Here is a 60948-nt window from a genome sequence, read left to right as displayed (position 1 = left end):
CAGTTACTTTTCTGTGTTCATGGGGAGGTCGCCCTAATTTCCCCCCGGATCCTTCACTGAATTCACGTGGGTTCACAAAAGGCTTTTTCAGTCCGAGAACAAAGATTCCTACAATCTAATACAAATTTATTTTCACTCGAGTCAGTTCTATCATAATCAGCTAAAAATCTATTTCAATCTGCCAGATTTCATTCAAATATTGTAGAATCAATTCGAATAAGATTAACTGAAGATGATCTTAGCTGCTAGCGGATCGAAATCGATTTTTAGTTGTTTATGATTGAACTGACTGGCGTGAAAATAAATTCGTTCGTATCACAAGACAAGTAACCGAGTCGTTCATATCAAGCAGTGTTGTGGGTTTGATACCTGTCAGAAAATACTTCATTTTCTAAGATTCCTAGAATCTATTGTTTTCTCACAGCCGAATGACATAACTTAAAGAAATTTTCAAATCAACCAGGCAAAATTACCGATTGCTGACTCCTGATGAAATGTCACTGAACTTAACAAAACCATAAGCCATGTTCTGTCTTTATTTGCCAAAAGCAGCAGATCAAAGATAAATAACACAATGAATCAAAAATCGGATAAACGGTGAAATAGTATAGAGTGCATATCATTGGGGCTTGACCATCATGATCTTCCAAGATAAATTATATTTACTAAATAAACTCTCTAGACAGACAAAAAGATCTTGGGATTGCTTTTAAAGACTTGATTCCGCAGACGTATGCGAAACATCGGTAAAGTCATACAGCAATACGTACAAGAAACGACACACAGTGGAACAGCATATTACGGACAAGCCGGGACTTGCAATTTCCATCTGATATACGCGGTATCCGTTCTATGCGAGTTGCACTGTAGGCTAAATAATAAAGATATGTAATAGCACGAAAGTTTACACAGAAAAAAGACAGAACTTATAAAAAACAACACCGGTTAGCGCCTGAAGGTGTGATTAAGCTTGTCTCATTACAAAACATTGCTTTGCTTTTCGCCTTTGCAAAAAGCTGCGAGTATTGAGGTAGACCAATATTGAGGATTGTTCCTCAATATTTGTCTACCACAGAAATATCCGCATTGGTGCAAAATGCGTTATACTTGGAGGAGCAGATTGTCAGGAGCAAGGTATTGCCATAAAACTATTTGGTGTCGACAATGTATCTATCTTTTTTTCTAATCCTTCATCTAAAACATTTGAAAAAATAGATCTTCATCGGCTTTATTGCACTATCATAAGAGTCTCCGAAACACATGACGTCATAAAAAAACCTGACAACATCATCTACGTCATATTACCTTGACGTCATTATTATCAAGACTACGGATTCGATCACAAGAGTAGCTTAAAAGACGCACAAGTTGTTAGTGGGAATATAAACAGATTTAATTTAGAAACATACGCATGACATTTGATATGACATTCTCGCCTTGATGCTGAAGTGATCTAATTTTGATCAAGATGCAAAATTTTTTGAGGGGTTGGTTGGTGATTCGTGTTAAGAACGCTGAAATGTTTCAGTAACGAAAATGCTTTAAAACTATCCGGATCTACATTATGGGTCTTCCCTTAATCAAAGCTTTCACATAACTCACAAATTGCTCAAAACGAGGTCAACTGTTCTTGCTTTCAAAGAAATGCGAAATAGATTTTTCTATACACCAAAGCAGAACCATAGAAAATTATTTAAGTGCATATTGAAATAATCTTATTTGAAAACTGGAACAATCGAACAACATTAAACAACATTTTTAAAATCAATTGTATAATGTATATGGTAAGATGTCTAATGTGCATTACTGTAGACTGGGTGGTTTCATTAAGGACCACCCGGACGTAAATGCTTTAACGCTACATTTTGTATTTTGAGCATGATCGATGTAGAATACAAGTTATCACGACTCACAACTTATGGGCCCGAAATAAAAAATACAAAAAACGTATTCAAGATTTCAACATTTGAAAATCTTAAAGTTTATATCAAGCTTGGTTAGGTCGGTGGCCACTGCAGCACATCGTGAGCGGGATTATATTTCCGTCTTAGTGTCAAAACCTTCCTTTTATATAGGTTTCTCATCTTTTCGTCTAGCAAGTTTATGGAATTTACAATGTAATGTAAGAAATCGATGAGAGAGAAGTTGAAGAGAATGTTTCAGGTCTGTACGGCAAACTAAATGTGTTCTTGAGTTAGCTAAATAGTGGCACACAATTCAAAAATGAGTAAAGGAGAAGTGAATAAGAAGTTGGGATAATGACACAAAATCAGTAACTTGCAAAACGTATCTTCAATGTAAAAAATCGCGGAATCCACAAAAAACTGTTAGATTTTACATAAAATCAACTAATGGCAACAGATTGGTTTCACGCTGAGCGTTAAAAATATAAACCACAACAATTAGGGACTGTTTTTAATTCCATAAAAAATATGGAAATACAATAAAAAGTGGGTACACAAAAGTTGCATCAGCATTTGGTAAAAATAACTGCTCTTTTACATCATATTATCCTGTACAGGCGTTTAAGGAGTTGAACATGTTTTATGTTTTTCTTTTCTATATATAACTGCTATACAATGTATGAACATATCTTGTGCGCTAAATCACGAATAGAAGAAGTTTATTCTTTGAGTCACACAGAAATCTAAAAAAAAAAACAGAAAACCAAAATAGGTCGTGCGACCGTGGTTCGAAACTAGGGGGGGGAGAAGAGAAAGTTACCAAAAAGCATGATTCAAAAAGTTTTTAAAGAATATTTAAACGCTTCAGTTCAAGTAAGATAGGAGTCTAAATTTCAAAAAAGATTAATTTGCAAAAATAAATGCTATAAGATAACTTTTAGTTTTTGCATGCCTAAACTTTTGACGTCACAGCCACCCAAAACCGATATGTCACGACCCGGATGTGGACGTGAAGAAACCACGTGACTTGACTGGCCTATCAACGCCGACTATGATGAGCTTGCCGTCACGTAGGCAAGCCAAAATGTGAGTCATCGACTTGGTGACGAACACACAGGAGATGGGGCAACGGAGGATCAGGCGAGACACCTCCTGAAAGCTGGATAGAAAATGGTTACGGTTATTGAAGATTTCAAATAGGAAACATTTTGTTGTGTTCAGTTGTTCACATATGACTTTATTTGTTGATTTGGACACTGACATGATCATGTTAAATCCAAAACTAAAGCAAAGGTTCAAACTTGTTCACACCAAAAAAAAAAAAAAAAATTCAATCAAAAATATGAATCTTTGCTGAAATATTTTCTAGAAAGAACAAAATGTAAATTGATTTCAATAATCATAAAGTTCTTTTATACAACGCACTATCAGTACTTTATACTATTACCGACTCTATTAATAGACTCTATTACAACATAACAAAGTTTTAAAGTGCACGAAACATTCGGAACACCCCGTAAAAGCAATATGGTTAGTTGGTTCCCGTACGAACAGTCCAGTCAGCGGAAAGTGCCATCGCTACAAGAATACCAAACTTTATAGTAGTTTATTTTTCTGCACGTTTGCATTCTCTTTGCTAAAAGTTACCTGAAAAGTTCTCGGACCAAAAGCAATCCCTGTGCGTCCCCGGTCACCAAATGTTCGCCGGATATTGTCATGTGACCCAACCTCGCCTCCAAGCAGTCTAAGGCAAGATGCTGGCCGTTGATTGAAAACAAGTGCAAGAAGTGTTTCTCCTGGCAACGAAAAATACAAACGTTGATGCAGACCACCAGCCTTTCGCAAACGTTTTAGCGATGTGATGCCAGAATGCCACGGCCACTATGACACGAAACACGCAAGGGTGGCATTGTGGCAAGAATTTTATATCCTGATCAACAAATGATGCATCGTCAAATATTCAAAACCAGGAAATTGATGGAAGACATCTGAACTGATGTTTTTCTCCATTATCAGTGATCACCAGAACTGTTGAAAACATACTTTGAACAAATGAAGAAAGCTAGTTCAGAGGAGACTTTGCTTAACTAGCCACGAAACTTTATCTAGCAAAATTGGTAATTTTGCATCGATTCAACGTCGACTTTTATAGAAGACTGACACCAAACCTGGAAAACTAAAATCCCTACAACTCCGAATTTACGGAGCTATGAAGTCAAACCACGAACGCCTGATTCCAATTCCATAGCCTCAGTTTTATCACATTAAAAAAGCATTAATAACGCAAATTGAAATCCTTCCCTGCGTCCATAGTACAGTAGTGTGGGTCGGTCATACCTCTTTAACATGTCTATGAGTGCGTGCATAGAGAACAATCCTTCCTTCATCGGACATGGCGACAGACGGCACCGTGTAGAGGTCAGAATTGTTCGTAAAAGGCCGGATCGTTCGAATGTAGTTTCCTTTACGCACGCTGTGCATGATGCATGTACCGTCCTACAAAGAGACTTATAATGAAACTGTGTTTCCATGCTCTATTTCAACGATTTGGACCACTGAGTGCATGTGGTGTGATATCTAGTTTGAGTCACTAACATCGCTCAAAAGCTTTCGGCCTGTTGGCTAAAAAAGATGGTGATACCACACAAACACAAAAGCTGGTGTTTTAATAAGTTTGTTAATTAGTTACTGCACGGTTTTACGTCCTTTGTTTCCTGTATTGCGAGGGTTCGAAAAAAAAGTATAACTGAGGTGGAATCGAACCACGTCCGCTGGATTCGAAATCTGGTATGCTTACCGCTGCACTAATTACCCAGACAGCAAAATTCGTTATTTTTACATTGCAGACGTCTGTAGACGTTGAACCAATGTAAAAATGACGACTTTTGTTGTCTAGGTAATTCTTTTATACAAAACAAATGTTGTTGTCCACGGACGTAAATCAATGTAAAAATTGCGTACCTTTGAAGACGATAAGGCAACGTCAAGCTCCAAGTTGACAACAACGCAAGTGACGACTTCTTCGTGACCGTACAGTATGTGCAGGGGGTGGACACTGATCCCGGAAGATACCCCACCACCGCTGTAAGTCACCTGGAGTAATACATAACCGTGGTATGAAAATGAACGAGGTTATGGGAAAGTATACAACGCAGACACAAGTTTGGACGATTTTATCATTCAACAAACTACGAATACAAAATCAAATTTTCTCCAACGGTGATGGAATATCTTTATCCTACTTCCAACCTGCAAAATCACTCATTCCTGCATTGCTTGCAGAAGTTGACTCAATGTAAATGGGGGATTGTTTTCTAGCTGGCACTCTTTGGGAATCAATAAACTGCTCCATAGTCACATGAAGTTGGTAATATTGATAAAATGTCGCCAGTGTTTGGAGATAGACGAAGCGAGAGAGGAATAATCCCGAATCAAAATTATAAATGTTGTTATAATAATAATAATAATAATCCACATGTGCGCAGGAACATCGATGACAGCACAATTTTTTTTTTTTTTTAAACAATACCTATTCACCCACTTCAAATCAGAGATTACAGCTTGTATGCGGGGTGGGGGAGATTTTCAGTCAGTGCTAATACGCTACCGCCGGGTTAATAATATTCATATGAAACACAAGCTGGTGTTGCCAGAGCCGGCGAATGATTTCGATTTCACCATCTGCAAGAACATTACGCGATAGGGGAGAGTGGGGCTAGTCGGAAAGATTTTTTTTTAAAGTGAAATTTAAAACAATTCGTGCATAACCTGACAACTTGAAGCGGCTTAAATTATCACCTATAGTGTCCTCTATCATACAACCAAAAATAAGTATTGAGTCAATTAAGCTTTTAATAAAAATTTAAAATAAACAAACATACCATGCCTGGGGTTAGTTGAAAAACGTCAGTTTGATGCCCACCAATGAACTGGGTACTATTTTTTCAACCAACAAACATTAACATGGGGTTGTAAGCAAATATGTTAACTTGCTTTAAAATCAAAATGCAATGAATTCTACATCAAATCATCGTAAAAACATTTTTTAATAAACGCATTGTTAAAACTTGTGATGCCGCATATATAGCACTTTCCAAGTTATTCAAATTAAAATTTTACAATGTATATCTGCTTAAAACAAGTACATTGGAGCCTATACTACTTATTATCATACCACGACGATATACTCGTATCATACTACATAGTCATACCGTTATCAAAACGTTTTCCAACTAACCCCACCCACTATTTTCCAACTAGCCCCATTAACATATGACAAACTATTTTCTTAAAATATTGAAGCATGGTGCGTTGGACTAAAATTTGTTTATTTCTTAGTGTTGTAGAACACCTACAGCTGACACACACTAAAAAACTTCTGCCTATCTTTAACGATATCGACGCATAAGATGTTTTTCAATACGCCAAAAATTTTACTTCGAAAGTAAGAAAATACAAAATTGTCAGCCAAACAGGCATACCTTGACTCAACAAATCGAAACTAACATGGATTATGTGTTTTTATAAACTACTTCACATGTTGGCAACAAATATTTAAAAAAGTTATCAAGAGTTAAAAAAATGACCATTTTTCAACTAACCCCGCCTTCCAACTAACCCCACTCTCCCCTACCTTCCAAATGATGCTTGTCGTATCATATGAGCCTGACATCAGATAGGAGCCACCATGGTCCAACGCTAAACAGGTGACCACATCTGCGATGGAGAATGTAGGTTAGGTAGACATCGCAACAGCAAGCAGGCGATGAGGTAACAGCTCATTGAATTTATCAAAGCTATAACATATATTTTTATATTTGAATTACGTACTGACGAAGCCACACTTGCGTGGCGAAAGCTCTACGATACGCTTGAATTTATGAGTTTAGTGTTGTACTGTCTGCTTTTTTGCATGACACAGTTGATTAATTATTACAATCACAGAATAAGCTACAAGTTTCATGTGGCATTAGATTCCGATCCTTCTAAGAATGCCAAAATGAAGTCACTGACGTTTTGAAAGGTGTGGGACATGACTAATTATGAAAACGGCACAAGACTTTTTTTTACATATGGTCTTCAATCTGCCTCCCTGGTTGGTTTCACAACATTCAACTAAAAACTCTCACCAGGTAAGCTGCAATGGGAAAATCTCACAAAAATATTTCAAAAATTGAATGATGTAAAAACAACAAGTTTTTCCAATACGATGCCACCAGTCGTTGAAACGCAGAATATTCTAGAATCTGGAATACTAAAAAGTCTAGAATATTCAACAAATTCTAACCCAAATGCCTTGTGAAAGAAGTAACAGTTTTCCCCTTCGCGGTCATGATCCGAATGCTGTTGTCCCAGTAGCCAGCGATGAAAAGATATTTAGCGTCGTGAGTTGTGAGGAAAATGTTGGTCGACAGATGCAGGCCCGGGGATAACAATCCCTTGATGTTCTTCTGTTGTTTGCTGTTGCGGTAAACGGATAGTTGAAGGTGAAGAAAGACGATACCGCACAATTGTTACCGTGTGTAGATACCGCACAATTGTTACCGTGCGTAGATACCGCACAATTGTTACCGTGCGTAAATACCGCACAATTGTTACCGTGTGTAGATACCGCATAATTGTTACCGTGCGCAGATACTGCACAATTGTTACCGTGCGTACGTTCAAGCGATTTTTTCAGCAGTTGCTGTTTGTTTGTTGAGCAATTTGGGTTCCTTCCCAGGCTCCGACGTTGAGAGCTCTTGCACTGCAATCAACTGGCGGGTTTTTCGAAAGAGTCATCCCTGTGGTCTGAACGCAATTCGCTCAGCCCGCAGGCCCAGTAGGGTAACGGGCTTATCCCTCGACACCGAGAGCGGGGTGCTCAGCGGTTGCAAACGACGTCGAGGAAGTATCTAAACTCACTTTGCGGAGTGCCAAGCAGGAACGAAGGTTTAGTACCATTTTTAAATGGTCTTTGGTATGACCAGGTAGGGAATCAAACCCACATCTACCGACGCACTCAAACCACCAGGACACGGTACTTGCTGTCAAGGAGGAAGGAGATACATTTTTAGACAAGGAGCACATAATAATTCTATAGCTAGCGGTCGGGAAAACTGCGACTGCACACGTATTTTCACTTCTTAACAAAAACAATCATAAAACGCAAAATTTAGTTTTGAAACTGTGGAGTAAGAAAAACGTCATTCAAGTTGTTGAACGAACCTTGGCCCAACGTGAAGGTCTTTTTCAAACGTGAAGTAATTCGTGATGCTGCGATCATATGGGAGCCAACCGTGAACACCAATCACGCCCTGTTCGCTCACAGTTACCATGGCATCCGGCATGCCTGACTGGATAAAGGAATGTGATTGGTTCCTTGGTACAGAGACAAAGATGATGGAGTCTCCTGAAGGCATGACCTGAAAAAATATTTCACGAAAACCCATCAGTACCAGCTATAACACACAAGATTTCACGTATACCCATCAGTACCAGCTATAACTCACGAGATTTAACGACGTTATCGAGTATACAAAGACAGCCGAAACTAGGAAACCTGTGGCATTTACAAAGTAGATTTCTTTCATGAAATGCATCGTTTCTGCAAGCTCAAAAGCAACTCCATCTAAAATACACGATCTCGCACTTTGAAACTATTTTTCAATTGTTTCGTGTGATTACCACGTTGATTTAGCGTTGCTGAATATCGTAGTAACGTTTAAAATAACAAAATCATTTGCTAGTTACAAACCTTCACAAAGAATGTTTTCAACTGGTCTGGCTCCTCAAGGACATTCGGACTTTTCTCGATACCGACGCTCAAAGTCGATTTTATCCTGCTCCCGAGGACCTTCCTAGCAGCATCTTCTCGGCTCATTCTCTGAGGATGAGGATCGGTCAAGAGTTGAGTAGGAGTCTGCCCAAAGTTATTGATCATTCCCTCTACGGCTTTACAAAGCATAGGATCGGAGATGGCGTTAAGGTCGACTGCACCTGTAGTGTGATGCAAAAATTCTTGTAAGTCACGATTTTTGAACTTATGTTTGCAACTTCTGAATGCATTTCATGTCACTTTTGACGTTATATTTGCATGTGTTTTGCATCTGTTGTGATAATACTACACAACATAATGTGAGTGGGAAATAGCAGACGCAAGAAAACAGACAGAGGGATAAAAAACTGTTGCTCTCATTCGGCACAATACAGTCGAAGACAACGTCAACGAAAGGCGGCTTGATGCTTGCTTGCTATTTGGACATGGCACAGATACTGTAAAAAGTAAGCAAAATCAACACTCTGCTGGGAAACAAGGCTCGATGAGCAAAACGCTAGTTGCAAGCAAATAAAATCATTTACAAAAGCTAGGACCCAAAACGATGCGCGATTGTTTCCAAAATCAAAAAATCTTTATTGTTGTTATGTTGCATTGCAAACACAAGAAATTATGTACAATTGGTGACCTTCATAAGTGCAGTAGTAGAATACATTCAAAGCCTTGATGGCTTCTTCGCCTCTCTGTTTGTAGCCAAAGATCAGATCGATCCAATTATGCAAATTTCTTGATACGTATTCCGATTCCAATGCTTTCCGGTGCTGAAGCAAAAAACGTTGCATATAATATAGGACTATAGGTACCTCTAATACCTCACTTTGCATTTGATTTTTTTTACAATCAACGCATGACGTCACAAAATCTGAATTGTACGTCTGACCAAGTACTGTAACTTCGTGGCTGGCTCATGAAATAATCTTTGTTTTCATGAGCAGTTTTGTCTTTCTGGTTAAGTCAGAGAACGTTGAAGAACAGCTCCATAGTTGGTGGTTGCCAACGTTTCTTCTACGTTGTATGTTGTGAAACATTAGCTTGAAAAAAATTGTCAAATCCTTCCCTTTTTGAAGTTATTTGTCAACTACGACTCCTTAGCTACTGTACAATTTCTTGCTTTCAAACCCATTTTGAACAAATAAAACCAAACAGACAAATTGAAGCTACCTGAAATATGAAGTCGGAGGGCGACTTGGCCCACTTAGGCAAGATGACGTCATCGACCACTTCTCCGGAGAATTGCAGCTTTCCCAAGTCGAATCCTTGAGAGATAAATGAATCAAGTTAATTGTACAGGACGAAGACGTCATATTAGTCACCCACAACCACAAAGAAGCCAGATTTGTATTAAAATTATGGATTATAACAAAGAAATAACAAGATCAAGCAGCGGTGATTCAGCTCTCGACGTGTACGCTTGAGTAACGCATTTTAACAGCTTCCCATTCAGCGGCTACTAGTGAATGGAATAATTTACCAACAACAACACTTCAACAATCGGAAACTTCATTATATCAATCTCGGGGACTAGGCCTGCATCAGTGGTTCAAAACCTCAACAAGTATGCGAAACTACCGAGATTAAGCTCTCAAAGAAGCTTTCTCAGTCTGATGATAAACATTCCCACAATTGATCAACTAGTTTCTTTTCAGTGTAGAACTGTCTCGATGATCATAGACACCTTGGAAACTTATCAATTGCAATTGATTCTTTTTTGTTCGATGATGCAGCAGGATTTTAATAGGTGTTCACATAACTGACCACTTACGTGAACTGGCGGGTTAACCGAATACATTTACTCACTTCACTATTTAACATCTCCTGTTACCCGTATCGGACTGGGATAAATTTTACCTGACTCAAGACTTCACTATATTTAACTAAAACAGTTTTAAAGTGGAAGTTGAGATCCAAAATATCAACCTTAAAGTTCTGTAAATTTGACATTGTTGCTCACTGTTTAAATTAGACAGGAATTCTGGCATGTAGAAGAATTCTGGAATGAGCTCTTTAACGTCATTGGTGGTATCCATGATGGCTTGAAAGGTGGCGGCGAGGGAGTGGAATTGTCGGTCAGACAAATCGAACCTGAAAGGAGACTTGGTAACAAAAAATTAAACCAGTTGATGGCAGCACTTGCCTTTTAACAGGCGGCTTCATCAGCTGGCTCATTCAAGTAGAATCATTCCTACATCGCAACAATGCCAGTTACTGCTCAAAACCAAATTAAATGCAAGGTTTAGGGTATGTGAAACAATGAATCAAAACCTTTCACATAGATTCTAATAAGATTTTTTTGCATGGGCGAGAAGAATGCGTGGATCAAGCTACTAACTTGTACCTTCCTGCTTGTAGCTGTATATGAAGAGTCGTGAACGGTTCCATGCGTAGCATATAGAAGAGAACAGTGGCGGCGTTGGAGTAGTGAGACCCGTAATGAAACTTTGATATGACGCCGTTTGGATCTTCAAACTGCTCGTAACGCTCACGAACTGTGCAAGTATGACGTTGAGATATTTTTTATCGGTAATGTGACGTCTGGCGACGTTAAATCAACGACAATTTTACATATTTATTAATCCGATTTGGTGACATTAAAGTAAATAACAATAGGCAACTTTCACTTTCACTGCAATGTTAAAAATACGTCATTATTTCTTCGATCAAGAAACTGAACTTGCCTACACAGAAGAAGGACTCTTAAGTTTTAATGCAGTTATTGTGTAGGATTGTTTTTATGCTAGATGACAGAACGCATGTATAAGATATAACAACTTTGGCGTTGCAGCTATTCTGAATCTGCTTACAAACTAACAATATCGCAGTCATTCTGGGTTCTAATACAAATACGCAAAACTTAGCCGAAAAAAGCCAGCGAGGTAAAGTTTCACATCTAGAAAAATGGTCTTTCTAAAAAAAACCACTAAGAACATGCGACTAAGAACCCTTCCTTAATCCCTTAAATTTAAAATCAAATTACTCCAACCACCAGGTCTTACCCTCATGTTCGCTGTCTGGATTGAGCACTCCGATAGGTCTGGACAGGTCCCTGTACACTGAGGGGTCGGTCAGGTCCAACTTCTCGCTCGTATAATCTCGCAAGATCCAAGGAAACTGTTAAAATGGAGAACAGGTTTGAAAAGCAAATGATTCAAGAAGTTGTAAGTGATTAAAACGAAAAATGTTTTTATAATGTCAGTAAAGTAATCTTGAAAGTTTTTCTGTACGCTTCAGGAATCCGTTTAAACATGCATCAAGTGATGAATGAAAGCCAAAGTCACGCAAACCGAAATATCGACTGCTGGCATACCAGATTGCTGGTTGAATATGCTACCAAACTTAACACTCTTTTTGTCAATGTTGTTGCAATGATTTCTAACAAAACTTCAGACTTTTCAAGCTTAAACTTACGCTGTTGATGGTTAATCTAAAAAAAACGTTTAAAAGTTATCAAATTTGTCAAAAGATACGTTGTTCCTACCACAGGATACTGGCTAAGATCGTTGTACGTCCTTCCAGCGATGGTGTTCAGTTGCATCAGGTAGTCGAAGTTGCTAACTTCACGTTGGATCCATTTCTGTGTCAAGCCTGACGCCTGAAATCCAACAAGGCGGTAGCTCAGTTGTGATAATTTGTTGATTGACAGCAAAAGTTTTGTTCATAAACGAAGAAAGCCTTTCGTGAAGCTCTACCTTGAAAACTTTACTTTTGGGGTCTAAAGCAGCTGACGCAAATCCGGCCATCGAGGATAATCGTATGACGTTACGTTAATTACGTTGCAAATTGACGTTACGTAATTTCAGATCTTGATCAACCGCAAACGACCACTTAGTTTTGTCTGTATCTTCATTGGACCAATGGTGCTGACGCTCCGTAATCATCGCACAGATATTAGTGCATATGGTACAAAACAAAGCACATAAATATAATGCTTAGCAGTTATCCACCCCCTGTTTTGCCAAACCATGTTGATGCCACATCGTGAGCTATCAAAAACTATGCGCGTATCTAAGTCATTGTGACATGGGGACTCACAGTGCAGGGTGTCAAATTCTTCCACTATCAAAGAAAACATAACTACTAAGTTTTAAAGCAACAATTGGACAAGTTAATTTTAGAACTATAAACAAAAAGGTCAAAGGTCATAAAACCAGCTTCCTTAACAGTAAAGTACGTCATAGCCTCAATATAAATGACCTCATAGTGTAAAATAACATTGATGAAGACACCAAACGATGTCTAATTGAGGGGTGCGTGATATTTATTGCAACTCGAAAGGGAGAAATAGTTAAATCAAGAAAAGGATTTCAAACACGATTACTTTCAGCAGTTCCTGGGGGGTTCTTGTTCCGCAGTACAAAAGGTTTGGAGGCCTAACGCTTAGAAGGGCTTTATATACAGTGTGACGTAGATTTGGCTGGAGGAAATTGATGAAGTAGTTCGTTTGATCGATGAGGAACAGCTCCAATGCGCTCTTCCTCAAATTGTAGCGCCGAAAATGCACCTCTCGAAGTTGTGACAAAGCCCATTTGAAGTCCATCCCAACAGAATCAGTGCCTTGAGGAAAATTATGAAGAAATCAACAAAACACAGTCAATTGGACAATTCTTCATTGACAAGGGACCAAATGTGTTATCTGCACACAAACTCATGTTTACCTTCTTCATTTGCAGTCGATTTATCATAAAAGTAGACATGGGTCGTTGTGACTTCAAGTTTCCCTTCAACTACATCCATAAGGGTGACAAGCTGGCAGTCTTTGGATAAAATTATTTTCTCCTTTTTCACTTGCTCATCTTGAGGTGATCTAGTGCAGCAAAATAAAGTTTTGGCTTTTTTACATCACACCAAAGTCTTCGATAAAAAACTGGAAGCAAGCAAGGTTTGATGTCTAATGTCACAGTTTACAACAACAGATTATGCTGGAATAAGATCACAACCGCATAACGTAAACGTTTCTGTAGCCAACGCCTGTCTGAGAGTCCTCGGCTACGTAGCCTAGTGGTAAGAGCCCCTGCTTGACACTCCGAAGGGTGGAGGTTTGACGCCCATCAAAAACTGCGGTTGTGTTTTTGGTAAAACACGTAAGGAGATGTTTGCAGATGAACACAAGTAGTGGCTTCCTTGCCTGGCCATTTGCTGAATCTAGAATCTATTCTAGATCCTTACCCACCGAGCGTAAGCCTACATAGCATAAAACGTTGAAGAGTAAGAGAGTCCTAACTAGTTTCATCAAAAGATGCGGCACTCACGTGGGATTGGAGGCGAGTATGCTCCAATCCTCATCTCCCACACTGTCATCTTCCTTGGAGGATTCAGATGATGTCAAAATGGCACTTGGAGGAACCACCGCTTCCTGAGTGGGCTGGTCCTATAAAGAAGATACATTCACTGAGGATTTAAAGTGGTAAAAATTGGTGGCGATTTTGCAAGAACTAAGTTTTTTTAAACTTAAGAAATAGTGAAAAAGTTACAAACATATAAATTAAAAACTCTTTAGCACTAGTACATGTACAAGAAAATGCAAAAAGAACGTGGAAATACAGTAAAAATACCACAAATTTTCAGGTTGGACAAGCGTAAAAAAGCCTGAATTCCCGAACCACATTGACAGCTGAGTTTAGTGGTCGCATTAACGAGGCTTCTACGTCACGGAAAACATAAAGCAACCAAAGATAATACTGCCACCTCAATTCGCTTACAAAACATCAGCGTTTGTTGTTTTATATGTTGTATCAACGTACCTTAATGCCATTGCCAGATCTGTTGTCCCTGAGACTGCTGGCATCTTCGTGTAGTGTGAAGTTGTAGTTTTCTGTCAACTTCAGGCGCATGCGCGAGAAATTCTCGACGTTTGACAGCTTATAGTAAGTTGGGCCAGGATTTCTAAAGAAGATTAAATTGCAAACAGTTAGCGCTTCAGCAATGGTTAGTTATTTTGTTTCAAGAACATGGAGAAAGCCAGTAACTGCATTAAATGGTAGTCAACACTAAGGAAGAGCAACTGGCGCAGCACTGATAAGACCTATAAGCCAAAAAAAAAACAGTGAATGGTACAGCAATGATGAAACCCATTGGCCAAGAGAACTGGCGAATGCTACTTTGCGTGAGCCAGCGTGAGCCTTGCCGTGAGCGAATTGCTACTTTAAAGTGAGCCAATCAATGGTGAAGTTAACATAAGAAAGAAGAGGTACTCAACAAACTTGACACAATATGGCTAAGCAACCGTTACCAGCTCCGACGGAAGACGAAAGGTACAGACAACTAGGGAAGGGTACTTTACAGGGATCAATCTTCCCAATGAACATAGGCGTCAATTTTTTCTTAAAAGAGAGGAATTCTAGGTGGGCGCCTTTTGGAAGCTGGTTTTAAGAATGCGCGAATAGATGTTTGACTTTGCTTCATGTTTAACTTTTCAATAATGAAATGACAACATCGCGCGGTGCCCCAATTTATACCCAGCAACAATTTTGTGAGGAAAGATTTATAAAAAGCGATTGTTTTAGTAAGTCTTTAGTTTGTATCGGTTATTTTATTGTCATGTTCATTATGATGTCATATTCAGATTCCCTTACGGAACTAAAGTTTTATTGTGACGTAACAAAAGTGAGACCATTCGGAGAAAAGATCAAACGCGGCTTTCTCTCACCAGGAATAGCAAGCGCGTGGCAGTTGCGTAGCAACAACAATGCAGTGAGTCTGAGTACGGTACTGAAAATTGTTTGCAGATGTTGATTTTTGTTTTTAACCGCGACGATGTTCAATATGTAAATAGAGGAAACGTACGACATGTCCTTTTAGAAGAGAGGTACTGTAAATGCGCGCATCCGATTTAGCATTTCAAGACAGACACACTTGTCGCGAAATTTCGATCACCACGAAAAGCAAGGCCACGCGGATTCTAATTGTCTTGGCTTTCTGCTCTAGACAGGTTTTCAACGTGCGACGTCCCAAGAGAGAGATGAGTTCGGCGGTTTTTCAGCGTATTGGCTTGATATCAAATCGTGCCCAAACGCCCTTTTTTCAACGCAGCGTTGTTGTGGAATTGCTTTGTTTTTTTCGGATAGCCTACCTAGCAAGAGACATAGCGTAAAACAAGAAGTTGCGCTGCAGTTGGTTGGATAATTCAGCGTTTAACAAAAAGGGAAATAATTGTAACGAACACTTCATACGTGTCATGAAAACAGGCTGGGCGAAACATATTTTGCCCAACCTCGTTTCACGGCAGGGTGGGCGCCGCCCACCCGGCCCACCCTATTTCGACGCCTATGCCAATGAATATTACAGCCAACCATCAGGAAGATACATTTGCTAAAGCAGCAGCGGCATGTTAAGTTAAATACGCAGATTCTAATATAAAAATAGCTGAAGGCGAATTTACAGAAAGCCTTTTGATATTTCTTCTTTCTTGAATTCGGAGTCCTCAGATGTCAAAATTAAATGTAATTCCGACAGGACAGTGAAGTCCTTAAGATGACAACTGACTATTTCCAACTAACAGAATAAGGATAAAAGACACACACACCATCAACCAATAATCACCTGTCTTTCCACAAGCCTCTTTCGCTGGCTAAAAACCTCTTAGCAGCTCTCCACTGGCGAAGGACAGCGGTGTTTTGGTTTCTTAGCGACTTTGAGTTTTTGCTTTGACGATCTTCTTCTGCTTCTCTCTCTTTGTAGAAGTCGTTCTCAAACTGAAAATAATTATTTCTTTTTTTTGGAAGTTAAAACAAAAGCAATCGGGTTTACCTAACGCAGAATCAACGTTAAAGCAACCAATTAAAAAAATATATGGCGAGCTATAACTTTTATAAAAGAATTAACAGACATGTTTCATTGTTCCTGCTATCACACAATGTTGAGGGCATAGCAACACACATTAGCTTTAAATCTCAGCTCATTTTCTTTCTTCTCCATTTCCCGCGATAGAGAAGCAGCCATGAATTCTTCAGTCGTCCCAGTCCAGAAAGCTGTCATGTTCAACATTAAATCATCAAAAGAGGCGTGCTGGAAGAGGAGAGCATTCGGCTGGACCTGAAAGTTAAAAAACTTCGATTTCAAAACGTAGGAAAAAGTTTCTAGGACATACAAAAACTTTTCGCCATTCATGCAGTCATTAATAATGTATTCGATTGCGCATCTATATGGGTCTGCCTACTTGATGTTCAGGGCAGCGCGGTATGCGATGAATACAGACATGTATGAAATACTGCACATTGTTACAGTTTCAAAACCTAAAAATCAACTTCTTTCACAAAGCTTTTGCGCCAATTGCTGAAACTATATTAACATTGCTGTAAAACATTGTAGACATTGTTGCCAATTGTTGACTGCTGTAATCAGGGCTGCCAGTTCCACGGTTTCCCCGCGGAATTGGGCTAGTCTTATTTCAGAGTCGTGGGAAAATTTTAGCAGTCGCGGAAAAACTTTGGCAGTCGCTTTTTTTTTGGTTTCTTTCCATTTTTACCAATTTTTTTTTTCGTCTATTCTGTGCGCGAATTCGTCATATTTTGGGCTACTTTTGGGCTTGTGTTATTACTTGTGATGATTGGGCTACTTTTGGGCTTGTGTTATTACTTGTGATGATTGGGCTACTTTTGGGCTTGTGCTATTACTTGTGATGATTGGGCTACTTTTGGGCTTGTGTTATTACTTGTGATGATTGGGCTACTTTTGGGCTTGTGTTATTACTTGTGATGATTGGGCTACTTTTGGGCTTGTGTTATTACTTGTGATGATTGGGCTACTTTTGGGCTTTGTTATAGCTTGTGATGATTGGGCTACTTTTGGGCTTGTTTGATTACTTGTGATGATTGGGCTACTTTTGGGCTTATTTTATTACTTGTGATGATTGGGCTACTTTTGGGCTTGTGTTATTACTTGTGATGATTGGGCTACTTTTGGGCTTGTTTTATTACTTGTGATGATTGGGCTACTTTTGGGCTTGTGTTATTACTTGTGATGATTGGGCTACTTTTGGGCTTGTGTTATTACTTGTGATGATTGGGCTACTTTTGGGCTTGTGTTATTACTTGTGATGATTGGGCTACTTTTGGGCTTGTGTTATTACTTGTGATGATTGGGCTACTTTTGGGCTTTGTTATTGCTTGTGATGATTGGGCTACTTTTGGGCTTGTTTTATTACTTGTGATGATTGGGCTACTTTTGGGCTTGTGTTATTACTTGTGATGATTGGGCTACTTTTGGGCTTGTTTTATTACTTGTGATGATTGGGCTACTTTTGGGCTTGTGTTATTACTGGTGATCATTGGGCTACTTTTAGGCTTGTGTTATTACTTGTGATGATTGGGCTACTTTTGGGCTTGTGTTATTACTTGTGATGATTGGGCTACTTTTGGGCTTGTTTTATTACTTGTGATGATTGGGCTACTTTTGGGCTTATTTTATTACTTGTGATGATTGGGCTACTTTTGGGCTTGTGTTATTGCTTGTGATGATTGGGCTACTTTTGGGCTTGTGTTATTACTTGTGATGATTGGGCTACTTTTGGGCTTGTGTTATTACTTGTGATGATTGGGCTACTTTTGGGCTTTGTTATTGCTTGTGATGATTGGGCTACTTTTGGGCTTGTTTGATTACTTGTGATGATTGGGCTACTTTTGGGCTTATTTTATTACTTGTGATGATTGGGCTACTTTTGGGCTTGTGTTATTACTTGTGATGATTGGGCTACTTTTGGGCTTGTGTTATTACTTGTGATGATTGGGCTACTTTTGGGCTTGTGTTATTACTTGTGATGATTGGGCTACTTTTGGGCTTGTGTTATTACTTGTGATGATTGGGCTACTTTTGGGCTTGTGTTATTACTTGTGATGATTGGGCTACTTTTGGGCTTGTGTTATTACTTGTGATGATTGGGCTACTTTTGGGCTTGTGTTATTACTTGTGATGATTGGGCTACTTTTGGGCTTTGTTATTGCTTGTGATGATTGGGCTACTTTTGGGCTTGTTGGATTACTTGTGATGATTGGGCTACTTTTGGGCTTATTTTATTACTTGTGATGATTGGGCTACTTTTGGGCTTGTGTTATTACTGGTGATAATTGGGCTACTTTTGGGCTTGTGTTATTACTTGTGATGATTGGGCTACTTTTGGGCTTGTGTTATTATTTGTGATGATTGGGCTACTTTTGGGCTTGTGTTATTACTTGTGATGATTGGGCTACTTTTGGGCTTATTTTATTACTTGTGATGATTGGGCTACTTTTGGGCTTGTGTTATTACTTGTGATGATTGGGCTACTTTTGGGCTTGTGTTATTACTTGTGATGATTGGGCTACTTTTGGGCTTGTGTTATTACTTGCGATGATTGGGCTACTTTTGGGCTTGTGTTATTACTTGTGATGATTGGGCTACTTTTGGGCTTGTGTTATTACTGGTGATAATTGGGCTACTTTTGGGCTTGTGTTATTACTTGTGATGATTGGGCTACTTTTGGGCTTGTTTTATTACTTGTGATGATTGGGCTACTTTTGGGCTTGTGTTATTACTTGTGATGATTGGGCTACTTTTGGGCTTGTGTTATTACTTGTGATGATTGGGCTACTTTTGGGCTTGTTTTATTACTTGTGATGATTGGGCTACTTTTGGGCTTGTGTTATTACTTGTGATGATTGGGCTACTTTTGGGCTTGTGTTATTACTTGTGATGATTGGGCTACTTTTGGGCTTGGTTATTGCTTGTGATGATTGGGCTACTTTTGGGCTTGCTTTATTACTTGCGATGATTAGGCTACTTTTGGGCTTTGTTATTGCTTGTGATGATTGGGCTACTTTTGGGCTTGTGTTATTACTGGTGATAATTGGGCTACTTTTGGGCTTGTGTTATTACTTGTGATGATTGGGCTACTTTTGTGCTTGTTTTATTACTTGTGATGATTGGGCTACTTTTGGGCTTGTGTTATTACTTGTGATGATTGGGCTACTTTTGGGCTTGTGTTATTACTTGTGATGATTGGGCTACTTTTGGGCTTGTGTTATTACTTGTGATGATTGGGCTACTTTTGGGCTTTGTTATTGCTTGTGATGATTGGGCTACTTTTGGGCTTGTTTGATTACTTGTGATGATTGGGCTACTTTTGGGCTTATTTTATTGCTTGTAATGATTGGGCTACTTTTGGGCTTGTGTTATTACTTGTGATGATTGGGCTACTTTTGGGCTTGTGTTATTACTTGTGATGATTGGGCTACTTTTGGGCTTGTTTGATTACTTGTGATGATTGGGCTACTTTTGGGCTTATTTTATTACTTGTGATGATTGGGCTACTTTTGGGCTTGTTTTATTACTTGTGATGATTGGGCTACTTTTGGGCTTGTGTTATTACTGGTGATAATTGGGCTACTTTTGGGCTTGTGTTATTACTTGTGATGATTGGGCTACTTTTGGGCTTGTGTTATTACTTGTGATGATTGGGCTACTTTTGGGCTTGTGTTATTACTTGTGATGATTGGGCTACTTTTGGGCTTGTGTTATTACTTGTGATGATTGGGCTACTTTTGGGCTTGTTTGATTACTTGTGATGATTGGGCTACTTTTGGGCTTATTTTATTACTTGTGATGATTGGGCTACTTTTGGGCTTGTTTTATTACTTGTGATGATTGGGCTACTTTTGGGCTTGTGTTATTACTGGTGATAATTGGGCTACTTTTGGGCTTGTGTTATTACTTGTGATGATTGGGCTACTTTTGGGCTTGTTTTATTACTTGTGATGATTGGGCTACTTTTGGGCTTGTGTTATTACTTGTGATGATTGGGCTACTTTTGGGCTTGTGTTATTACTTGTGATGATTGGGCTACTTTTGGGCTTGTGTTATTACTTGTGATGATTGGGCTACTTTTGGGCTTGTGTTATTACTTGTGATGATTGGGCTACTTTTGGGCTTGTGTTATTACTTGTGATGATTGGGCTACTTTTGGGCTTGTGTTATTACTTGTGATGATTGGGCTACTTTTGGGCTTGTGTTATTACTTGTGATGATTGGGCTACTTTTGGGCTTGTGTTATTACTTGCGATGATTGGGCTACTTTTGGGCTTGTGTTATTACTTGTGATGATTGGGCTACTTTTGGGCTTGTGTTATTACTTGTGATGATTGGGCTACTTTTGGGCTTTATTATTGCTTGTGATGTTTGGGCTACTTTTGGGCTTGTTTGATTACTTGTGATGATTGGGCTACTTTTGGGCTTATTTTATTATTTGTGATGATTGGGCTACTTTTAGGCTTGTTTTATTACTTGTGATGATTGGGCTACTTTTGGGCTTGTGTTATTACTGGTGATAATTGGGCTACTTTTGGGCTTGTGTTATTACTTGTGATGATTGGGCTACTTTTGGGCTTGTTTTATTACTTGTGATGATTGGGCTACTTTTGGGCTTGTGTTATTACTTGTGATGATTGGGCTACTTTTGGGCTTGTGCTATTACTTGTGATGATTGGGTTACTTTTGGGCTTGTGTTATTACTTGTGATGATTGGGCTACTTTTGGGCTTGCTTTATTACTTGTGATGATTGGGTTACTTTTGGGCTTGTGTTATTACTTGTGATGATTGGGCTACTTTTGGGCTTGTGTTATTACTTGTGATGATTGGGCTACTTTTGGGCTTGTGTTATTACTTGTGATGATTGGGCTACTTTTGGGCTTGTGTTATTACTTGTGATGATTGGGCTACTTTTGGGCTTGTGTTATTACTTGTGATGATTGGGCTACTTTTGGGCTTTGTTATTGCTTGTGATGATTGGGCTACTTTTGGGCTTGTGTTATTACTGGTGATAATTGGGCTACTTTTGGGCTTGTTTTATTACTTGTGATGATTGGGCTACTTTTGGGCTTGTGTTATTACTGGTGATAATTGGGCTACTTTTGGGCTTGTGTTATTACTTGTGATGATTGGGCTATTTTTGGGCTTGTGTTATTACTTGTGATGATTGGGCTACTTTTGGGCTTGTTTTATTACTTGTGATGATTGGGCTACTTTTGGGCTTGTGTTATTACTTGTGATGATTGGGCTACTTTTGGGCTTGTGTTATTACTTGTGATGATTGGGCTACTTTTGGGCTTTGTTATTGCTTGTGATGATTGGGCTACTTTTGGGCTTGTTTGATTACTTGTGATGATTGGGCTACTTTTGGGCTTTGTTATTGCTTGTGATGATTGGGCTACTTTTGGGCTTGTGTTATTACTGGTGATAATTGGGCTACTTTTGGGCTTGTGTTATTACTTGTGATGATTGGGCTACTTTTGTGCTTGTTTTATTACTTGTGATGATTGGGCTACTTTTGGGCTTGTGTTATTACTTGTGATGATTGGGCTACTTTTGGGCTTGTGTTATTACTTGTGATGATTGGGCTACTTTTGGGCTTGTGTTATTACTTGTGATGATTGGGCTACTTTTGGGCTTTGTTATTGCTTGTGATGATTGGGCTACTTTTGGGCTTGTTTGATTACTTGTGATGATTGGGCTACTTTTGGGCTTATTTTATTGCTTGTGATGATTGGGCTACTTTTGGGCTTGTGTTATTACTTGTGATGATTGGGCTACTTTTGGGCTTGTGTTATTACTTGTGATGATTGGGCTACTTTTGGGCTTGTTTGATTACTTGTGATGATTGGGCTACTTTTGGGCTTATTTTATTACCGTACTTGTGATGATTGGGCTACTTTTGGGCTTGTTTTATTACTTGTGATGATTGGGCTACTTTTGGGCTTGTGTTATTACTTGTGATGATTGGGCTACTTTTGGGCTTGTGATATTACTTGTGATGATTGGGCTACTTTTGGGCTTGTGTTATTACTTGTGATGATTGGGCTACTTTTGGGCTTGTGTTATTACTTGTGATGATTGGGCTACTTTTGGGCTTTGTTATTGCTTGTGATGATTGGGCTACTTTTGGGCTTGTTTGATTACTTGTGGTGATTGGGCTACTTTTGGGCTTATTTTATTACTTGTGATGATTGGGCTACTTTTGGGCTTGTTTTATTACTTGTGATGATTGGGCTACTTTTGGGCTTGTGTTATTACTGGTGATAATTGGGCTACTTTTGGGCTTGTGTTATTACTTGTGATGATTGGGCTACTTTTGGGCTTGTGTTATTACTTGTGATGATTGGGCTACTTTTGGGCTTGTTTTATTGCTTGTGATGATTGGGCTACTTTTGGGCTTGTGTTATTACTTGTGATGATTGGGCTACTTTTGGGCTTGTGTTATTACTTGTGATGATTGGGCTACTTTTGTGCTTGTTTTATTACTTGTGATGATTGGGCTACTTTTGGGCTTGTTTTATTACTTGTGATGATTGGGCTACTTTTGGGCTTGTTTTATTACTTGTGATGATTGGGCTACTTTTGGGCTTGTTTTATTACTTGTGATGATTGGGCTACTTTTGGGCTTGTGTTATTACTTGTGATGATTGGGCTACTTTTGGGCTTGTGTTATTACTTGTGATGATTGGGCTACTTTTGGGCTTGTTTTATTACTTGTGATGATTGAGCTACTTTTGGGCTTGTTTTATTACTTGTGATGATTGGGCTACTTTTGGGCTTGTTTTATTACTTGTGATGATTGGGCTACTTTTGGGCTTGTTTTATTACTTGTGATGATTGGGCTACTTTTGGGCTTGTTTTATTACTTGTGATGATTGGGGTACTTTTGGGCTTGTTTTATTACTTGTGATGATTGGGCTACTTTTGGGCTTGTTTTATTACTTGTGATGATTGGGCTACTTTTGGGCTTGTTTTATTACTTGTGATGATTGGGCTAATTTTGGGCTTGTTTTATTACTTGTGATGATTGGGCTAATTTTGGGCTTGTTTTATTACTTGTGATGATTGGGCTACTTTTGGGCTTGTTTTATTACTTGTGATGATTGGGCTACTTTTGGGCTTGTGTTATTACTTGTGATGATTGGGCTACTTTTGGGCTTGTTTTATTACTTGTGATGATTGGGCTACTTTTGGGCTTGTTTTATTACTTGTGATGATTGGGCTACTTTTCAGTAGCAACTGGGCAAGAAACTTTGAAAACATCTGACAACCTTATTGGCTGTAATGCACTGTTGCACAACATTGTTGTAAAACAATGTTGCTGACACTGCTGTACAACAATGCGGACATTATTGCACAACAGGATTGACATTGTTGTAAAACGTTATTGTTGACACTGTTGTAAAACGTTGTTGTTGGCACTGTTGTACAACATGGTTGACTGTTGTACAATGTACAATATTGTTGACATTGTTGCAAAACCAAAAAACTTACGCTCGTGTTAATAAAATAAATCCATTCTTCAGATATGCAATATGAGAGAAAGTCGTCAAAGAAGGAAGAGCTACCGGCGGTAGGGGGGAGTTCGGACAACTGCGGATTCATCCCAAAATGGTCGAAGTTCTTGTCAAGCAAATCACGTATCAGAGGTACCACAAATTCCTTGACATCGGTATTGGCTGTCGGGAGAAAATGGCAAAAACAAAAATTTGTGATGTCTTAATTAGTCAAGAGAGTATTTCTTTATTTTTAAAATGCAGATTATGGATCGAGTATGGTCTTTAGCAAGGCAACTTTCAACTGGTTAATATCTTCTTGGACTTGTCTCCTGCAGTGGCTCTATCACTAACTACACATCCGGTATAGCAGAAAAGTATAACGATCAAGCAGATATGGTTGAAGTATAGTGTAAGGATGCACTAGCGATAGGGATGCAGTTAATGCTGATACTCTGAGGGGAGCTGTCAAGGATTTTGGAAAAGCTTAGTAATGGAATAGCTAAAGAGCACTTTCACTGCAAGTGAAACGTTCAACTGGGTTTAACTTTAAAAGACATCGTTTTAAAGAAGGACGAAAACTCTTTACAAGCGTTGACCACTACAGTGGGGATAAAGCCCGAAGGATAAACATAATGTAACGCATATTAGACACCAGGCTTTCATTGCATGATTCTTACCTTTGATGCTAGCAGTAACTGATGTGTGAAGAGAATCTAGAAGAAAACATACTTCCTCAGTGGATGCCGGAGGACGGGAATATATGAGATTATGAAGTTTTGCGGATGCCATGGCTACAAGATCAACTTTTCCTATCTTCACGCAACCGCAGAGCAATCGGAGACCAATGTTGATCAGTTCGGTCCGATCCGGCTCTTGATCGTTCTCATTAGCCACACCCCACACAGCGAGAGCATCGTATAAAGCAAACACGTTGTGCATGAGCTGGAGAAAACAAAAGGGGTCATTAGAATTGAGGTCGTAATGGTGTCATTGCGTTCAGATCAAGAAGAAAAATATCAAAAGAAAAAGATCAAGAGGGATGTAAAAAGATAGGAATATTGTGCAGTACGTAAAGATGTAATAGCCAGACCTAGATGGAGTAGCTTCTGTTGTGGCGAAGATATAGCAGAATATAATCGTAATTTCTGACTAGAGATGGCACAGAAATAATGACATTAACGCAAAACAAACTTCCGTGATCTCACAATTTGATGAAATTAAATCAAGAAAAATGCCAAAGGCCAAGGGAAGCATTCGCATACATCGGCAAAACCTTGCTAAAAATATTTACAGTTGATATAAATAAACTTTGTCACAAGTCTACTGAAGACGTGGTAAAGTTACGTTAGACTTGACTTCTTAGTTGGTCCAGCATTTGAATCTAAAAAATAGGTTTTTCACTCTTACTTTCTCTGTCCATAGTGAGGATTTGTGGACGCCGTCTGTTGTTAAGAAGTCGTGGATCAGTCTGACCAACTCGGAGCAGTTGTCGTTTGCCATTGTAAGCGTCATCCCGGTCGCCTTGACAACGCCTGACGTAGCAGAAGATTCCCGGATGTCGCTCAGCGCCGCTTCTACACAGTGCTCCAGGATGGAGGCCTTGATGTCATCCACGTCAAGGAGGAGCTGATTGGCACTAGCGGTTTGGTTCAGACAGGAGAAGACTTGACCTCTCTCCTGATAATGATGATAACAATCATTTTGTTTCGCCTCTTTCGTGATCGTACATAGTACGTTGGAAGTCGCAATTGCTACAGACAGTTGAGAGCACAAAAGGGACAATAGAACATATTATTGCCATTGATTCAGCGGCTACATTTATTCGGCATGCCATTAAGTGTATTGCTAAGACAGAAACGCTGGTGGGTGCCGAACCAAAGCCTTAGGAGCGTCGCACAGGCCATCTCACGACTCGGCCAGGCAAAAATCAGTGATTCAAAAAAGAAACTACTTTTTTAACTTAAATATTGTGGTAACAAAAACTAAATTTTTTTTCACCTTCCACGTTGATTCTGAAGATCCAGTTACTCCCCTCCACATGATGAGGAACAAGGATTCAACAGCAAGATCAATAAGCTCCTCTCCAATCCGGGCTTCGTTTGGGTCAATCATAACAAACTGTGGAGGAAAAAAAGGAAACTATTTCAACATGGTGGCCTTCACTTTGAAGTTGGATAAAGAAAACAGTGTTCCTTAAACAAAGACATTTAAGTGAAAATGGTTGAAAGCTTTCGCTAATCTGAAAAGAATGGAACCGGAAATGCAGAAATGAAATTGAATGTTCGATGAATATGTTTTCATGTCGACTGCTAAAGCGGCATTCGCACAGAAGATGAAAACGATTTGGTTTTCAAAACGTTTGGTGGTTGATTTGTTTAGCTTCTGCATTTTGTAGTTTATTCTTTTTTTTTTCAGAGCAGAACGTATTTAATCACAACAAAGTTGAAAACATGTTTTTGTTGGTTGAGTACAAAAACCAGTCAGTTGATAAACAGTATTAGCTCTGCTCTCGACTTAAACAACATTTAACGACAAATGGTAAACTAAAAACAAGTGTGCAGTGCATTGAGAAAGGTTTAGGTTGCACGGTCCACGTATCTGCGTTCCTTCAATGGAAAGGTAAAGGTGTCCCATACTTGATCCAAGCATCGGGGATGAGAAGATAAGTTATTACAATAAGCCTTCGGCACTAACGAGAGTAGGGTGGTCAGTTTTTTCTCTCGGACGCCTTTCCTTCAGCAACTCAATACAATTCGGCAGGCCATAGCCCTAAGAAGGCCCGTAGATATTTCTCTCTGGAGCAGCATACTGTTCATAACCATGAGAGAAATCAAGGGCTATAGTCGAAGGAGCGCCATACCGCAATCGACGGCATGCGTTTAAGCGTCTTGTCAAAGACGCAGCCACATGCTTTTGAGCGATGTCAAACCGACACCCTTTCGAACGTCGGACCAGGGTACTCACCACTCACAACTACAATGACTTCAATAATTATGCCCACCCAATTTAGTATATCCTGGGTAGAGGAAAGCGATGTTTTTCAACAACCAGCTTGAGTAGGGAGTTGAACCAGGATTGCAAGATTGGAAAGCGAACGCCTTATCTGCTACGCGATCCAACCACCATACAAGCTACATACAACATGTAGTTGACAACATCACTAAACAAACGTGAACATGCAAGTCACTTACGCTGCTTGTGTCTTCCGTCAGCACCGATCCATTGGATTGACTCCTCTGGAGGAAGAAATCTTCTTTTGTGTCACATAAGGATGACTTGCTAAAACAACAATTTAAGAACATACACTTTCACGTATACTTGAAAGTAATCACTTTAGTGCGCAAACGGCAGGTAATATTAAATATAATATTTACTAAATAAACGCAAAATTAAGAAACCGTGTGTCTTCATTTCCGTTGACTAGTGAGGTAGAACTGCTTTGAAGCTGGTCTTGCATTTCCTCATCAATTAGTATGGTATCATGTGACGATAGAGTGGAGGAGGACGGAAGATGGGATGGCAAACTCTGATGGAAAAAGTGCGATTCGTCAATTGAAGGTGAAGGATTCTTTATCTTTAACATAATTTTGAACATAGATTTTGAAAAACATGACAGAGAAAAAAAGAATTTCATCACTTACTTCAATAGGGTCCGCTGGAGTAGTTTCAACAATGAAGAGCTCAGTCATTGTTTCCTGCATTTCAAGTTACTACAAGTTTAAACCAGCTTAGAGTTGTTTTTCTGATCAATTTTTCAACAGGTTTTTGGTTTTGATTGAAATAATAGCCAAGAATCAACAACTGACAGTTGATCAGTAATTATTTAAAGTTTATTTTCAGCGATACTCAAAGAGATTGGAGTCATGGCTTACAGAAAGTACATAACGATTTAAGCCAACACCTAATAAGATTAATAAAGAAATCAGATAGTGCAACAAAAATGCTTATAAGTTTGCAAGCATCCTACCTGCCACGCTTTCTGCTGAGCACAGTCCTGTAAGAACGCGGCCTTGGAATAAGCCAGTGTGAGAAAGTGATGACACAACGCTGTTCTTGTACTCACACTGGTTCCGCAAAGCAATTTGGCAAGAGACATGAACGTCGCACCGTCAACATCTGTACGTGTGAAAGTCTATTTTAAGCGGGACATAACATACACGGGTGTTGGCAATATTTGAAAAAAAATACCGATTGCAACTTGAAAAGGAATGAGCTGCTAATTCATCAAAATAAACTGAGCTGAAGAAAAGTGGAAAGCCTTAGTCTGGAAAGCCAGTCTTTTGTGGGAAACGAATAGATCAGGTAAAGAATCCACCGCACGTTTCAATTCGGGACCTAGTGCGCTGTAATTACGCCAAGCTCACGAAAAAGCTGTGATTGACAGAAAGATTAACCTCATATCATACACGCCTCATATCATATGAAGTGAAGAAATTATTCTTTTGTTCAAAACGAAAACAGCAATACACACCAGTTAACTTCATAGCTCTATACAGCAAATCGGCGAGTTTCGGCGAAATGGTGAAACGTTGCATTTCCATCAAGATTCCAGCAAATCCAATGCTGGTCTGGTTCAAGTAAGCTTTGTGCTTGGTGGAAAAGCGACTTGATTTGAAAAGTACAATAAGTATCTGAAAAAATAATTCCTTATTTTTGACAGTGTTTCAGTGCTTTAATAACGGTTGCACAACCGAATGATGAAAGCCCTGGTACGATGTACGAAAAGGCACAGGCTAGACACCGCTCAATAACATGTGGCTGTGTCTTTAACAAGATACTTAACGGCATGTCTGGCAGACACAAAGATTGGCTTTCTTGCCTTTCCATTCACTTAATTCCCATTCCAATAATTTAACCTTCAACCACCAGGCATAGAAACCTGGATACGACGAAAAAGTGCTTTCAAACGTCTAATACACAGGCCACAAAAAGATCGGAAAAGCTTATATTTTAACTTCAACCATGTGAAAATACATTCTACGTATTTGATTCGAAAGCGAGCACTTTTTTGGAATCTCACCTCACAAACGCCACTCCTGACGTCATCAGAGTAGTCTGGTAGGCATAGTAACGAATAGAGGTAGTTTGCATATTGACTTTCAGACAATGACAGAAAAAGCTGTTCAGAGCATGGACACTTCGACAGCATTATAATTAACTCCAAGACTTCACAAACCTACAAAACAAAAACTTGTTGAAAATCTCTTTGAAGCACAAACAGCACATACAATATCAGCATCATAAAGATAGTCAGGTCTTTCCTGTTCAGAATGTTGAAATTTAAAAGTGGATGTTTAACAGTAGCTTTGCTATGTACTGTAGGATGCTTATTGTTTTCGATTTTTCAGAAAACCTGGGTCTGCTGTGATGGGGTTTTAGGTAATAACTCGACTGCTAAAGTTTTAGCTTATTATGACGTTATAAAGATATAGCGCACGGCCCTTGAAGTTTGGAACACAGGAATTTATAAAACTTTCTAAAGTAGATTAGTTTTTTTTTAGTTAAGAGAAACCCAGCTAGCAAATCAGGTTTTTCTACATCGATTCAACGTCAGCAGACGTTGAGCCGGTGTAGAAAAGGACTGATTTACATGCTGGCAACAAGACCTATCTTCTTCTTCAATTGCCTTGCCTGAACCAGGCATCGACGGCCTCAGATGAATAATTAGACCAAATGTTCCTATTATATGTTGCATGGATAATTGTTTCTGTTTTGTCGTTAAATTGTTCCAGATGTGTTTGTCTTTGTCTGCCAGGTGCCCGCTTTCCAAAAATTTTACCAGTTAAAGAGAGATGCTCCTGTTTTTGCTTTCTTATTACATGGCCGAGAAATTTATATTGTCTGGTTTTCATACTTTTTAACAGAGTTCTGGTTTGGTTCACTTGGTGTAGAATTTCTTTATTTGTTTTCTTTGCCAGCCATGAAATGCGTTGCATTCTACGGAAGCACCACATTTCAAAAGCATTAATCTTTTCTGCCATTTTTGTTGAAATATTCCAGGTTTCAGAGTTGTAATGAAAAACAGGATAAATATAGCATTTTAAAACTCTAGATCTTGTTTTGAAAGAGATATTTTTATTGCAAAGAATTGGTTTCATTTGTTGAAAGCTTGCTTTTGCCTGGGCTGTTCTTATGTTGAGCTCTGTTTCGTCTCTTGCATCCCAATTCACCTAAGCGTACATTTAACTTGAGCTCATATCTTTTGCTACTTAAAGGTTAACATAGACGAGATACCTTGGACATTACAACACCCCAGACAGCAATTCAATCGTTTTTTTACATTGATTCAACGTCTGCAGCCGTTGAATCAATGTAAAAAGCGGTTGATTTGCTGTCTGGACGGCATTAGCAAAGTGCGACTCGTCAACATTTTATAGAAATTCGAAAAGACTTTGCTTCGACACTGATTAAGATAACGTGACTGCGTCTTGGCAAGATACTTGAAGGCACACTTGGTGAACGTGAAAAATAACTTCTTGTTCATAACTAATAACCTTACATCAAGAACAACTAATATAACTTGTTCACTTAATCTAAACCTTCAAGCTTGAATAGAAAAATCTTAACGACTTACTTGAAGGCTTTCAGGTTTTGCTGTTGACATGAAGTTGAACATTGCAAGCAGTTCGTTATTGGTGATGTCATCGGTGACGTAGTTCTTGATGATGTCAAGCAAACAAAGGCGGATATTGCATGCGTCATCATTTGAAAGCTCACCGTCTGAAGAACTGAAAAGTTTATTTGAATTTTAAAAACAAAAAATTATAAAAATACAAAATATTGCTTCAACAACACGCAATTGTGGAGTGATTTTACGTTGTTTCAACATATTGCGACATTAAAGCAACGATAATTTTTATAAATTAAAGACAGAAATGCTGAAACTTGACTTACCAGTAAAAGGTGTTGATTACATCAACGACAAATTGCACACCAAAGGATGAACGAAATGTCTTTTTATATTCTCTTGTGAGAATGGCCAGATATTGCACGTGGCTGTATTGCGTCGTCGCATCTGCCAACGACCATATCCTGCAAAGTAGAATCAGTTAACAAACTGACAAATTTGCAAAGAGCATTGGAAAGTAGTTAAAAACATTTAGAAGCTTTAAAAACTGATGACAAAATCCTTGAAAATCTCTTAAAGATGTGACTCTCTTCATGCAAGAGTGTGTTTTTCAATTCTAGGCATTGGTTTTGAAAGTGGATGGAAAGAGGAAACAAGGACGTTCAAAAAGACGATGAAAACAACAGGTGAAGAATGAGGCAGACAACGTCGGACTGAAGGAAAACGATGAGATTGGGAAAAGGGGGAAAACAGTCGTTACAAGACAAGAACCGACCATTCCCACTAGTAGGGGTAAGACCGAAGTTGGATGATGATAATAAAGCTGATGATAATGATGATAATTCTATACTGAAAACAAAACTTTTTCCAACAGGCAAACCTTTCAAAGATTTAAAGATACAAAACCTTTTTTTATCTATTCATTCAACCTTAAAAATAGCCAAAATAACACACCCAAAGTAACAAAAAGCTATGGTTTCCAACAATGTACGCAACTCTCACCAGCAATAGACCGCAGCTCGATTAATCTACAGTACAGCTATCAAATATATACAGTAGCAGTGTTCAAAAAAAGTACTATCAATATACGTTCAAACGAATTATGACTGACCTGAAATCAAAGAGCAGATACTGGTACAGATCCATGAGAAGAGCGCTCCCACTTGTTTCGGCAGTGTTGACTAAAGTTACAAAATGTTGGATGGAACGCAAGAGATTCTCATCAATCAATGAAACAGATACCTGAAAAAGGTGGACAGATGTTGGTAAATGTTCCAAGGCACAGGCAGCTTAGTGAAGAGAGCTACATGACGTATCGATGACGTCACCGGGACATATTATCGATGAACAAGCAAGTATATTGGTTATGATCAGGGGCTCTATCCACATTTAGAAATGGGGGGTGATTTTTGGACAGTGGGCTAAAATTGTCATAGTCATTTCAACAACAACTTTAAACTCGTCTTAGTTATTCCAACCACTCCAATGAGTGGGGGGGAGCGATCACTCCCTCACCCCCCTTGGATAGAGCCCATGGTTATGATTACAATGTTTGAGTGGCAACATAAAAAAAATACAAGTAACAACAGAATGACGTGTGGATGACGTCATTATGACGTATTACCAATCAATAAAGGAAGGTATATTTGTCATAATCATGATGGCAATATTTTATTTATACAGTAGCATCAGAAAAATAGAAGCTAAGTATGAGGTTTGTACCTTTTGCAAGAGAGCTCCGATCGTTGAGACAGTCGCGCAATTGACCATCATCTCCGCGTTTATGGAATGCCAGCCCAATCCGTTGTTGCTATTGGTTACGAAACTGGCTAGAACCAGAATGAAGCTTGCAACGGGATTTTGCATGATTTCTGCAACGCCACACGAATTTTTAGGTCGTTAATAAAACAATAGCAAATCGAAGCCGTTGATGAAAGGTTAGCTAAGTTACACGAGTGTTGATTATTGAGGTGAAACGTATTGCTACATTGTTGTAAGCTTTCCATACAACATCCGTTTGTGAAGTATGCTCGGTGCTAGATTTACCTTGAATTTACAGTTATATACTGGAATCGTGAACGTCGAATATTTTCAAAACTACTTTCAACTGAACACACTTCAAGTGCAAATTTTCTTTTCACATTATGGATTATGGCGAAAATGACGTTACACCAATAACAAAACCGAACTGGGGCTTGATGAACAACACTGTAGTTAAAAAACCTAGCTTGTGTAAATCTGTTTAAACGTTTAATGGCTGAAGAAAGCCAAACCGTTGTGGCTGAGCAAAGACTTGTTGTCGGGTACCAAAGTTGCGTAAATTAATGAGAGAAAAGTATACAGACGATTGCATACCGTTGTTTTGTTGAAAGGCTGAGAGCACCTTTTGATTGCCGTAGGCGTTTCTAAAAACCAATGAAAGGTCTTTAAATATGGAAAACATGTGCATTCTTGTACCGTTTAAAAACTCTTAACATGGTTCCATGCTTAGTTTGATAACCAATATTTCAATTCACTTAATTATAAAAATTTATGAGTTCTTGCTTTAAAATATATTTACCTTGTTCCAATGACAGCTTAGCTAGCAAAATTTAATCTTTTTGCAAACGTTAAACCAATGTTAAAATCGATTATTGGTAGCTGGGAGTCCATCTTGTGGAGGGTAACGCCAACTGTTTACTATCATTTTTGCATCAAATTAACATAAAGCAACGCATAAATCAAGATAGCAGTATTTACCAAAGATGCAATTTGTTGAGAATTATTTCGAAACATTCTAAAATTAACTTTAAATAAATTTAAATTTAATCAACATAAAATTTGCGCTTAACGCATGGTAGTTGGCATACAATGTTTGAAGACTTTGTTGTCCATCAAGATCTTCACATCCGGACCTATGTCTCAGATGGATGGTCTCCATCAGAGGAGTCAGGAGAGATACTCCTCCAATGTAATTGATGGAATTCTGAAATGAAGTTGAAATGAAGCAAATGCATGCGTGCAATGACTTAACCGCATACTATCCATTAGATCACTTACACTATTGTGGTATTTACATATACCCTTGCCAATGAGTAAGCCTGATTGTCAAGTTAAGAAACAAGCACAGTCGTATTAAAACAGGCCTCGAAATATCCGGCGGTCATGGCGGACATGACCTCCGGAATGACCTCGAATGTCCGCCGAAGCCGACTCATTGGTCGGTCATAAATGACCGCCGCAAAATTCTTGACACAAATAGAGCTAATGCAGCAAAACTATATTTTAAATATGAATTGTTACAATTGTTTGTTTAACGCGAACAAATACGGAGCTGAAACAATAATAGTACAGGCAATTGCTTTAAAGATCACATTAGAGTGGCGTAGTTAACGGGCTGATGGCAAAAGTAGCCATTTTCACATCATTTCAACGCCTTGCAATGTTGCCTTGAAATAAAGTTATTTGAATTTTGAACTTTTCGGCAGGATATGTATTCTAATTTTAACAATGAGGATTATTGCGTTACATTGATCGTTTGTTAAAAAGAAACGTCACAGAGAAGCAAGTCTCAACTGGGTTCCCCACGTGCTTAGGCGAATGTGGCGACCTTATTCACGCTGATACTGATAGAAATAAGTGATCGTAGTTGTTTTTGTAATAAGGAAATTTGGATTGTTGTTTTCAATTGTGTTTATTGCGTCATTACACGACTGCCATTAACGCACTGATTTATTTGCAAGCAATCTGCTCCAGTATACTTCAGGGTCGGTTAATTAAGCCATCAACCATTGCGGAGTTATTCTGTTGTAGAAAATTTTCTTCTACAAAGACGACTACACAATACTGTAGTGTGATTTTGTGCAAAATCTACATGCAAAAAATATGTCCGGTTGAGATATTAAATGTCCGCTGAAAGAGCCAGTCCGTTAGGACATGCATGACCGCCGGAAAAAAGTACAAATTTCGAGGCCTGTTAAAACTTGCAGAATACTTTTACTTTGAGTAACTTTGTTTTGCAGTAAGAGCGCCGCAATCGCCACGGTCTAAAAAGTTAAAAACCACTGTCTAATAACTTCCCCACAAAAAAGAAATGCTGTGTAAGCCTACCTTGATGTCAAAAGTAAAGATTTTATGTCCAGTTAGACGGCCGTGTCTTTCAGGCTTGTTGCAGGACAAGTCCTTGCAAACGTATTTAAAACAAGCTTTCGCCTCGAAATAAAGAACAATCTTTGACGAGGGGATGTCCTCAAATGGGCCATCATTCGAACGAGGGCCATCATTCGAACGAGTGCTTTCCCACATATCGGGCCCTAAAAACATATTCGGGGATAAACACTCGAAGTCAAAATTTATGTAATATGAAAAATTTTAACTAACACCATTGTGGATTATAAGAACTCTGATAAATAGATTGCGATTTGACGTGTGACAATAAAATTCAAGGCCATCCTTATCCTCAGGCTGATAGTTTCATTGAATCAGTTCAAAGTGGGTAGCTTCAAACAACTGTAAAGTATTTTACACTTTGTAAACTATTAGTATTTTATTTGAATATTTTACTGCCCGCAAAACCTGCACGTTAAAAAACAAAATTCGATGATGATATTGATGATAATAATGATCATTATTAAGATACTATTTTAACTATTTATTTTATCATTACATAATATCAGTGTTCTTATATATTTTGTATATCATTGCAATCCATTTTTACTTTTAACCGGTTAAAAAACTTGGTTAAATGAAACTTGATCTTGATCATCAATATCAAGATGCCCTTAAATGTAGTGACGTAGTCTCACACGGTACCCGGTCGCAAATTTTCAAAGGTACCATTGAAAAATCCCCTTCGAACTTTGTTTGGTAATTACGGAAGAAAAAAGAGCATAGCAGCGGTGGGAATCAAACCCACGTCAATGCAATGACTACCACCGCCCTAACTCTCTGCGCCAATTCAGGCAGTGGCAAACCGATGAGTTAATTTCGCTATTATACGTCTTTTTCTTTTGTTGTTCAAAGGGGATTTTTTAATGGTACCTTTTGGAAAGTTGCTACCCGGTCATTTGGTCGACAGACATTTGGTCGACAAGACATTTGGTCGACAGGACGTTAGGTCGACAGAACGATTCATTTTAGGGTTAGGGTTAGTTAACTAACGTTAACCCTAACCTAACCTAATCCTAACCCTAACTCTAACCCTAAAATAAATCGTTCTGTCGACCTAACGTCCTGTCGACCAAATGTCTGTCGACCAAATGTCTGTCGACCAAATGTCTGTCGACCAAATGTCTGTCGACCTAACGTCCTGTCGACCAAATGTTTTGTCGACCAAATGTCTGTCGACCAAACGACCGGACACCGTCTCACACAAACAGCCAAATTGCGAGAATAAACAACTTTTCGTTATTGAATTTTGTTGGGAAATTTCTAAAAATGTAGAAAAATTGTCTCCACGATGTCTTGAGCAACAATACCTGCACGATACAATGTGTAGAGCTGGCCTTCTTTTAACGTGTCATTCAACACAAGGACTGGACCAAGTTGTCCGAGCAGTGACGTTGCCTGGCCCCACACGTCATCCTGCGACCCGTTGTCAATAACAACGACTCGATCAGTGTTTCCACTGTTGTTGTCGCTAAAAAAAAAACAAAAAAAACTTAAAGATAGCAATTCTAAACAGAATTTTAATCTATTTGAAATTTCTAAATCTTTGAACCCTAATAAAACTTTCTAAACCGCATTTAATTTTGGCACAGCGGTAAAGGTCGTTTAGTTCAGAAAACGTTTCCGTCAATTTTCTACATTTTGGTCAGTTTACTTTTCATCGGAATTGACAAATCGTTTCCGTAGTTTTGTTCTGAATTGACTGCTATTCAATACGAAAAGTGGGTTTTAACCACCATTATAGTAAAGAACGATTACTTAAAGGCATACTAAATGAAATTTTCAAACGGGAATTAAGCATTAAAATGGGTAAACTGAACATTCAAGAATACATTTCAAAAAAAATTACCTAAAAAAATTTGATTTCAATGGCACTGGCAAGGCCCAAAGTCCAATGTTTCATTTATTTTTTTCAAAATGACCAAAAAGTGCAAACACTGCTCGAGAATACGTCACTATCGACAGCAATAACAAAAGCCACGTTACCACATCTGATGTTTTAACATCAGATCTGATGTTTTGAGCAAACTGTCTGATGTTTTGATGTTGAAATCTGCTGTTTTGATGTACATACATACAATATACATAGCCTACAGTTAAATCGCCCGCAGTAACAACTATTGCGCGATCAACTGATTGCTCGCTTATAGTGACGTAGACTGTACAGTCGCACGCTTCGCTGCTCACGCCCATTTTCGTTTTGAAAGCTCTGACAAAAGCGGGCGCGGAATGCTGATCAGACTGCAATGGGGCATAATTTTATTGAAAATCGTTTTATGGTAGCATGTTAAACACAAAGAACGTAGACAATCGCCAAGTCAGGTTTTTCCTTTAATATCCCTTTAAGTTTAAACATTATGTAAAGTGAAGCAAAAATCTCACGACAAAACAAAAAGTTATAAGTTATTTCATGGGCATAACATATTCTTTCAAATCTTCATAAGGTTCAAAAAGACACCACACGGTTAAATTTTGTTTATATAAATCAACTAGAAAAAAAAAAGTTCAAGTAAAACTTCCCTGTGTTTTGCGGGCTCTGGGTACGAAGTATGCGATGACATTACCAAGAGATATGACAAATCGTGAAGTTAATCATGAAATCGGTTCATAAAATTTACGCTCTCACTTGAAAAATGATCTGGTGGAATCAGGGGATGGAGTGGAGTTCGTGCGATGTCCAGGCGATCCGATGTGGCACAAGGTGAACTTGTCCGAGAGAGTGGGAAATCTAAAGAAGACCAATTAAACAAAGACCGGAAAACACAGCATGCTCAGACTATTCTTTAAATGGTTAATTCCATGGTGCGCAAAAAGCAGTAGTCCTGAGCGATACTCGGTCTGGTTATTGGCAACATAATCTTCTTTGTCAATTTCTTAATTTCAATAAGCATCAAAGAATAAATAACTTGAAAGTCATTAATGTCACAGAAAAATGTCATTAATCTTTCTAACATAAAAATAACGTTAAAGTTATGTCAGCGGCAAAATTACCTGAGAGATGTTGATAGTTTTAGTTCGTTGTCCACATAAACTTGCAGGAGCCCGTTTGAAGCAAACACTTTTCGACTTGAAGTATGCAAGATTTGTAGACAGTGCTGAAGAAGTTGAAACAATAGTGAGATATTGCGTGGCATTACACTGACTTTGTAAAAAATGAAGAGCTTTTCTGAGAGCTGAAGTAGATATATTTGTGTACATGTAGGGTTAAATGTTAAAATATAAATTTGTTAGTTAAAAACATGGTACATGTTACATACAGTATCAACCTGAATGTAAAGCTCTTTAGTCATCTATAACTCATTAAAAATGATTATGATCTTTTTTGGGAGCAGTGGCTTCAAAGAACCTGGCATGGTTGCTGATTATATCGAAAGGAACAGAAACAAACACGTTGCTGAAGAGGAATTTGATAAATACGTTTTTCTCGACACCTGTTTTTGAAATTTGTTTTACATTTTCTTCAGTTTTAAAATTTTCAATCAGTTGCCACTATGTCAAACCCTTGTATTTAGCAAGTCATTTCGGTCTTGAGCATGCTTTACCGTTTGCGTTTTGTCGCTGCTACTTTTTTCCGTACCCCTGCTACAGTATTTTATGGTAAGTAATGGTTTTCATTTTAATGATGACAAATAAAACATGAAACTAAAGTACACACTTCCTTTAGATACGTTAAGTTAGAAAATCATTGCAGTGACAGGAATCTGGTTGTTGAAAATGAAAAAAATGTACGAACCCATTTGTTGTCTGTGAAGGGATATTCATTCAACTTGACGGTGAAGTAATTTTTCTTGGTGCTTACAGACAACACTAGGTGACAGTCAGCAGTGAAGAATGCTTCCATACCAACTCCGTGGTCGTTGCAAAAACTAGAAGATAAAATGCAAAAAGATGAAGCAAAGTGAAAGCAAGTGCTTGGAAATAACTGAGATCATATTAAGAAAAAGTTGCAAGGCTTTTCTAGACGCCAGGTCAACGCTATAGAATTAAAAGATGACGGTTTTAAAACTTGGTTGGTTCCTCAATTTAACGGCTTTTCGATTTGGATCAGTGTTTCTCAAACTGTGTGCCGCGAAACTTTTTGGAATTTCGGAACATAAATTATTTGTTTTATAAATAGAAATGCAGGCAATCCTTCGAGACTTGAATGGATATGAAATATTGGATACGGTAACTGATATTATTATATTTTCCTATTGCCTTGCCGATGCAGTAAGATTGATTGCACAATTCGCATATAAGTTTGCTCTGTGGTAAGTGTGCTGCGTTTTATTTATTTAGTACAAGCATGCTGAAAAAGTTAGAGAACCACTGAATTAGGTTCAAGACAGTCAGGTTAAAATGATTTCATAAACGGTAAACAATAAGCATGAATGCCCAAAAAGCTACCAATAAGTACGCAGCTTCCGTTAACAGTCTACAGGTATAGTGTAGCTTTTTCTTGTTGAACCATAGGTACACGAAGCCCAGCGATGCAATCAATTTTAACATATTTAAGTTTATTATAATAATAATTATAGAAGCCAAAAAAGAACACTACATAGAAACAAATTTAATTTATATATTTACTGTAATACTTAACCATTGTATTTTGTTTAGATGTAAAAGTACTGTATGTTATTCCTGAAGAGGACATCTTGTGATGTCGAAAACGTTCGTAATTTGTTTCTATGTAATTTTCTTTTTTGACTTGTGTAAATATTATTGCAATAAACTTAAATGTGTTAAATTTGATTGCCTGGCTGGGCTTCGCGTGTCTATAGTCTATGACAGGGATGGCCAAATAATTTTGGCCATGATCCACTACCGGCAAATCTGAGAACTTAGTGATCCACAATGAGCTGAAGACGACACCCAGCGGCGGGGGGTCTGGGGGGCCTTCCCCAGAAAATTTTTTAAAATTACTTTAAATTCGGTGCATTCTGAGAGCATTTTCAACAAAAATGTGGGTATAAATATTCCTGTAACATAGTGCTGTCCGGTGGCATAGCAAAAGGATAAGATCATGTTTTCTTGGGCATTTTTCGGTAATAAAGCTAAGTCTCTATGTTTTCTTGTTGCTAATTCCTGGCTGAGATATTCGAATGTTTGGTATTGGCAAAACTCGCTCTTTTAATGCAGTTTCGTGTAAAATTAGGCAAACTTTGTTTTAGAGACATAGAAACTGAAAGCATCATTCTCAATATCGTGATTCGTGATGTCACACGCGTGCCAAAGGGGAGGGTTGTAACCCCCAAAACCCCCCCTTGGCTACGCCACTGGCTGAAGATGTGCATTTTTCCTTTTGTATCATACAAAAAAGATGGAATTATTTGGGTACATCTAAAACAAGGCGTCAAGATACGATATATACATAATTTGATTAAAAATCAGTGAATGAGTGTGCTGTAATGAACAGGTCTGGTATTAGAGAGAAAAAATGATGAGTGGGCTTTGATTTTACAATACTATCGAAACGTGGTTTCCTGTTACTTACAGCGATTTTTACGAGTTCATGAAGATGAATATTTAAAAAAAAAGTAAAAAAATTAGCAATTTTTAAAATAAATACTTTGAAGTTTTTTTCAGAGCCAACTTGAAAGATCCACAAAAAAAGTTGAAAAGATCCGGAACCGGATCGCGATCCGCCATTTGGCCATGCCTGGTCTATGATATATTCACCTGTATAGCTGGCGTCTTTTTCTTGAATTCTTTTTGTGAGGAAAATATTCGAGACAGACCCACACATGCACAGTAAATCCAGGGCCACCCCATTTGTTAATAGTGGGTGCAGTTATGCCCTGGAAAATTTGGTTTGGGTATTATAAAGAGAGTAAGAAACTACTACAGAACCCAATACAATAAAACAAGGCGGCTAAAGCAACTTCTTGCAGCTGGGGATTTCTTTTATAATGGTGGATGTGTTTGATAAAGGAATGACCCGACCTGGTGTCGAACCCAGAACCCTTTACCGTAGAATTCAGATACAGTCATTCTATCCGCTAAGCCAATTGCAACTACAAAATTGAAATAAAAACACACAAAAATACTTGATAGGTGAAAGTAAAACACACTGACCGAGGTTTCCCCTTGCAAATCGAAGAAATATGCAGGCGTGACGTCACACTTGTTTCTGGCCGCCATTACGGAGAGGCTTTGAAGCAAGTTGTTGAAATATTTGTTCTGAAATAAAGTTTGGTTTAAGTTGTAAGTATGACTGTGGAAATGTGAAGTTGCAGGTCCAATGATAAAGCCTGCAAATTAAACCTATTGACGTTACATTCTACAGACGTTGAATCAACGTAAAAAAGCGATTGATTTGCTGCTTGGGATGCAAGATAATTTGCATAAATTTTAAGCAATTTCAAATTTATCACAAACGCAAAACCAACGGATTACAAGAACGCTTTTCAGTCGAAATAAAATGAACCTTATGGAAGTGAGGTGGTAGGAGTGAGGCGAATGGAGTGAGGTGGTATGGGCATGTTTTGAGAAGGGATGAAGATGATGTTTTGAGAAGAGCGCTGGAGTTGCGAGTGGAGGGTCGGAGAAAACAAGGAAGACCAAAGAAAACATGGAAAAAGCAAGTTGAGGAAGAAAGCAGCAAGGTGGGCTTGACAAGAGAGGACGCGTTTGACAGATCGATGTGGAGGCAGGGTGTGAAGACGATTGCGGCACTTGGAGGTGAATCCGGCCACCCTCGGTAACGGGGACATCACCGGATAAAAACTGGACTACTACTACATGGAAGATGATATTTTACGAGTGAAACAGGCTGTTTACTTTAGTGTTTCTTTGATAAATAGTGATTCAATTCACTCGAAACTGATTTATAATGGTAAGTATCTATCTTACAAAATTAGTTTTTTTGCACTGATTCAACATCTTAAAACCATTTTTGTTAGCTGGGTGCAGTAGTTTCTCATTTTCAGCAAATCAAGACAAAAATGCAAACTTCATAAACAACTTGGCCATCTCAATGCAAATCTCCTTACTTCGGCAATAATTAATTCAACAAAGCGAACTAGCAGCATCAGTTTAAAACAGGTCGTTAGCATCTACTGTACATTGTGAAGTAATTCATCAAAGCTGGTCTCAAAAGCGATTCAACAAATGAAGCATATAATAAACAAACAAAACAACGGAACCAACCATATGTTGATGTGTTGAGGAATCTTGCCGCAATAGTTCGAGAAATGCGAGAGTTTGTTTGTGAGTGAAGGAGTATGATCCTAATGCCTCAATCAAACCAATGAGATTCAACACGGTTTGTTGATACAGGTCAGGGTTGTTGACAAGACAAGCTGAAACAAAACAAATTTTTCTTTCCACGACCCATGTACTCAAACGAAGACTTATTACAGCAGAACCTGCCTATAGTGACACCTGAAAAAAATTTCCAAAAAGTGTCACTATAGCAAAATGTCACTATAGATACCTATTGTTTGAAACGGAAATATTAGTATAGTTCTTACCTATAATTTTTTTGACAAGCTTACAGTGACAGGCGATAATTTTATTCCTCACACACGAAGTGAATATACTGGTAAGAATAGAGGAAAGCCAAGTTTGCTGTTCAACCTGTGAGCATGATATAACTTGTGTCACTGCAGAAAATATACGATTTTGATGAACTGTCAGATTCTTCCTAATACATGTTGCATCAAGCACAAATTCGGACTCAAGGAGTAAAAAAAAAATCACAAATTGGAAAGGAATTCTTTTGAACAATTCCGTTACAGAATAAAACAACTTAAGAGTTTAAAGATTAGGTACAATTTAAGAATTTATCTTTTTATCGCCTAAACAAATGTATTTAAAAGTGTTGCGGGGGACAAATCAGTAAAATAATAAGCAGCTCCAATGGACTGGACACTCCTCGCCATGCGTGGTGTCATCAAAGTCCTCCATATGGAAGAAAAAATGTCAAGAAGAAGATAAACAAAAACGTCTACACTACAGTGGATGGAAAGTTTAATGGTGAAATTGGGAAAGAAAACAACGATAGAGAGGCATGGAAGAATGATACAATACAAAATAACTTGCTGTTCAACAAAACATGAACATTGAACAACACTTCTCACGATCAAATACCTGCTGGATATCAGGAAGCCAATCAAATAGCATGAGAACAATAAAAACATTCTTTATAGGTTCGGGGTTCGTTAATACGTCCTCTACTTCAACTCCCTGCAATTGCGTCGGATGTGAATTCAGTGCAATTGTTTGTTAATGCATGCATACAAACGAGCGTATTTTATGAAACTACAAAGAGCAGTCACACAGGAGCGACGTAATGAATTGATATACGTTAACTATTATTAAACAGTAAGAATGCTTGGTGTATTGCATGAGGGTAATACTTGGTGGTATAAAAATATATTCTATTCAGTATTTCGTTGATACGGAATCAAATCCTTTCTCAGACAAGAAACAAAATAAACTACGTTTTAAACACACAGCAAGCTCGCTTCTTAGACACAAAAAATACAAATAGTTTTAAGTTGTGTACTCCGAAAGTAATAATTGCTCATCGCTTGATATAGTCTATCGCTTCAGCACTGCGAATGGTAACACAATCAAAACCAATGAAAAGAAATGAAAGTCGATGCACAGATCACGTTGCAAGCAAGATCCGATCATAGAGAAACTCATGAATACAAAACATAGTAAGATGCAGCAGTCCAAGCTTAACAACACCCACCCAGACAGCAAAATTTGTCATTTTGTTGTCTGAGAAGTGTGAACAAAACAACTGACCATGTTCAACAAGGCAGTCAATACGTCATTAGATGGAATGCAAATGGCTTTGAACTGTTCAAGCATGAAAGATGTGCCAAGCGTTTTGCTGTACAAATCCTGAACAAAAAAACAAACAAAAAACAACAAAAAATAAAACAAGTTATAAAAAAACAAGTTTTCGTGACACAGAAAAGATGCTTAAAAACGTAAAGACTGATAAATGACTTCATGCAAACATAATGAAACACAGCAAAGTGAATGATACTTACTTTGGCACTCATAGACCCAGCAACAAGACAGTTAACAATGTTTGTGAATTGAACGGCAAAATTGTCCCCATTTTTTTCATCAACTTTAGGATCTGAAAGAACGAAATTTGACGTTGAACATGCAACTTTTGTTTGACTTTCTGGAAGACTTAGTCTTTGTCGAGAAAAGAAAACCACAACTGCACACCATGAGAGGATCTTTTTCCCATTTACTGGTGTTACATATTTTGATACACACTGACGTCATTCATACAAAAAGAGAACGTTTAAAATTGAAATGCCAAAATGTTTCCAGTGATTCGACATCATTGAATTAAGTTTCAAAACCATGGCAAAATCTTTTTACCGCATTCAAATCATAAATACTTTTACAGTGATTTTTATTGAACTTGTGCAGTCAATTTTAATTTGAAATTTAGAACCGTGTTGAAATGTTTGACAGGCGAACTCCCTCAAACACGTAATATCTTGTTTTATCTATTTTACGCTGATTCAACGTCTGCATACGTTGAAATAATGCAAAAACGGTTGATTTGCTGTCAGGGTTGTTTTTCTCTTTTGCTTCAGCAGCTCGTCGAAAAACATGATTTAAATGAGCCATGAGCGACACTTTTGACTATGAAGCCAGGCAATCAAACCGAGATGGTAAATTCGCGCACAACAGAAGTCGACAAAACTTGTAAATGTCTTTGCTAGCAAATCTCGAGCTCCAAACGAAAGTTATGTCTTCATCGAAAAAAGCTTTCTTTTCAATTTGTATTATATACAACTACCGCAATTAAAAATGACTTATAAGATCGAATGTATTCACTTCTCATACAAAATAGGGTTTAGAGAATTGGGAAATTACGAAAGCATGGAGACCCAGACTGCTGTTACAGTTAATCTCACCGGCCAAATCATTGGATAAAAGTTGTCTAAAATTTACACAAAGCCTGACTTGATGCTGTTCTGTCAGTCATCTATCTATTCGCATCACAAAATACAGTTGAAAAGAATTGCAATTTTGTCGTGGTTGTTCACTCGCAAGAATTCCCAGCTAGCCATCAACTTTTTCTTTGTTGCCATATCCAGACTTGCGCCCGGTGGTTGAAGATTTAGATCAAGTGAACCGGAAGGCGAGGAAGCCAATCTTCCTGTTCATCTTCAGGCATGCATTCAAGCGTCTTGCTAAATGCACAGCCGTATGCTCTTAAGCGGTGTCGAACCGGTGTCCTTTCGAGTACCGAACTAGACCTCTCACCACTCGACTATGCAAGTGCCCTTGACTGGTGTCGAACCGACGTCCCTCTGAGCGTTGTGAAGGTTTACTCACTATTGGGGCAACACAGCCAGCCATGACCTATGCTTCATTTAACAAGGCTTATTTTCAGTGGTGCAATTAATTTTCTTGGCTATCACACTGGTACAATTTTTTTCTTATACAAATTTAGTTTCGATGTCTGGATTGTATTTACTTGATCTAAAGTTGGCCAGGACTTCTTTGAGGCGCTCTAAGCATCCGTGCTGGAGTAACATCATCTGCAAAGCCGCTCTGTCTCCAGTGTTCAAAATCTCAGGAATAAAACCTGATACGAAAAGGAAACAATGTTAATTTCTCAATCGTACAAACAAAATTGAAACTCGGGTGTTGAAATAGCAATGTAAAAATTTTGACAAGAAAACACAACTAAACACAATTCACATAATTTGTATTTTTCTGTCATCGAAGTTCTCAATTTTGGATACGATACGTACATAAAGGGGATGAATTCATTGAATCAAGGACGCTAGACTGTGCGTTAAATGCACAGATTTCGTTCCAAAATAGTTGGTTTGGTAAATGCGTGTTTAAAAAATAAACAAAAGAAAAGGTTGAGAAACACTCAACTAGTTTGATACGAATGAAGCAAAAAAAAAAATCTTAATTAGTCACGAACACAAAAGCTACCGCAGGAAACATAAGTAGTCCTAATGGACACTTGATCTTTTCAATTTCAACATCAACTCACTTATCATGAGCAACTGCATGTCAGGATTTATGCCAGCTTCTGATAGTAGTTTCAAATATTCCCCAACAACGGCCTTCACGTCCAGTTGGCACTGAATGCAGAGGAATGACGTCACACAGTTTGTAGCTAGCTACATTTCCTTGTATTGCAAAAAAAAGTTTGAAGGTTTGGCTTTCATACAAAAGTGAAGAGATAAGCAGTGGAAATGATATTTAATGAAATCGTACATAGGGTATGTATTCTATTCCATTCCAAAAATTGTGTTTTGCATTATTTCAACATCGCTAGACGCTGAAGCGACGTAAAAGTTTTCCAATGTTACATTGCCAACCTGTGGTGGTAAAAGATTGGAACCTTAGCTTCAACAGCTCAAGACAAATTCGCAACTAACTGGTCGAAAGACATCAGCAATTAAAAATGGTAGCCACCAAGTGTGTTCTTTCTTGCATGAAGCAGTGAAATTAAGTCGGGGCTGTAAACATTCATCAGCAAACAACACCGTAATACCACGAGCAACAACATAGACAAACGTAAGCACGAACTCTGTAATTTGTGTTTCTCTGTGCAAATTTATCTGCTTAAAGTCACAGGAAAATCTGTCAACATGATTATAAAAGAGAGGTATCAAGAAAGTCTGTTGATCACTTACTATCAAATTACAAAAAAAATAAGCTCAAGAACCGTACTTGACCAGGCCCAGAGTTGTGTAGAGTGTGAACCATGGTGACAAGAAGACGCAGCACCAGCCTGATGCTTTCGTCATGCGTGCATTCGGTCGGATGGGGGTACTCTTGAGTAGTAGAGGGACCATTTGCGTTGTGTTGTATGTACTGCGATAAATATCTACACAAAACATAAAAATATACAAGTTTTTTCTGTGTAGCCAAACCCAAGGTAGTCAGGTAGAAGCTGTTTTATGAGATACGTAGCGCCCAACTGTGAAAGAAAAACAATCTGTAACACAAAGGTTGATTGCTTCAACGAAGCTTCATTCTGGCAATTCCAACGGGTTGTTGATACAATATACAGCTTTAATTTATAACTAATGGAAAATTACATACAAATGAAATCCATTCTCTTACAAAGGCAATACGATGGAACATTACTTTTTGCCAATGAGCACTTCAAGTGTAGTGCCAACTACTAGCTGGCATGCGCTAACAATTGCAAATACCGGAAAGTCACTACTTTCAGCTATTCATGATGCGTTGGGGGGTATACATCAAGATTCTATCATTTACTTTTCTAGCAATATTTAAGGTCCAAAGTGGTGAGTACAAAGTCTTTAATGCTTATATAGTTGCAACTTGTAAACCACAACTATTGCAATAAAATGTAACCGTTAAAATGTGAAAGTTATACGCATAAAGTAATGGCTACCATTCGCTCTGATCGGTGCTCTTCAATTATGAGGAATGCTACATTTCGATCAATTCCGGCAAGATTTTTGTTTCTTCTTCAAGCGAAAACTACCTGAACTTACTGACAAGGTAACTCCTCAACTAAGCATCGATATTGAATGTGTGTTTTTTGTTTTGTAACAGCGTTGCATGTTCGTGAAAACAACACAAACGCAGACTGTTTAGTTGGGGAATAATAACTCACTTCAGTAAAATTTCAAGTGTAGTTGACGAAGTGGCGAGAAGAGCGTTTCTTTGGTCGCCGCTCAAGATTGCACCAAGCATGCGCAACAGCTGCTGTTGTAAAGCCATGCTGAGGTGGGTCGTATGGATCTGTAGTGTTTCTGAATATTTTTTTAAACTTATTAATGAAAACTTTTTATTGAAGCGATTTTAACAAACTTGTTGTTTAAGCTAAAAGTTATAAACTGTTTACCATAAAAGAAAGGAATAACTTCGACATTGAGAAGTGGGGTGATGTCTGAAGGTGTTGACGAGATTAACCTGTCAAAAGACAATAGGAAAGTGATGTTTGTTTGAATTGAAACAATCACAGTTTAAACAATAAGCGTTAAGCAGTATGAAAAAAATTGCAAAAAATAAGTAAGTCTAGCTTGACTCTTAAACTTTTATCGCTTTCAATCTATCTTCAAGGGCTGTATATGCGTTTGGCGTGTGCCCTTGCTTCTGCAATGTAACGAGTTTTTCTAACTGTGTTACTTGGATATGTCACTCACTTTTTCTGCTTTTTCTTAAACGCAAAACAAGGGTCGTATAGACATTCAACGAAGTGGAACGTGTTCTCCAAAAACCGTTCCAAGATGCTTTTGTCCCGTTCCTTGATGGGGTCGCCTTTCTTCAACTAAATAACCAGCAAAGGTAATCGTCTACTTGAAAACTATCATCAAATAAAAATGGTCCAGCAATCATATGAAATTATATACTTGGGCAAGTGTCTATCGAGTGGCATACAAAACATATATATGTATGAAAAACATATCATATCGTGCATTTGTCTGCATAAAAAACGGTCCATATTTAAGCATATTACACGAAAAATAAGTGTTATGGTCATATGGTGGAATTACAAATAATCAAAAAATCTTTTAAAAAGAAGTCTTTACTTACCATCAAGATAACTTGGGACGCGATAGCCACCACATGTTCAATTAAACTGGAAGATAAACTCCGGAGCGATTTATCTTTGGTTCTGAAAGCAGTCGTAAGATCCCATTCATGACTTTGTATGACTTAACCTTTTGTATATGTACCATGAAAAGAAAACGATTTCAACAAAAACACACTTGAGCGAAATGCTCTAGTTTATTCGTGTAGCCTACTTAAAATGTGTAATACGTACTGAAATATGCTATAAACAATAAACATAACACATGTTATGATAAAAATACATACAAAATGCATGTGTACATATACAAGAAATACAATATTTCTTTCAACAAAATAGTGCACTATGAAAATCCGCCAGTAAAGATCAAGTCTTGGTCATTATATAATCAAATACAAAACGATGTACTGTGTTCAAGTAAATCTACCTGCAGACAACAATAAGTGCTTGTACCAGATAAGTAGCAAGTTTTATGCTGGATATGTTGAGGTCCGGACACTGGTGTTGCAAAGTCATAAGTTGTTTCTGAATAACCTAGAACAGTATTGAATAAAAACAACAACATTGTGAAATGATCGCGTAAGAATTTCTTTGAGCAAAGTTAAGGGCATAATAAATCAATGATTTTTACATAAACAATGAAACATAGATTCAAGGTTCATTCTGATAGAACCATTGAGTACCGGTATCCTATTAAAATAATTAAAACAAGTTACTACGGCGCAGAAATAAACATGAGTACAGATTTACTAGCACATAAATATGAGAATACAATGCATGGATTGGACATCTTACAATTCTCCAGGCTTGTCAACATAATTTACAAAACCACAATTTTTTAGTATTTCACACCTGAATCAGCAGGCTGGGAAGATGGTCCAGAACAACGCTTCCATCTGACTGTACATGGTAGCATGACGACTGAGCTCTATTAACCTACATGTGAATATCATTATTATCATAGGCGTAGAGTTTTAGAAATTACCGGGGGTGCAGTTATATCAGAATATTGTATCACACGCATAAACATCAAATACCGTATATACCCGAGTATAGGTCGAGATTTTTCGCAAGTGATTTTCACCTTAAAAAGCAGGTTCGACTTATAGACTACACGGGACAAGCTGTTGTCTCCAGCTCGACAGCCTTCAAAATTAATGCATTTTTGCTACAGAAAAATCATTGCCGACGTAGATTACGGGTTGTGAAATGGCGTCGGCCGAAGTAAAAGTTTTAAATACATTTATTTGCAGTGATTCAAATTTAATGATTTCTTGTCAATTCTAAACTTTATACACTTGTTAACCGATCAATTTTGTATTTTTGCGTGTGGGATATAATCGTTCTTATTACGTAACATTCCATGATCGTTGAAGTCGATGTCAAACCTTAGCGGCCGCATAAAACAACGATGTCAGGTTGGCTAGGACTAGGTGATAATAGCGGTAAGAGACCTCGTTACTGCAGGCAATATCTGCGACCAAGACTATTAAACACCTTTTCTTTTATCGGTTTTCGATTTAATTCTCACACATTGCAAACTATCTTTGCTTCAAGAACATCGTGGGGAGCCATAATATTTGGGAGCAAGTCTTTTAGGCGCTGACAATTAGGCGCTGGTCTAATAGGCGCGCACACTGTGGCGTCTGGATATTTAGGTGCGGAGCACTGTGGCGCCCGGTCATTTAGGTGCTATTCCTAGTAAAGTCTGTAGATTGTAACAGCTTGGCAGCTTTCCAGAAAATTATATCATGGCTTCCGTGAGTGAAGCTGCTTAAACCGGCAATGCTTTTCACATAAAATGTTATATTGAACAGAAAAATATATTGTTGTTTTATTGATTTATTATTGTTTTATTTGTTGTTAGTCCAGGTTTGCGTTGGTGAAAGCTTTATCAATAAATTATTCAAGCTTCCGAACATTATTGGAAGTAATCCTACGGAAGTATCCCTACGTCGTAAATCATGGCAGATCCATAGTCTTTGCCTGTCCTTTTTTGGCACGGTAATAATATAATACTTTGTGTGAAAATCATTGCTGGTTCAAGCAGCTTCACCCATACATTTTTCTGTTTAATATAATATTTTGTGTGAAAAAGCATTGCCGGTTTAAGCAGCTTCACTCACGGAAGCCATGACATATTTTTCTGTTCAATTTAACATTTTGTGTGAAAAAGCATTGCCGGTTTAAGCAACTTCACTCACTGAAGCCATGACCAACAACGCACACGCATTAACAAAACAACATATTTTTCTGTTCAATATAATATTTTGTGTGAAAAGCATTGCCCTACGCCCCTACCTGCCAAGCTGATACAATCTGCAGACTTTACTAGGAATAGCACCTAAATGACCGGGCACCACAGTGCTCCGCACCTAAATATCCAGACGCCACAGTGTGCGCGCCTATTAGACCAGCGCCTAACTGTCAGCGCCTAACTGTCAGCGCCTAATAGACGTGGACCCTAATATTTGGCTGGCCTAGTTTTGTTTGGGTTCATCCACTCAGGTCAGAAGTTACAGTTTTTCCTTTGAACTACTGAATAAGCTTTTTCACTCGAGATAAACAATTGCTGGCGGACATTAGCCCATTTTTTTACATTAATTCAATGTCTGCCAGTGTTGAATGTCCATGTGTTAATGAGCAGATTTCGATTCTCGTGCTCTGATAACAAAACAATGCGTTCTGTTGAATCATAATTGATCTCACTGCGGGAAGACCATGTTGAAAATAGTGCGTCTAATTTAGCGGGTTTACTTATTATTGCCGTGAATAGTGTCACGTGACTATTCCAGCAGCGTAAGGTACTGTACGCTCTGCTTTAGAATTTCCTCACCCTATGTCAATACCGACAAGAGCAGGGGGTGCGCCGCACCCCTGCACCCCCTTACTCTACGCCAGTGATTATTATTATTAATTATTAGCAAACTTTACTAACGGAACTTTTAATAAAAAAAAATCAATCAATAAGGAATGAAACCATTCAATACTATTTTCAAAATACAACAAGATCTAAATTACTGATACAGCCTGGAATTGCTTACATCGCCTTCTTTTGTCACATTCTTCTCAAAAAACAAAAGATCTGTTAACTGTTGGTACACACCAACAAACTCTTCTAAGTACTGCAGTAGACATGACTTGCTTTGGTCAACCTGGTCAGACAAAAACAATAAAGCAAAATCAGGTATGATAAGAGTTACTATGAAAACAACAGTATTGCTATGGTTTTTTTTAAGGCTGTGGCTATATTTAGTTATTTACACTATATATTTACACTACATGTAATGATGTAACCATGGCATTAAGTGTGGAAAAATAGCCACTTTCTTTTTTTAAACATCCCATTATCCAATCCAGCAAAACTATAAAACAACAAAACAGTTTTCTCAGTAGGTGTACTACTGTTGTACAGCCAAAGCTGACTTGGAGACTTTGTAAGGTCTTTCGCTTCCTTCTTCTCTCATTTCACCACGTAATGTATAAGTGCATTGTCATGACATTTTGAGAAATAAATAAACCAGTGATTTGATTTACAGAAGTACAAATTTTGCCAGAAAGTAACAGTAAACTCTTAACTTCACCATCAGACCTTCATCGGATTTATATAGGGTCGATGTGGGTACTTACGACCATCACGGTAATTGCGTTCACTTCACAAATTTGTAAATATTTTACATTTCAAAATAATTTGACAGAAAAAATTTAACAGAAGTTTTATTTATCAATAATGTTATCACAACTTGTGAAACTTTTAATGTTCTTTTTGTTTTGTTTTCCTGTTGTACCGTAATGCTCTTTTTACGCTTTAATGTAATGTTCTCTATTACGTTTTTAGAAAAAACATTTTTTACAAAAAAAAATCAAAAACGGCATTCTGACATTCAAGCAACATAAAAACAAATATGTCAACGAGAAGTTACATTATATATTTACCATACATTTTTTACATTGCATTATTTACTATACCAAGCATTTTTTACGGATTGATTTATTAGGCAAATCACGCACAATTATTCCATCCATCACGATGATAGTGGTGTTTGGATGCATTTTGGAATTAAAACAGCAATCACAAAAAGCGCTTTAAAATTTTAATACACACAACAATATCACCAAACTATTACCATGTTTAAGAGTATGAAAATATCTTTCTAAAAAATGGTCACAAATATACAAATAGACCAGTAGATACCAATAACAAATTAAAGAGTTTACAAGCCATCTAGTAGTAACGGCAATTAAACACTTACCCTTGATCTGCTTGAAGAAGTATACAAAGTCCATAGTTCATTGAGATAATGGTGGGCATCCTGGGCAGCCATAGAATAGAACAGCTTTGTAGTATATATATTATTTTATAGGTTTCATCCGCAATATGCAATCATAACAAGATTCAATTTTGAGAAATTGCAATTGTGCACAACATTTTTAGAATCAATGGATTATATGATAACAATCAAGCTGCAAAAAAATTGTCATGTTGTTAAATTGATATCATAAGTCATCACCTAATCTAACAATTAGCCCACTTTAAGTAAAGATTAACGCTATATTTAACTTTTTTTTTTCAATATTACTGTTTGAAGTTTTTGGTTTAGTAGGTTGATTGGCTAAAGAACGTTTTGTGAAAGTAGGAACAAATCAGTGACTGACTAATCCAATACAGCCAAGAACTCACTCAGCAAGCTCTTTTTAATTGAACAAACGTATAGGCTACTTATAAGGTTAGATTATACTTGAAAAGTTAGAATGGATACGGTACCGTAGGTTGTGTGAAGATGAGGTGCAAGACAATGCTCTACTACTCTTGATAAAAACACATTTCCACAGGACATTATGCACGCTGAGTACAACCAAGTTACTTCTATCATAACTTGTTCTGATTAGCTACGTTAGTAGACTACTTAGTACTTACACTGAAATTGCGGTAATATTTTGTAAACTAAACTATGATTGATCAGCTACAACTCATTATACAAGATAAAACTCTTTAGCCTATCCGAAAAAAAATTCAGTGTGTAGTTTTAAACCATTAAGCTATATTTGTATGTTAAAGTCTTGCAAATTCAATAAAATTTTTGTATTTCGGTTCTTACTTCCATTTGGGTGCAATGCATCCCTCCCATTTAGTGCTTTTATAACTGAGCACTGGCTCAAACATAAGGTTGCTGTATTTTTCTGACAGTTTAAGCGTAGTGAAAGCCATGGCCATACACCAAGAAAAATTGCGTTTGCTTTAACAAACCACAAACTTAATTAAAAGAAAAAACACGATTGGTCAGAGTTGCTGTCGCTCCTATTCTTAGGTTCCAATTTCAACTTACAGTTCCTCTATTTCCACCCAGCATTCCAGCAGTGGTCGGCCAGTGCTTTCACAGCTGACTGGTTGAAGTGCAAACCACCGTCATTCTGGCAGAATAATTCTGCGCGATCCGCCTAAAAAATGATCCGTAAAAATTTGCGCGATAAGCAATGCGATGAAAGTAGCAACACTCGGAAGCTGATAAAATCACTTCTCGTTACCACATCAAAGCAAATCTTATATTTTTTCCATAGCCAAATGAACAGTGAACACAGAAATTTAAATAAAAAACTCGACTTGTCAAAGATAAAGCAACTGCAATTGCGAAAAGTTAGACAAAAAATCGTATCTATTAAGACTGCTAAATGTGATATGGCAAGAAAAGTAAGCATCACAAAAACGACTATAAAAATACTTTCCCGAAATATTTTTCGGAATTTTATTTGTGAATCGTGTTCTGAATTAAATTTCCTTTCCAGGGGTGTCAATTTCGTGGTGGGGCAGACGAAGGAAACGCGAGCAGAATGGTTTAAAAATGGAAGAAATGTCTTACGTATTTAAAAACAAATAGAGATTTTAACGTTTATAGATGCCTTCAATTGAGCATCTATAAAAATATTTTCCCGAAATATTTTTCGGAATTTTATTTTTGACTCGTGTTCTGAATTAAATTTCCTTTCCAGGGGTGGCAAGCTCGTGGTGGGGCAGACGAAGGAAACGCGAGCAGAATGGTTTAAAAATGGAAGAAATGTCTTGCGTATTAAAAAAATAAATAGAGATTTTAACGTTGATAAACGCCTTCAATTAGGCGTCTATAAAAATACTTTCCCGATATATTTTTCGGAATTTTATTTTTGAATCGTGTTCAGAATTAAATTTCCTTTCCAGGGCTGGCAAGCTCGTGGTGAGGCAGACGAAGGAAACGCGAGCAGAATGGTTTAAAAATGGAAAAAATGTCTTACGTATTTAAAAACAAATAGAGATTTTAACCTTAAAAGACGCCTTCAATTAGGCGTCTATAAAAATATTTTCCCGAAATATTTTTCGGAATTTTATTTTTGAATCGTGTTCAGAATTAAATTTCCTTTCCAGGAGTGGCAAGCTCGTGGTGGGGCAGACGAAGGAAACGCGAGCAGAATAGTTCAAAAATGGAAGAAATGTCTTGCGTATTTAAAAATAAATAGAGATTTTAACGTTTATAGACGCCTTCAATTGACCGTCTATAAAAATATTTTCCCGATATATTTTTCGGAATTTTATTTGTGAATCGTGTTCTGAATTAAATTTCCTTTCCAGGGGTGGCAAGCTGGTGGTGGGGCAGACGAAGGAAACGCGAGCAGAATGGTTTAAAAATGGAAGAAATGTCTTACGTATTTAAAAACAAATAGAGATTTCAACGTTAAAAGACGCCTTCAATTAGGCGTCTATAAAAATATTTTCCCGAAATATTTTTCGGAATTTTATTTTTGAATCGTGTTTAGAATTAAATTTCCTTTCCAGGGATGGCAAGCTCGTGGTGGGGCAGACGAAGGAAACGCGAGCAGAATGGTTTAAAAATGGAAGAAATGTCTTACGTATTTAAAAATAAATAGAGATTTTAACATTTATAGACGCCTTCAATTGACCGTCTATAAAAATATTTTCCCGAAATATTTTTCGGAATTTTATTTTTGAATCGTGTTCAGAATTAAATTTCCTTTCCAGGGGTGGCAAGCTCGTGGTGGGGCAGACGAAGGAAACGCGAGCAGAATAGTTTAAAAATGGAAGAAATGTCTTGCGTATTTAAAAATAAATAGAGATTTTAACGTTTATAGACGCCTTCAATTGACCGTCTATAAAAATATTTTCCCGAAATATTTTTCGGAATTTTATTTTTGAATCGTGTTCAGAATTAAATTTCCTTTCCAGGGGTGGCAAGCTCGTGGTGGGGCAGACGAAGGAAACGCGAGCAGAATAGTTTAAAAATGGAAGAAATGTCTTGCGTATTTAAAAATAAATAGAGATTTTAACGTTTATAGACGCCTTCAATTGACCGTCTATAAAAATATTTTCCCGAAATATTTTTCGGAATTTTATTTTTGAATCGTGTTCAGAATTAAATTTCCTTTCCAGGGGTGGCAAGCTCGTGGTGGGGCAGACGAAGGAAACGCGAGCAGAATAGTTTAAAAATGGAAGAAATGTCTTGCGTATTTAAAAATAAATAGAGATTTTAACGTTTATAGACGCCTTCAATTGACCGTCTATAAAAATATTTTCCCGATATATTTTTCGGAATTTTATTTGTGAATCGTGTTCAGAATTAAATTTCCTTTCCAGGGGTGGCAAACTGGTGGTGGGGCAGACGAAGGAAACGCGAGCAGAATGGTTTAAATATGAGGGAAATGTCTTACGTACTTAAAAACAAATAGAGATTTCAACGTTAAAAGACGCCTTCAATTAGGCGTCTATAAAAATACTTTCCCGAAATATTTTTCGGAATTTTATTTTTGAATCGTGTTCAGAATTAAATTTCCTTTCCAGGGATGGCAAGCTCGTGGTGGGGCAGACGAAGGAAACGCGAGCAGAATAGTTTAAAAATGGAAGAAATGTCTTGCGTACTTAAAAATAAATAGAGATTTTAACGTTTATAGACGCCTTCAATTGAGCGTCTATAAAAATATTTTCCCGAAATATTTTTCGGAATTTTATTTTTGAATCGTGTTCAGAATTAAATTTCCTTTCCAGGGGTGGCAAGCTCGTGGTGGGGCAGACGAAGGAAACGCGAGCAGAATAGTTTAAAAATGGAAGAAATGTCTTGCGTATTTAAAAATAATTAGAGATTTTAACGTTTATAGACGCCTTCAATTGAGCGTCTATAAAAATATTTTCCCGAAATATTTTTCGGAATTTTATTTTTGAATCGTGTTCAGAATTAAATTTCTTTTCCAGGGGTGGCAAGCTCGTGGTGGGGCAGACGAAGGAAACGCGAGCAGAATAGTTTAAAAATGGAAGAAATGTCTTGCGTATTTAAAAATAAATAGAGATTTTAACGTTTATAGACGCCTTCAATTGAGCGTCTATAAAAATATTTTCCCGAAATATTTTTCGGAATTTTATTTTTGAATCGTGTTCAGAATTAAATTTATTTTCCAGGGGTGGCAAGCTCGTGGTGGGGCAGACGAAGGAAACGCGAGCAGAATAGTTTAAAAATGGAAGAAATGTCTTGCGTATTTAAAAATAAATAGAGATTTTAACGTTTATAGACGCCTTCAATTGAGCGTCTATAAAAATATTTTCCCGAAATATTTTTCGGAATTTTATTTTTGAATCGTGTTCAGAATTAAATTTCCTTTCCAGGGGTGGCAAGCTCGTGGTGGGGCAGACGAAGGAAACGCGAGCAGAATAGTTTAAAAATGGAAGAAATGTCTTGCGTATTTAAAAATAAATAGAGATTTTAACGTTTATAGACGCCTTCAATTGACCGTCTATAAAAATATTTTCCCGATATATTTTTCGGAATTTTATTTGTGAATCGTGTTCTGAATTAAATTTCCTTTCCAGGGGTGGCAAGCTGGTGGTGGGGCAGACGAAGGAAACGCGAGCAGAATGGTTTAAAAATGGAAGAAATGTCTTACGTATTTAAAAACAAATAGAGATTTCAACCTTAAAAGACGCCTTCAATTAGGCGTCTATAAAAATATTTTCCCGAAATATTTTTCGGAATTTTATTTTTGAATCGTGTTCAGAATTAAATTTCCTTTCCAGGGGTGGCAAGCTCGTGGTGGGGCAGACGAAGGAAACGCGAGCAGAATAGTTTAAAAATGGAAGAAATGTCTTGCGTATTTAAAAATAAATAGAGATTTTAACGTTAAAAGACGCCTTCAATTGACCGTCTATAAAAATATTTTCCCGATATATTTTTCGGAATTTTATTTTTGAATCGTGTTCAGAATTAAATTTCCTTTCCAGGGGTGGCAAGCTCGTGGTGGGGCAGACGAAGGAAACGCGAGCAGAATAGTTTAAAAATGGAAGAAATGTCTTGCGTATTTAAAAATAAATAGAGATTTTAACGTTTATAGACGCCTTCAATTGAGCGTCTATAAAAATATTTTCCCGATATATTTTTCGGAATTTTATTTGTGAATCGTGTTCAGAATTAAATTTCCTTTCCAGGGGTGGCAAACTGGTGGTGGGGCAGACGAAGGAAACGCGAGCAGAATGGTTTAAATATGAGGGAAATGTCTTACGTACTTAAAAACAAATAGAGATTTCAACGTTAAAAGACGCCTTCAATTAGGCGTCTATAAAAATACTTTCCCGAAATATTTTTCGGAATTTTATTTTTGAATCGTGTTCAGAATTAAATTTCCTTTCCAGGGATGGCAAGCTCGTGGTGGGGCAGACGAAGGAAACGCGAGCAGAATAGTTTAAAAATGGAAGAAATGTCTTGCGTACTTAAAAATAAATAGAGATTTTAACGTTTATAGACGCCTTCAATTGAGCGTCTATAAAAATATTTTCCCGAAATATTTTTCGGAATTTTATTTTTGAATCGTGTTCAGAATTAAATTTCCTTTCCAGGGGTGGCAAGCTCGTGGTGGGGCAGACGAAGGAAACGCGAGCAGAATAGTTTAAAAATGGAAGAAATGTCTTACGTATTTAAAAATAAATAGAGATTTTAACGTTTATAAACGCCTTCAATTAGGCGTCTATAAAAATATTTTCCCGATATATTTTTCGGAATTTTATTTTTGAATCCTGTTCAGAATTAAATTTCCTTTCCAGGGCTGGCAAGCTCGTGGTGGGGCAGACGAAGGAAACGCGAGCAGAATGGTTTAAAAATGGAAGAAATGTCTTACGTATTTAAAAACAAATAGAGATTTCAACGTTAAAAGACGCCTTCAATTAGGCGTCTACAAAAATACTTTCCCGAAATATTTTTTGGAATTTTATTTTTGAATCGTGTTCAAAATTAAATTTCCTTTCCAGGGGTGGCAAGCTCGTGGTGGGGCAGACGAAGGAAACGCGAGCAGAATGGTTTAAAAATGGAAGAAATGTCTTGCGTATTTAAAAATAAATAGAGATTTTAACGTTTATAGACGCCTTCAATTGAGCGTCTATAAAAATATTTTCCCGATATATTTTTCGGAATTTTATTTTTGAATCGTGTTCAGAATTAAATTTCCTTTCCAGGGGTGGCAAGCTCGTGGTGGGGCAGACGAAGGAAACGCGAGCAGAATAGTTTAAAAATGGAAGAAATGTCTTGCGTATTTAAAAATAAATAGAGATTTTAACGTTTATAGACGCCTTCAATTGACCGTATATAAAAATATTTTCCCGATATATTTTTCGGAATTTTATTTTTGAATCGTGTTCAGAATTAAATTTCCTTTCCAGGGGTGGCAAACTGGTGGTGGGGCAGACGAAGGAAACGCGAGCAGAATGGTTTAAAAATGGAAGAAATGTCTTACGTATTTAAAAACAAATAGAGATTTCAACCTTAAAAGACGCCTTCAATTAGGCGTCTATAAAAATACTTTCCCGATATATTTTTCGGAATTTTATTTTTGAATCGTGTTCAGAATTAAATTTCCTTTCCAGGGATGGCAAGCTCGTGGTGGGGCAGACGAAGGAAACGCGAGCAGAATGGTTTAAAAATGGAAGAAATGTCTTGCGTATTTAAAAACAAATAGAGATTTTAACGTTGATAAACGCCTTCAATTAGGCGTCTACAAAAATATTTTCCCGATATATTTTTCGGAATTTTATTTTTGAATCGTGTTCAGAATTAAATTTCCTTTCCAGGGCTGGCAAGCTCGTGGTGGGGCAGACGAAGGAAACGCGAGCAGAATAGTTTAAAAATGGAAGAAATGTCTTGCGTATTTAAAAATAAATAGAGATTTTAACGTTTATAGACGCCTTCAATTGACCGTCTATAAAAATATTTTCCCGAAATATTTTTCGGAATTTTATTTTTGAATCGTGTTCTGAATTAAATTTCCTTTCCAGGGGTGGCAAGCTCGTGGTGGGGCAGACGAAGGAAACTGGGGCAGAATGATTTAAATTTGGGGGAAATATCTTACGTATTGAAAATTAAATAATGATTTTGACGTTTTGAGAAGCCTTCAATTAAGCGTTTATAAAAGATAGTTGAAAAATTGGAAATTACAGAAAATAATGGAAAATACCTGTACAAAAATAAATTCCTTGTGTTACATTTGTTTATTAAGTTCTGTATTGTTGTAAGGTTTTCCCACTACACCTTTGAGGCAACCTTATACGGTCGTTAGGTTTTTTGTTAATGCAGGACCTGTCGCCAGTAGCCATATTACACCTGCTTATACAGCACATCTTGAGTAGTGCAAAAAAATTGTACAGAATAGTTAATGCTTTATCAATATTGAACTTTTCAGAATTTGACAAAATGATGTGTAAATTGAAGAGATCCTAATTTGAAAACTTAAATTTCTCTAGAAAGCGATTATAGGCTATACATTTCGAATGGGTATTTTTTTAAATTTTAATAGATTACTGCATCTACAATGATTTGATTTAGAAATCACTAGGTTTGTTTGTCGTATCCAGACTTACACCTGGTGGTTGAAAATTTGGATTAAGTGGACACGAAAGCAATGAAGCCAATCTTCGTGTCCACTTTCAGGCATGCCTTTAAGTGTCCTGCCCAAGACACACCCGCATGCTCTTGAACGGTGTCGAACCCGGTGCTCTTTCGATTGCCTTTCCAAGTTCTCACCACTCGGCTATGCAGCCGACCTCACCACTCGGCTATGTAGTAGGTATCAGTTAATGAAGAATAATTTGTATTCTCTGAGCACAACATAAACTTCTAAACATTTTTTCAGCAAATCGAGTAGGATGCTGCGGATTCTTTTGCTATATTCAGTCTTTAGCTTTTACGTAGAAAAACAAGTATCCGCGATCCTGTATTACCTTTGTCATTTCGCAGAACGAAATACATCGAACTTTTTTGTCATTAAATTCCCAAACTACATTGGCTCCTTCTAGACAATAACAAATGTCATGGCCGTTTTCCTTCCCTTCACCAAAATGTGCAATGGCACTTACGAATTTGTAATTACATTCAACGCCATTTGCATCCTCAAGAGTAAAAGTTTCATCTGCTGTGACACATCTTTTGGATTTGATTACACCAGTATTTCTACCTAAAGACAGAACCAAAACTTTGGGGAAACTAAATATTTGTTTACTCGTAGTGCAGTTCACACTTGTACATTTACAACATGGTGACATTTCGTTGTCAACAAGCAAGTTCTTTAGATATAAGGATAAAAGATTATTTTCTAAAATCCAGTGGTACATTGGTAGAAATAATACTTTTTCGTTATTTCTATGAAGCTCACTTTTCGAACCGCATTCAATACACTGGTGATACGTGACGTATTCCAGTGCCAATGTTATATCAGACCG

At 37.6% G+C, this 60948-nt stretch overlaps 1 protein-coding gene across 1 annotated transcript; it reads right to left on the bottom strand.

Annotated features, from left to right (window-relative positions):
• Positions 1-520: 520 nt before the first annotated feature.
• On the bottom strand, positions 521-52540 carry LOC145768867 (neurobeachin-like protein 1). The gene is given in 59 exon segments (XM_082580474.1): positions 521-3063; positions 3552-3700; positions 4242-4400; positions 4866-4997; positions 6538-6620; positions 7192-7364; positions 8112-8308; positions 8641-8882; positions 9350-9482; positions 9883-9977; positions 10673-10803; positions 11057-11207; positions 11715-11829; positions 12197-12310; positions 13037-13272; positions 13374-13522; positions 13968-14086; positions 14460-14601; positions 16258-16409; positions 16594-16749; positions 23993-24177; positions 24675-24939; positions 25405-25674; positions 25996-26115; positions 27189-27276; positions 27396-27523; positions 27639-27692; positions 27965-28113; positions 28469-28628; positions 29018-29173; positions 30572-30725; positions 30892-31029; positions 31677-31807; positions 32288-32436; positions 32921-32970; positions 33415-33530; positions 34655-34857; positions 36022-36182; positions 37338-37439; positions 37703-37806; positions 38445-38577; positions 40370-40488; positions 40766-40870; positions 41840-41991; positions 42163-42268; positions 42782-42873; positions 43444-43546; positions 43699-43790; positions 45156-45266; positions 45690-45780; positions 46376-46532; positions 47295-47433; positions 47526-47570; positions 47810-47951; positions 48218-48299; positions 48643-48749; positions 49068-49136; positions 51260-51355; positions 52469-52540. Coding segments are annotated over 59 exon segments (7893 nt in total). The 3' UTR covers positions 521-2894.
• Between the last annotated feature and the right edge of the window lie 8408 nt (positions 52541-60948).

The sequence above is a fragment of the Aplidium turbinatum genome, chromosome 4 (assembly GCF_918807975.1).
Source record: "Aplidium turbinatum chromosome 4, kaAplTurb1.1, whole genome shotgun sequence".
Classification (NCBI taxonomy): domain Eukaryota; kingdom Metazoa; phylum Chordata; class Ascidiacea; order Aplousobranchia; family Polyclinidae; genus Aplidium; species Aplidium turbinatum.
The sequence above is the reverse complement of the archived record's forward strand: the minus strand, read 5'-3'. Positions and strand labels throughout refer to the sequence as shown.